The sequence below is a fragment of the Arachis stenosperma genome, chromosome 5, assembly GCF_014773155.1.
Source record: "Arachis stenosperma cultivar V10309 chromosome 5, arast.V10309.gnm1.PFL2, whole genome shotgun sequence".
NCBI classification, from domain to species: domain Eukaryota; kingdom Viridiplantae; phylum Streptophyta; class Magnoliopsida; order Fabales; family Fabaceae; genus Arachis; species Arachis stenosperma.
This window is the reverse complement of record NC_080381.1, coordinates 123,374,319-123,446,407: the sequence shown is the minus strand read 5'-3', so window position 1 is coordinate 123,446,407 and position 72,089 is coordinate 123,374,319. Positions and strand designations below refer to the sequence as shown.

Here is a 72,089-nt window from a genome sequence, read left to right as displayed (position 1 = left end):
ATAGGCATTGCAGTTGCAGCAAGTTTTCAGAAATCCACCAAGTCTTATTTACTAAATTCATGGTAATAACAATATTCATGAAACTACCGAATTCAATATAAACAAATGAAATGATTAATATAGCCTATATAAAAGAAAACAAGTTCATTAGCAGTTCAGCACCCGCTCTAAAACAAAATAAAGAAACACACAAAAGCATTGAATAGCATGTATTATTCACATTATAATGCTGAATTGCTGATATTTGAGACTGAGAGGGTTACCACTTACCTGCCTACTCTCAAAATTCATAAACAAATTTCAGAAACAAATTTCAGAAACAAACACCGGTAAAACAAATTTCATAAACAAATCCACATCAATTTTCAACAGCATCAAAGAAGCTGTCCAGTGTCCACAACCACAATCACAGATTCACAGTTTCTTACTTAAAAAAATCTTTACTTACTGAATACTGACTCACAGCCGTCGAGAGGCAGAGGAGGAGAGAGTAACGCCACCGGGATCTGCCAGAACACAGAACCAACGAGACAGCGTAGAGGCAACACGAGACAGCGTCGCCGGGACTTCAGTTTGGTGAGGGCTGGCGAGATGAAACAGCGACTGGCAATGTGACTGACCGACAACGAGAGGCAGCTCAAAGAGAAGTGGAACTGGAGCGCGCCGCTACGAACTGCGACGGTGTGATGCTGCCTGCGCAGGGAGCTCAGGGAACAGACGAGGGAGCTGAGCTGTTGAAGGATGAAGCTGTGGGTCAGGGTCCGTCGGCCTGAGGGTCTCACCGTCTCAGGGTCAAAGAAGGGAGTAATGGACGAAGGTCGAAGGGTTAGGGTAGGGCCGGCTGTTTGTGGGAAGCAGGGGAAGAAAAACCTAATTTTCCTATTTATAAGTCACGTGTAAATTTATAAAATTACCCTAAAAAAAACAATATGGCAGCCCGCCGGGCCAACTACCCCGCCCCGCCCCGCCTTGGCCCGCAGTTTTGGCGGGTTTTTAAAATTTGGCGGGTTCAAAATCTCGTCCCGACCCGCCGTTTTTGGCGGTTCGACCCGTTTTGCCACCTCTATCTCTGATATTTGGGTGTATTTTTTATCTGCTTACAGCATCTCTTTTTCATTACAGTAAAAATGACAAGCAAAAACCAAGGTGAAAAAAAGTATTAGATGAATCAAGTTGATTTTTCAATCTTGATTTAACTAGTAGCCAAATTGAACTTATACTTTAAAACAAAATCTTGATTTAAACAGCACTGAAATTGCACTAATACTTGAACTAGTAAAAGAAGTATATATGTTGACAGATAAACTCAAGGTATCCAAAATTAATTGGATGTAAAATATTCCTTCTCTTAAAAAGAAAAAAAAACTGTTGGTAGAACACATAAACCATGTCGACACACAAAGCTGACCATTTTGGGAGCTCTATTAGCTTCAACCTTTCTTCCAAGTAAGCCGCAAGCTTTTCGGCAAGAGTTTTTGAAAAGGTATTTGTTTTTTTTAAGTAAGATTTTTGAAAATATAAATACATACTTTTTAAGGTATTTGTGCTAGTAATTTTAAAAAACAGGCCTGCTACACATACAATTCTTTTTGGCTTACAAGCTATACAAGTTGGCCCAGCCCGAACAAAAACAATGCGTAGCACTCTTTTAGAATGGAGCGTCCAATGCACGCGCCTCACACAACGGCTGCGTTTTCCAAAAGATACTCATTATGACACACTCTTCCTCAAACAAATGCAAACCGTCAAGTTTCAAGGCACATTCAAAAGCAATTTTGAAGAAACTTTCCAACTCCTCGCGAAGATTAGAAGAAATCAAGAACAAAAGATACAAATCTCCATAAAAAAAAACAACAGAAAAAAGGAAGAAATATTATTCAAGGTAACGTACTATTTTACTGTTCTTCAAGGTTTTTCACATTTCTGTTTCTGATTTCCAAATCGAACCACTATATCGTGAGTATTTCTTGCTCTGTTTCTTCTAGGTTATTCTATGTTTTACTGTTCTTCTTGTTTCACATATTACTGTTATTCTAGGTTATTCTAGGTAACTTAAATATATTTCTGAACTCATATAATCTAAAAAATGTAGAAGTGTATGGGACTGATATATATATTAGGAGTTTTGAAGTCTAACAGTTAGTATTCTAATTGTTCTTGACCTTGTATGCTGATATTGGGGTGTATCTGATTGATCTATGGGTGTATGTTTCTGATTTTTGGGTGTATTATTTAACTATTGACAACATCTCAATTTTATTACAATATGGGGTGTATTTGACTGATCTATGGGTGTATTTCTCTTATTTTTAGGTGTATTTTTTATCTGTTGATAGCATCTCTTTTTCATTACAGTAAAAATGGCAAGGAAAAATCAAGGTGAAAAAAATATAATGTAAGTACAAATTTATGTCTTAGAACAAGTTTTTTTTCCTAATACAAATATGTCTTATTCTAATGACTCTAATTTTGCTTTATTTATAGCAAACCAAGGACTTGAAGTGTGCAATCCACTTGTTGAGTGAAAAATTTGAAAATATGAGCGACGAAAAGAAAGCAATTGTTCGGGATTTAGGTTTTGGTGGACTGATGCACATCCTGCCACTAAGGGTGTATCACAAACTATAACTACTTTAAAATCGGGAAAAACACACTCGAAATCGGCTACAGTTCGTTTAGAGTTAAACCTAGCACAATAGGGGGCTGCGCTTGGGCTCAACGCATCAGGTAACTCATTACAGAAAACCTCTATACTTCCATTCTTTGTAATATATTATTCTGCTATCATATAATAAAGAAACAAACATAGGTGTATATGAGTGATGTTGAGATATGTATGAGTGATGTTGGGGTGTATATGAGTGACATTGGGGTGTATCTGACTGATATTTGGGTGTATTTCAAGTGATTTTCATTATAAGTTGTTTTCTTTTTCGTAGGAGATTTATTTCCTCAGAAAGTCAGTTATAAGGAACTTTCTGAAGAGAACAAACAGATTTTTAGAAGATTCCAAGGGAAGACTCTAAAAAGTCTGACGGATGAGATGATGAGTATTGGTGTTGGTAATGAACAGGATCGCCTCATGTTCAAGAGGATTTTCATCCTCTATATACAGATGGTATTCCTGTTGCCAACCACAATTAACAAAATCTCTCCTGTGCACCTTGCTCCTATATATTTTCAAGATAGACAAAATAAAGGAGGGCAACTGAGGAGCACATGTTTTGAATTTCATCATCAAGGGCATCACTAGTTACAATCTGAAAAAGAAGAAATCAATTGACGGCTGCCTGTTTGCCCTGATGATAGTCTATTTTCATTTGTCAACAAAAAAAGAGAAGAAAGGAGAAGAAAGAGCTGCACAACCATGGATTGCCAACTGGAATAGAGAGCAGTTGGTTGAAAGGATGAGAGCTGAAATGATGAACATATAGTAAGTAAACAAAATACCTTGGGTGTATTTTATTTATGTGGATGTTGTTAACTAACATTTCTACTATTTCAGAGAATTGTAAAGATGGCAAAAACAAAGGAGAAATTGAAACAAAATGAAGAAAAAAAAAAAAAAGAAGAAAAAACCAAAAAAAAAAAAACAAAAAAAGAAGGCAAGTTCATCATCATCTGATAGTGAAACAACTGAAAATGAAGTCTATTCTACCTCTGAGTATGAGACTGAAGAAGACTCAGAGGAACCAAAAAGGAAACAACCCACCTGAACAACAAAAAATTAAGTAACATACTTGGGTGTATTTTGTGTCTTCATTTGGGTGTTTTTTAATAATGATTGTTTGCCTTCCAGAATGGAATCCAAAAAAAGGAAGAAGATTCAGGAGGACTCCGACTCAGAAACTGAATCGAATGATGAGTAATGTTCTGAAATTATCATTGCTTTCCTTTCCATTTATTCTCAAAATTTCATGTATTAACAGAGCGTCTCTTATTAACTTTCAGAAGCGAAGAATTATCACCAGTAGAGAAGCAAAAGAGAAAGAAAAAGACTCAGAGAACACCCCAAAAGTAAGCACTGCTTTGGATAGTATTTTCTGATCAATTTTATTTTGTATTTCTGATTCATACTTATATTTTGCTCCCAGGACACAATCCAAAAAGAAAAAGCTCATTGTTGAGGATTCATCTCCTGAACAAACTCAATCTTATCATGGGTAGGGTACTTTGAAAGCTATATTACCGTTTATCATCAAAATTATATTTGTTAACATGTTCTTTTATGTATGTACTGTCAAATCTGAAATTGGAACTGAGGAATTAGAAAAATTCTTAAAGGAATCTAAGAAGAAGAAAAACAATGAAAAATCTGCTGCACAGGGGTTTGTCATGTTTGGGTGTATATTACCGATTTTAAGGTGTTTTCGTTGCTAATATTTTTTTTCTGGTTTTCAGGGAGAAGGGAGCTGACCTGCGATCGTCAGAAGGTCACTATAACTCATCTGAATTGTAAGAACCTTTATTTGATAAAATGTTTTTATCCTGATTTAACCGTATGGTATTTTTACTAAATGATATCTATTGTATGTTTAAAATACCGGAGGTAAACTTAGGAAGTGATGAGCCTTTGTCTCAAGCTCTCACAGATCAAAGCAGCATAAAAAAACCAGAGAATAGCATATAATTTCTCTTTCTAATAACAGTTGCTTTTATCTTTTATTACCTTCTGCTTTTAATTATGTATATATTTTTTTGAGAAAAAAAAGCCCTTTACTGTTTTATTCAAGAAAAAAAAGGCAGGAAAATAAAGCAAAAACTGGAAGTGCGTAAATTCTCAAAAGACAAAGACTGTGTTTCTTTTGAATGCTTAGGGTGTATTTTGAGTTTCTTTGGGTGTATTTCAGATTGAGTCAAGTAGAAGAATCAGCAAATGACCCATCTGAAGAAAACATGATCGTTGTGCGGGAAGAGACACAGCCACAAACTGAAGCGCTTTCAATGTGAGTTTTTCAACTAAATTTTAACTTATAACCATTTTATTTTCACGGGCTTTCTTAAACTTTTATTTTTGTCTTGTTTAGAGTTTCGATTCAAGTTTATGTACCTCTGTCCCAGACAACCCCTATGCAACAAATTGAACCAATCACGGTGCCAGAAAATAAACCAATCCCTGCAAAGTCTCCAAGTGAAAAAATTAATGAAGAAACTACAAAAAGGTAAGGAATAATCTTGGGGTGTATTTGGTTATTGTTTGGGTGTATATTGTCCTTGTTGGGGTGTATATTGTCCTTGATGGGGGTGTATATTATCGTTTTTGGGGTATATATCTTCACAATTGCTCTGTAACTAGTTTTTTTATAACATGATTCGTTTAATGTAACCCTACAGCACTCCAAAACCACCCTCGAAACCTGAAGAAAGCACACCCACGCTTCCACCAGCTCCATCTAAAATGTAAGTTCAGCAGAGTAAAATTCGGTTTTCAATATCAATCATCTATTCTTATTCTTATAGTATGTTATATGTCATCACCCAGTAATCCAGCCTCAGAAGATGCTGCTGCATTGATCATGATGGCAAGGACAGCATCCTACGTTCCTAAAGAAGGTCCAATGCCATCATTCAGCGTTTGTTTGACTGATTCAAGCCAAGAAGAAGCAACAACGCAAGAGGGGCTGAGGGCAAAAACTCCTGAAACGCCAAACCTAATAGAACAATTAGGGGACCTGGTGGAAAAAATTGCAGTGTGGTGAAAACAGAAGGTAAAGGTCCACAGATTCAAAGGCAGAGTGGTGAACAAAGTTTTGAAAAGTTTGAAACTCCTGCGAGGACCAACGAGATGTTGGCTGAGATGAAAGAGAAATGCTACATCTGAGCCACACGTGTCAAGACATACGGAGATGGACGCACTAACGAGTATGATGCCGTGTGCACACTCAATGCCCAAGATCGATACACTTTGTCAAAAGTCCACTTCGCATCTCTCAAAGCCGATACACATATAGAAGCTGAGATAATATTAGAATAACATTAATGATTTTATCATGAAATGTAACTGGTTTGCAGTTTTATGTAAATTAATTTGGGATTTTTTTTCTAGATTGTCTCTGCTATGTGCCTCATCCTTAACCAGCAAAACATTAAAAGGTTTCAAGAAGAAGTATACTGTCTGCCCCCTGATATTGTGGTAAGGTATACTTCAACGAATCTTAGGTGTATTTTCTGTCTTCATTTGGGTGTATTTTCTGTGTTCAATTGGGTGTATTTTTTGTGTTCAATTGGGTTTATTTTCTGTATTTATTTGGGTGTATTTTCTGTATTCATTTGTGTGTATTTTCAGTATTTCATTTGGTGTTTCACAATTGTTGCAGAACATGGCCATTGAAAATCATCCAAATGGGGAATTCTTACAACCTAAAACCAATAAGCCATTCAGGGTGAAAGACTACCCAATGTTTATTCCCTCCTTGGACCTAAAAAAATTAGCATCACATCCATATATAAGTTTTCGTTTCTAAAACTTCTTATTACTATTCTTTACTTATGTGCCAAATAAACTAAAATGCTGTTCAATGTGGGTATGCTTCAGATTTTTGCACCTGTTTGCTATTCAAACCATTGGTGGTTATGGGTGGCTGATGCAAGAAAGCAAAAATTTTATATACTCGACCCATATCACAAGACATATCCATCCGATGCCAGAATGGACCTAAATAAATTCATTGTAAGTTGTTTCTATGTTCTGTATTTTAATAGTTGGGTGAATTTCTGTTCAATATAATGTGTAAGTATGTACTCTTTTGGGTTAAATTTATTCATATATTATTGTTTTGTTTTGTGTTTTAAGGGATATGTAATTTCAAGAATGGAGGGGCACCTCTGAAGAGAAAGGACAAGAAAATTGAACCACCATACATTAACATCTCAGGTCAAAAGACAAGGTATAAATCTTTCACTCTGAAAATTAAACTTTCCTATATGTAATTTGTAATTTATTTCTTGTTTTTTAGCTATGACTGTGCTATTTATGTAATGAAGTGGCTTGAGATAATTCAGCCCGAAAACGTTAAAAGGGGGAAGTATGAGTGGGACCATTGGACCCAAGTAATTGTGTTTAAAACTATATAACTCTGTATTACTTTACTCAATTAACATGGTTGATTAAACAGAATATTCTTTTAAACTGTAGGACGAGGTGGACCACTATAGAGTAGAATATGCTTCCCAGATTCTATTCAATGAATGAATCAATACAAAGTTGAAGCCATTAGGGGGAGTAATGCAATAAGACTGTCCAAGCCATCCTCATTGTTATTGAGTCCATATTGTCAGATAGATTCTAATGATATTGACACTGATTAATGTAACTGTTATGTAGTCTTGTAACAAATTGAACACATGCTGTAAAAATTTGGCAATTATAAACCAGTTTTATTTTAAAAAAACTTTCCATAATTAAACTATCTGTGCTGTATTCAAAAACTTTGTATTACACGTGGTAAAATATGAAAAAAAATATCAAACAAGATATACACCCAAAACATAAAATTTTACACCCAAATAAAGTTGAATATACACCCAAGGAAAGTTGAATATACACCCTAAACCCTAAACCCTAAAACCCTAAAACCTAAACCCCTAACCATAAACCCTAAAACCTAAACCCTAAACCCTAAAAACCCTAAAAACCCTAAACCCTATAAACCCTAAACCCTAAACCCTAAACCCCTAAACCCTAAACCGCTAAACCCTAAAATGCTAAATCCTAAACTAAAATCATAAACCCTAAAAACCCTAAACCCTAAACCCTAAACCTTAAATGCTAAATCCTAAACCCTAAACCCTAAAAACCCTAAACCCTAAACCCCTAAACCCTAAAAATCCTAAATCCCAAAAACCCATAATCCCATAAAACCTAAAAACCCTAAACCCTAAACAATAAACCCTAGAAACCCTAAACCCTAAATTCTAAGCCACCTAACATACGATACACCCAAAACATGAAATTTTACACCCCCAACAACTTCAATATACACCCAAACCTCTATCCCCTGGTGCTGGATTTGTAAACCCTAAACCCTAAAAACCCTAAACCCCTAAAACCCTAAATCCTAAACCCCTAAAACCCTAAACCTTGAATGCTAAAAACCCTAAACCATAACAAATAAAAAAAATAATTTATGACATAAATAGTAGCAGCCGAAATATATATATGTAAAATGTAAAACACAAGAAAATTCAGAAATACACCCAGAAAATAGTGCTTTACACCCATAATCTGTAACTATACACCCAAAAAATTATCCCCTGCTGCTGGTTGTCTGAACTGCTAATTCATAACACGTCTTTGATATTGGCTGGAATTTGGACCCACCACTAATGCAGCATCAAAGAGGTTTAACTGGAAATAATAAACTCACATATTAGCAAAACTATTAACAAGAAAATTAAACTCAATCACTATATATTTAAAGAACATCACTTTTACCTCGTTTAAAGCTTTCGTTTTCTTCTTCTTTGAGGCATTTGCAATCTGTTTGTCCAACTTTGAACCTAGCCTATTTTTGGACGTCCTCTTGTTCGAACCCTTGGAGGGCTTTGAAGCTCATTAACGGATTCCAAGTTGGCATCTTCGTGAGATAACGAACATGTCCCCTTCCTTTTTCCTTTCAATTCTTCCATCTCAACCATGATGTTATTGTACGCACGGTGCAGAATGACAGTCAGCTCCTCCGATTCTGATGCAAATTCGTTCCAATATATATCTCGATGACACTTGGCTTACTCGTTCAAAGCTTAAAACGCTTAGTGCGTGACGGCACAATATCCCTCTTGACTCGAATAATAAGCATTGACATTTTACCTCGGCTGCTACTGAGTCGTAAGTAATCACAAACTTGTTGAATATTGAGCTGGAAACTGGTTCTCCAACTTCGTATATTGAATAGCGTAGAGAGAAATTCGTTAATCTTATGATGTAATTCGCCTTTCCTCTGAACTGTGCTTGGACTTCCCTAAATTTTTGGTGAGTGTACACATGTTGAAACTGAGCTTCAATGGAGGATTTTGTTGCACGCGGTATGACCGTATGAAAATTTGCAGCATCTAATTCTCTATCTGCTTGCTCCCTACTTTCGAGGCAATTATCGTATTATTTGACAAATTGAATAAGTGAGCTATTCCGGGTAATAAACTTGTTAAAAAATAAATGCATGCTCTCGCTTCTTTGTGTGCTTCTCATTCCTGCCCAAAAGTGGTGATCTAAATAAATTGGAACCCATATATGACGGTCTTTGTAAAGATCTGCAGAACATACCCAAATAAGGCTATTTTACACCCAAAAACATGTAATTTACACCTCTGTTGCAGATTTTAAACAACATTACCTGAAAGTCACTTGTTGTCCACAAGACCATACTTCAGCAAAAAATCATTCCAATTCCTATCAAATGAATCTTTATTATGAGAGTTCCAACCAACTTGGTTCATTTCTTGTTCAATTTCTGCATGTCCCTTGTACCCATTTAATTTGCTTGGGATCTTCTTCGTGATGTGTCAAATACACTAACGGTAAATTGTTGTTGGCATACAAGCCTCTATAGCCCTTTTCATTGACACACATTGATCGGTGAGAAACCCTTTAGGAGCATTTCCTCCCATGCAACGAACCCAACATTGAAATAACCATTTGAAGGATTCAATTTCTTCGTTTTCATCAAAACACATCCAAGAAGTGTTGATTCACCCTGACAAAAGAATCACAAACCAAATTATACCTGAAACAAATTACGACATTGCAGAATGAAAATCATTACGTACACCTATATAATGATTTTATACACCCAAAGAACATCCAATATACACCTCTGCAGCAGATTCATAGAACAAAATTAATTTAGCATCATAAACAAGAACAGCATATTACCTGTTTGTATTGTAGGTGGTGTCAAATGAAATAACATCTCTGAAATACTCGAAGGCAGCTCTGCTCCTTGCATCGGCCCAAAAAGCAAGCTTAATCGATTGATCGTCCTTGAATTCGAGCTCAAAAAAGAAATTTTGATTCTTCTCTTTCATTCTCAATAAATATTTTCCGAATTTCTTTGCATCTTCTTGTTTTGAAACATTCCGCACTTCTCTCGTGATGTAATTTCTCACATCCTTTTCAATAAAATTTAACTCGCAGTGACCCCCAGCTACCGCAACGAATGATTGGAATATTTTGTTTGGTCTGATACCAGCCTCCTCATTATTCTCTATTGTACGACTAACGAACATGCTTAGTTTCCTGTGTTGTTTGAGCATCTCTGCTTGAGTTGGACAACAAGGGTGTAAACGATGCAGCACGATCTTCGAAATGATCCAAGCACCAACATCCTTCAATGTGTGTATATAAATTCTTGCAGGACAATTTAAACCAGTTATGGAATTTGTCTTCTCGGTCGGAGATATTTTAGATTTTCATTTTTCCTCTCTGCTACATGTAATCAATTGGTTCTTAATTTCATTTCCCTTCTTATTTGTGCTCCGAACTCTTGTAGAAAAACCTGCAGCCTTGGCATAGTCCTTGTAAAATTTTGCAGCATCTTCAAGGGTTTTAAAAGTCATTCCAACCTTGGGAACAAGCTGGTCATCAACAACACAGAGGGGCTGCAAAATACACCATGTTAAAAATAATATATACTATAGATTTTATGCACCTCATAAAAAAATAACAATTAAAGTAAAATACACCAAAAAAATCCTGATCTACATCCGAACGACAACAACTCAACTAAAATAAGAAGAAAAGCCATAAACTTTTAATACACCCAAACGTCTCTAAAACATACCTAAGGATTCCTGATCTACATCTGAACGACAACAAACTCAACTAAAATAACAAGAAAAGCCATAAACTGTTAATATACCCAAACTTCCCTAAAATACACCCAAAAAGTTTTGATCTACACCCGAGCGTCTGCTATAAAATGCAGAGAATTAATCAAAACTAGTTTCAATCCACAGATTATGTTCACGCATTAATTTTATAGTCAATGTTCACGAATTATTCAGCTAGACAATCATAGACGAATAACTGCATCAAATTCAGAGTAATCGTAATTAACTGAATCTAAATCAAACCTCAGGAACTTTGTTTGATTCAAATTCAAAATCCACTTCGCCCTAATTCAGCTGACAATCTGAGGTTGAATCATCCATTATCTTTAAAATGAGTTCAAACTTTAATTTCAGAAACGATGAAAATCGGAAAAAAAACGAAGCTAGAGTTACAGAGAGAGAAACTCACGTCAATGACGAAGAACAAATCAGTGATAAATGCAAGTAAAACAACGATCGAAAAGGCAAAGAGAGAACGCAAGAAGGAGAACTAAGAAAATTGGCAAGAGATTCGAAGAAGGAAACGAAATCTTTTGAAATTTGGAAGTTATATACTCGCGCATTAATTGATTTTGATTGAATTAATATTCTGTTATATAGCGCGTGAAACGTACGTAACATTAGGAGCGCATTCAGGGGGTTAATTGTCTTCAGAACTTGTAACACTTGTAAGTGTTAATCGCTTGTATGCTGAGATTAATCCTTTTAAAAAATAAAGATATTTTTAAAAATATTTAAAGTGGGATCACTAAAATTATTTTGTATTTATTAAATTTAAAAAGTCTAATATAATTTTATATATTAATAAATTTTTAAATTTAACTTGCTCTTTTATTTATATATATATATATATATATAGTATTTTTAAATTTTAAAAATTATTTTATCAAATTTAATTGTTATTTTGTGTACTTATTAAAAATTATTTTTAATTTAATTTATTAAATATAGATGTTACAATTTTTAAAAATCTAACTTAAATAAACTTCTTTTAAAAAATAAAAATTTTGTCAAACTTGGTTTAGGTCACAAGTCACAACATAGCCGTATTTGGAACACTCATCTTCTATAAAAGAATAACATACAATGCCATGATTAAAAGTGAAATTTTAGTATGAAAAATAAGGAAATTTATTTTTTTCAGCAAATAAAAGCTCACCCAAAAAAATTTATTACATGTTCTTATGAATTTAGAGAAGATAAATACTAGGGAGTCATTAAAATTTATTGTTTTTTATCATCAATATTTAAAAATATAAATTATAATATAGTATATTGTTTAATTATTAAATTAAAAAAAAATGAATTAATGACTAAATGTGAAGGTTAAGTCCATAAATTCTGATAATTTTCTGACATTATTCTTTGAATAAAATCTCCGCTCCTTATCCAAATTTACTTTTCAAAAAAGAATTTCCGACATACTTAATTTTCCAAGAATATTATTTCCTAAATAATCAAAAGTGTCGCACCACAAGGAAACGTTGTCAGTTCCACTGTTTCAGGATGGTGCATGGCAGGATGCTATATATGGTAATGCAATAATTGGAACTGACTTTATGAATAACTGGTAGACAAGATCAAAGCCTAACTGTTTACTTCATTAAATTTAGGGCAAAAATGGTCAGCTATGTCTCATTCTTGCAAAGGAAAAAAAAGGGAAATAATTACTATAGTTTATAAGCACATCCAGTGTTGAGTTTTACTTGTGAAATGAAATATGTATCCCAGCCAAAAACATTGTATTAATCCATGCATGCATCCTTCATGTATCTGAATAAAATTAAACAAAATCAACAGCATAAAGGCGTATATCAAAAACAAAAACAGACAAGGTGGTTGTTGATCATATAAATATAGTTCTTGTTCTCTGAGTAGAGACTATTGAGGCTATTTATTCCAAAATGCAACTCCGAGCAGACAGAGCAGCACAATCAGAAATTAACGCACATTGTCTGCGAATATAAAAAAGGTTGAGGTGAGATATGTATGCATAATATAGTGAAAGCATAATATTAAAAAGAGGAGTAGTATGAACCAACAAGTTTTGTGATTTGTAGTTATTAATTAATCTTTATTAGTGTTTTTAATGGTGTGAGATTTTATCTAATGATATGAAATTATTCACTTTTTTCTTTAAGTGCTAACCAAATTTTAATAAAAGTATTGGCCTCCTAAACTTTTTTTATTAAAAAAAGAACAAGAAGTAAAAACAAGTTATAGTCAATTAAACCTTCTTTCCTTTGTAATTAATAAGCATTATGCTACAGCAAACATTGAAAATGGACAAGGAAGGAAAATTGAAGTAACTGCTTAAACCTTAACAATGCGGCAATAAATGAAACCAATCAATCAAAGCTAGAACGAAAAAAAACCATTCAAGTCCACACATCACAATTTGATATACGGAATAAATCAATATTCATATAAAGTGGTTCATAATCATAATACAAGACCGTACCAAGTTAGGGCTGAAGCATATCGATGTTACAAGACAGATTCAACGAAAAATGATGTTGACGTGTTCTCATCATTGATGTATTGATATCCCAAACACATGCTTTTAGAGGCAAATGATCATATTACCCCTCTAAAATACCTTTCAAAAATAAACATATACATATTAAAAAATATAATAAAATAAACTGTGATAATAGGTATTTAAAATTGTATAAATAAACAAGATTATCCTTAAATAAATAAATATATGTAATTAATGAAATTATTTTATTATCTCAATTAAGTGGAGACTGTATGTTATTGAAAAAAACATAATTAATTTCGTCTTAATATTAGACACAGGCAATTATTTTGAAATATTAATATATTTTGTTTTAGTTTTTGAATTTAAAACAAAAAGTGAGTCATTGATGAATCAAATTAAATATGAAAAAGGTTATTTGTATACTCACTTGACATATTAACCAGCGTTGCTGCGGCAAATACGTCCTGTTTACCAAAAGATAAAAAGTAAAAAAAAATAAAAATCACTCTTTCTGTTGCTGATGCATATATAAGGTATCTATTTTCTAAACCCAAAATATAACATATTATTTCTAAAAAAAAATATCAAAAACCTTAAGTTGACCATAAATAAGGTAAACATAAATGATAAATCATTGCATCCAACAATAAATTATTTATAATTAAGGGGAAGAAGAGCATAGCATAATTAGATCTGATCTACACGACAAGCAGGGTAAAAATTTAAGCTTTCACTTCTCACAAATCGTCAGCAATCACTTCATCTGGCAGTTTGCAAATAATCAAAAGAAAAAAAAGGACGAAAATTTCGAAATAAGATGCCAAAGTAGATGAGAAGTTTTACCTGGAGACCTGATGAGAGTCAATGGGGAAGCTTGTTATTGAGTTTAAGAATGGAAGAATATTGGTAGCCAAGGTATATCGGATTGATATATAATCCCCCACACATGACCTAACTAATTATTAATTTATTATTAAGAGATGGTCGTTTTTTATTATTTATTGTAATGGCTTAAAAAGATGCAAATATCTAGGTCCTTAATTTATTACGGCATAAAAAGGATCGACCCGGTCTTAGCCAACTAACAACACATTTAGCTTACTCGCTCTTAAGGGATAAATTTCATAAGCACACCAACTGCATCAGCAGGAATAAAATATGATTTAATTCAATAAAAGAATCCACCTTTTGAATTTTCTTATCACTTCCTTTCTTTTCTTGGTGATTATAAATTTCCCAATTACATCTGAGTTTTACATACTCCCCGCAGTCGTATACAATCATTTTCGTATGAATCAGAAAATTGAGTGAGCATATTGATTGAATAGTCAACTCCCCCTCAGCTAGAATAAAAAATAAATAAAATGTTCTGATGATTTGTGGCCACTACCAGCAATCACCACCACAAATTAAACCTTTGAGCTTATATATTAAGAAAACTTTTGGAAAAAAAAATATAAGACTTAAGCTTTTAATTAATTTTGTATACATTTATTATAATAAAAAAATGTATTAATGATAATATTAAAATTAAAATGTGTTATTATTATTATTATAGAAAAATAGACAAAAAATACACACGAAATATCACTAAACAATATCACGCGCATGAATAATTTAAAAATCCAAATATGCACACGAAATGGAATTTATCTTTCATGCGAGCAAGGAGAATTATTAATGAAACAGGAAAATGAGATCCAAGGGCAAATTATATAGAACAATTACTGACCTGTGGTTTGGATGGATCTTCATTTCCTAGCTTCTCAAAAACGAAAGCGAGGTCTCCGGTTGGTGCATGGCGAAATGGCCAGATATCAACATTTTCCTCCTCTTTCAAACCGGCTTGTCGGACAAAGTCACTCCAATGGTGGTCGTCCTCGTTCAGCACAGCAAAGGATGAAACAAAATGTATAGAGGGATCGCAGGTGTCAAAAACTCTTGCTCGGATCCCATCTTTGAGGATTTTAGTTTCCTCCTTCTTCAAGTGAGGCAATATTTTCTCTTTGGCACCGCGTGTAGGTATAATGATGGCATCGCGGTGTGCTGTCTCGCGGTTCACATCCGTCTTTCTCAGCGTCTTTCGGATAGGATCTTCAAGTTGGGGACCTAAGGCTATCAAACAGTAAGCCTCCATGATTATTCGTGGTTTTAAGGACGCAAGGGCCTCGCTAGCATCCCGTTCGTCGTACCGAACCATGGGTAGTGGACTAGTATAAGAGATTGAAAAGAAAAGAACCAAGGACTTATATAGGGCGTTACGGGGAGTGGGTCTGTGGGACCCCCTTGCCTTCGGTTCTCAAAACCTTCTCTTAAACCACTTTTGTCGTCATCTTTTCAAGAAAAAAAAAATCTAATAATAAATACGGTGGTTCAAATATTCGAACAAAATACTGCAACAATTTTTTATCACCCGGCTTGACCCATGTTGGAAATCCATCTTTGTAACTTGGCTCTTGATGAGATTCACCATTTTTGCACATTAGAGATAGAAATTGAAAAGTATAAGTGGATAATGAGAATACTAAACAACGTTAATAAATATATCGGATGTTCAATTTAATAGGTATGTAAATAATTATATTCATTATTTTTAATTGGATAGTTATTTCTTTTCATTCGATTTACTTATAGACCGTTAATAATGGCTGAAAGTTTGATTCAATAGGTGTGTATATGGTTATTAAAGTTTAGGAAGTAACTTGGGTGGAGTGTTTTTTTAAGTTGAGTCAATTTTACAGTTCATTGTTCACATTGTTTATAAAAGTCATTATCTACCTAACAAAATTGGATAAAAATTGAAATAGAAAAAGATGAATTAAAATTAAAAATAAAAATAAAAGAGTTGAATTAAAATTGAATATAAGCAGGATTATTTTATTTTTTATTTAATTAATTTTTTAATACAATAAAAAATAGATTCTTCAATCTAATTTGTGCAAACTATAATTTAAGAATTGAATTAAAAGATATCACTCAATTTTTTATCCAATTTTTCAATGTAAGAGAAGAATTCATTTAACTTCATTTGTTTGCACATAAATTTATCTAGAAACTATAAAAAAAGATGTTTACACCTCTAATAAATTTTATGATGATTACAATAATTTAAGAGATATTTATAATTTTTTATTAGATTAAAATAAAAAAATTTAAACCTACAAATATATAATTTAATTTAATAACTAAATAAATAAATTAAATTAAATTGAATATTTTAAAAATATAAATTAATAACTTTTAAATAATACTTAAATTTTTTATATTACGTAATATTTGAAGCACCTATCAACTAAGATTACTTTAAAAAATAATTATGATTTAAGCCCCACTTTTTAATCGATAATCGCAAATATTCACATGAATTATAATAATTTTTTTAGCCAAACTTTTCTCCCCTCCACTCTTAACTCTCAAGAATACTATGAAGCTTCCTGGCAACTGGCAAGAGTCTCAACGTGTATCTGCGTGGATGGAATTGCTAAGAGAATACAAAACAAACCCAAAGGCACCTAAGTAAATACCGAATGGAATAATCAGTTTATAATTTTGACAAAATATTGATTAATTTTGTGTACAACAACAACCATGGAAGAAAAATTTACCCACCATTTATTTAAGAATGGTATGATCCTAGCATTGCCCCTCTTGCATTAGCAACAAAAATTCCTTTGTATCCCCTAGGATTATATATGTAAGTGAGCAAGGAAAACAACAATAAACCGCAATCAAACACTTTTCTTGAGGTCGGATACATAATTGTTTGATATGCCCAACAATCAATTTAATCTGAAAAATTAAGATCTATATAAATATATATATGTTGGTGGGTCCCAACCTCAAGTGGGACCCACAACTTGTCTAAAAAGAAATAAAGAAAGAAAGAAAGTGGCTATCGCCGCCACGAGGAAAAGAGAGAGAGAGAGATTCAAGGCTTCATTCATTTTTTGAACGGAAGAAAAGAAGCAGTAGGGTTTAGCGAAAAGAGCATTGTCAATTTTGACATTGACTTGGTAAATTTGTTTTATTTTTTATGAAAATTTAGTATGTTATTTCTGATGTAAAGATGAATATTAAGATATAATTTGTTAATTGTATTATTTTTTTGTCTAATTTAAAATATTTATTTTTGTAAAAGATTTATGTTAATTCTATTAGTTTTGGTGATATATTTTGTTGATTATTCAGATATTCTAATGTCACTAAAAAAACTGTTTATATATCTATTATTCTAATAATAAAAAATTTTTTTAGATTAAATTTCGTAGATTTTTTGTCTCTCTTTTAAAAGTTTTTTCACATTAAAATTTTGATGTCATAATATTTTTTTAATCACAACCCAGGTTCTTGTTTAAACCTTTTTGTTAAGTTTCCCCAACAATATAGAATAAATCTTAATAGTTAATTCGTTTTTTTTTTTCTGTACATGACTACTTGTCAATTCATTCTCAACAGAATAAGACCTATGTTATTATATTTTATTAAGATCATGTAGCAGCAGTAAAATTCGGACTAGGAGTGTAGGAGATAGATAGAACAGCGCCCACAGTCCTCACAAGTTTTCTGCTTTTGTTAATAATGAGTTTAGTTAATAGAAATTTATTTAGGTGGTTCATATTTTTTAATTTTTGTCTTATATTTAAACTAGTATTAATTAATAACTTTTTATATTAAAAGTATTGCTCTTTAATATGTTCTAATTAAAATTTTACGCATTCGGCAACCAAAAAAACATATAGGCATTTAATAAACTCTCGTTAAACTCATGTAGTCATGTATTCTCTTGGTAACATAAATATATTTCATCTTCGTAATATTAAATATTAATCACTAATTCCGTACTAATTATACTTTCAGCCAATTAACGACCGTTTCTTGTCATCGGCTAATTGGCGAATTTTATTAAGTCATTTTTCGATTATAAAACGGGGCCCAGCCGTTATGTCCAAATTTTTTTATAGTAAAATCTCCATACGCTTAACTCTAATTATTATGAAAAGGGGCCCAGCCGTTATGTTTTTTTTTTTTATAGTAAAATCGGCACACGCTTAACTCTAATTTTATTTAGATTTTCTTTTTGTTCTTAGAAAAAATATATTTTCACTTTATTCTCTAGATGTCTCTGGATGTTTCTCTTGGAGCGTGAGGACCTGAGGCCCTTTTCCTCACAAAATCACCGCTCATGAATCATGATGTGGCAGTCAAGTGGTATCTAACCAAAAAGACGTTAACCCCTTCCTCACGGCAGAACCCTAGTAGACTAGTTATGACCTCCAATTGTGCAACTTAAAAATAATTCACACACACATACACAGGGCCAGAGCCGTGTGTAAGGTTAGGGAGTTAGGTTTGGACTTTGGAGTTACAAATTGGTCTCCACCTTTTTTTGTTGATTGTTTTGGGCTATTAAATAACATAAACTCCAACTACCAGCCAGGGAGGCAGGAATTTTGGATTGGGCTCCGATATTCCGTTTCTCTGGTCTGACAATTTTAGGTGATGCTGACTCTCCGAATACTTCAGTCCAGATCAGAAATTCAGAATATAATACAAGTTTTCCACTTTGTATGGACAGGGACAATAATTACGGGTCCCCATGACAAAAAAAGGCTTGCCCTATGCCCTTTACCAAAATTTCTTCATATTTATCATAACAATCCGAAGAAAATTGGGTTATAATGAAGGCCAATTTTTTGGTGCAGGCTATTTTTGTGTCTAATTTATCTAACTCTTTAAGTTAAGTTTTTAATATTTAAAATTATTTATTTTTATATTATTTAAATTAAATATTGACTTTAACTAATTTAGGTATCAAAGTTTAGGTAGCATGATGTTAAGATAAATTTTAAGACATTTAACATATTTGTACAGTATTTTAGAGTGTTTAAAAATGTTCTAGATGATTTTAGAACACTCTAAAATATTCTTAAAAGACTCTAGAAGGTAATAAACTATTCTAAAAGAATATAAATATATGTAGAAATATAAAGAGTAGTATATAATAATCTAAAAGTATTTAAAAAAATATGGTAAGTTAAATATTTATAATGGAATTTCTAGACACTCGATTTGGATTAAGGAGGTGGATATTATAAATAAGAGTTGATAATTAGAATTTAAATGAATCATTTATAACAAACACTTGAATAATAAAATATTTTTTCTACAAATTTTTTTTTTCTCTTGTGTTCTTAACTTGAGAAATTGAGTAAGTAAAAGTGCTGACATGATAATGTTGGAATATATCCATGTCCAAAACCGTGACAATAATCATCACTTATAATGAAAGGGAAAATTGTCATTGCATTATTGCTTGCTTTTGCCCGGTAACGTGTTGATACTTAAAAAGACTTGTAGAATGTTTGGAATGGCAAATAATTAAAGTCGATGAATTGGAGAACAAAATTATTCCAAGTTTATAGCATTATTTCCAGAATATCTGAGCCAGATGGCAAAACCAACCAATATCAATAGCAGAAATTACGTTTAAAAAAAATAATCCAAAAATGATACTTCTTAAACTTTGCAACTAGTATGAAAATTTTAGGCCTTGATTATTCTAGAAAAATCACCATTTTTTCACAGATTTCTACTACAAGCTACTTGAACTCAATAAGCCTTAACCAGGCAAGCACAATTTGTAACTTTTCACACGTCTAGTTATCGGATGGAAAACTCAAGCCATCTGAAACACAAGGAGCCAGTTATTGTTGCTGTTGCTGGATCAAAACCTCTCATGAGTATGAACATGCATTCTCTTTAAGTATGAAAGGTTTGCTGCTTTCAGAATCAAGAACAACCGAGCAAGAAATCTGTTGTCTATGCTTAGATTTCACCAACTTCCCAACAACATTCCCTTTTGATTTAACCTCAAAGACAAGCCGCATTGGTATTTTTCGGTCAACAGCTGAATCGGATAAGCTTGCCCCAGCTCCATATAGAGGAACCTTGTCTCCTTTCATATTCATATACACCGTCCGCCGACTCTTTCTCTGCTGGTAGTATTTCTTCAACTGCAGCAAGATACAGGTGAATATGGAATTAACATCTAAAAATGTTGGTCAACGATAACATAACATATCCTTCTATGTCGAAGATTAGTGTTAAAAGGGTTCTTACCTCTCCAGTTGCAACTGAAATCTCAGAATACATGAGGTTTGCTGACTTGGAACTAACATGAATGCCGAAAAACGTTGCAGGGTTATGCACTGTCATTTTGAATGAACAATTTACTGTTAGCATCTTGGTCAGGACTCCTGTGAGGTCTGCTCCTCCTCCAATGTTGAAGTTATGTACTATCAAACTCTGGCAGAATTGAATGAAAAGAAAAAGAGATGAATATTGAAAGCATGGTAGTAGACACCTATTCTTGTAACAAAAATGGGACTTTCAAACTTCACATGGCACAGGATTACAATAACCAACATGCAAGAAAATCCTTATTGTAATCATCATTAGTGAGTGAAACAATCTTTGTCCTATCTAATCAAAATGTGCAGAGTGCATAAACAGAGGACATAGACCCAATCTAAAAAGTTTATACACCGTTCTATAATTTATTTTTATTTTAATTTTGATAATAGTTGCCTAACATGACCTTAACTATATATCATGCTCCTCAGCTCAAATCACAGCACACAAGAACAGCTAAATCTATGTGGACTTACAATCTCAAATTCATTACAATTATTTACTGCTAACCATATAAAAAATTAAATAAAAACTACTATTATATACCATCAAAGAATTCACCATTTCATTTATTTCAGAGTCTAAGATTCAATTTGCTACTTCAAAAAGAAATGCAATAAGTCCTTCGGAGATTCTTTACATGTTATAAAATGACCATCAATTTGAACACACAACCATATCCATGGAACTAAATCAATGTTTATTTTAAACACTGAAAGACCAAATTGATGTTATAATCTTTATATTAAACTCTGACAAACCGAAATCATGTCCAAACTCTAGAAAAAGTACTAATGTGAATATTCACTCATTATTAATTAGAAAAATGACACAAGTGGCAATTTCTTAAATTAAAAAAATCAATCTGTCCCAACACAACAATAATTTAATGTACCTTAACAATGATCTTTGGTTTATAAGGTCTGCTAGCACCCCAAATGATCAAACAGAAAACACTGAAGATCACAACAAATCCAACCACAGCAAAGAACACCTGAGTCCTCCTAGCAAGCCCTTCATTCCCGCTGTGGAAATCACCATAATACCCTTCGTCTTCAATCACCTTGCCCTCAGGCCACCCTTTATTATAGCCACTTCCACGTTTCCTGTTCCATCGCCTCCCCCAAGAAGAGTTGTAAGAGCCAGAAACCCTGCTTGCAGAGGATTCCCTGGAATGGTGGCCATAGGAGTGGTGTGAAGGTGAATCAGTGGGACTGTTATATGCTGGCGTTGTGGCATGGTTGGTTGAAGATTTGTCACCATCGTCGTGTGAGTCCCTTGAAGGACTCTGAACGTAGTAAACGGCACGTTTTGGTGATCTTGGCGTTGATGGGTCGTAGCTTGTTACATCGGAATCGGTGTTGGCGTGCATATGGTTGCTGTTGGAGCGAATCATGTTGTTGAAACTGGAATTCAGCAGAAGAAGAAGACCCAGATGAGTAAATCCAGAAAGATGAAAACTTTAGTGGTGCCCAGATGAGAAAGATCGGAGCTTTAATTTTGGGATGCAGAATTTTGAGAAATTGTGAGAGTGGAGAGGGGAGAGGGGAGTGAGGAGGGTATTGAGATGAGTGAGAGAGTGAAAAACGGAAAAAGACGGTTTTTTAGGTGTGAGCGTGGAAATAAGTGTGAAGAGTGAAGTGAGAGTGAGTGATAACGATGGTGAGAAGAAAAGTAATGAGAAGTGAGAAGGACAGAGTCACAGAGAGTTAGATATTTAGTTGGTGATTTACAGTTTAGGGAGAGTGTAATCTACCACTGTACCTTCCAAGTTCTAACCCAGGTTTCAGAATTCACTATTCAGATACACAAAATGTTACTTTTCTTCTTTTCTTTTTTTTCCCCTTCGTCTGGCAGAAATACAGAAAGAACATACACACAAATTTGTTTATTGGGAGAAATATTTATTAATGCTAAAAATTAATTACCATATATTTTTTAAGAGTTTAATTTGATATACTGATAATGTAATTAAATATGACATAATAGAATAATTAATGTCTTTTGTAAACACTAAATATTTTTTTATACCATGAGGAATTAATGATTGTTTTTTGTATTAATGTAATATAATTAATTTGGAAGTATATATTTGTGTTCATATTTGATTTGCAGTTATAGGAGTAAAAATAAAAGTTTATTGTTTTAGAAGACAAAATTATTTATATTTTTAATACTTTTTAAGAAAAATTCTTTATATTTTTAATATTTTTAAGAAAAAACAAAAAAAATTGTTTGTCTCATTAAATTTTTTTAACATATAGAATCCGCACATGTTAAAAATGGAAGTTTTGTATAAAAATTAAAAGATTTTGATATTTTTAATAGTGTTAAATGCTATGAAGTATAGACATTTTATTTAGTTGTCGTGTTTGCATGTTGAACATATTTTAGATATGACGCACAAAGACAATCGTTCGACAAGCGTGTCTCCTTTATCCAAATATGTCATATCCAAAAAATTAAAAAAATTGTTCGAACACGGCTCAGACACGGATGATTATGACTCCTTAAATGATAGAGGCATAGCCGATACAAAATTTTGGTGGCTAATTCATGGTGGTAAAAGCAAAATTTTTTCGACCAATTGCTCTTAGGCTATTAGGGTAACCATCTTCATCTTATTGTGAAAGGAATTGGAACACTTTTATCCATTCCCTAAAAAGAAACATGTTGAAGTTTAAACATGCAGAAAATTTAGTATTTGTGTACACTAATTTTCGTCTTCTTTCAAGAAAAATTTCACAATACAATAAAGGAAAAACTATGATGTGAGATATTGCTAGAGATGCTTTTTCACCAATTGATGAGAAAAATGGTGTTTTTGAAGTTGTTTACCTTTTTCCTGATAAACAGAAGTTGAAAAGAGTTAATACTCAAAATCGTCCCTAAAAGATATTCCGATCTCCATTTTGGTTCTCGAAAGATAAAGTTAATCGAAATCGTCCCCGAAAGATACACAACTTGGTCACGTTAGTCTTTCCGTCAGTTGGATGATGACGTGGTGATTGATGCCACGTGTCACGAGATGATTGGTTGACGTGTCATGTCAGTGACACGTGGCACGCCACGTGTCAAGTCAGTGATGCCACGTGTCACTTGACATGTAAAAAAATTATTTTTAATCAAAATATTCCTTGAAAGTTCAGACATAAGTCATTTTCATTCCTAAAATTTAAAAAAAAAATCAAATTAGTCCTTATATAATTTTTTTTAACTTTTTCTTGATAATATTAAATTTGAAATATTTTTTGATACTATTAATTTTAATAGAAATGTAATTGACAAACAAAAAATTAGTAATCGTATCTTTTCTTCTTAAAAATTTTGTCAATAAAATTATCTCTCTCCTTTAAGTCTTCTCAAAATCTCTCTTATTCTTTTCTATTTTAAAACCTTTTTTTTACATTATCACATTTTGCTAGAATATATATATACTTAAAATTGAAATGTATGTATTTGTTAACCTAAACAAAATTATATGCTCAAAATCAAAATTTATGTATTAAAAAAAATTATATAATCTATCTCAAACATATAAAACACACAAAAATTTATATAATTTATCATATGAAACATATGAAACACACATATAATCCATGGTCGGGTTTAGGGTGTACCCGCCCCATATATATATATATATATATATATATATATATATATATATATATATATATATATATATATATATATATATATAACACTTTTTAGGAATTAGGATTTGCTTCACATCATAGATTCAGTGATTCACAGCTTCATTTCATACTTTATAGCCATGTAAGAGAAATTCAGTCATCCTCACCCAAAGTCTTCTTCTTCTCGCCTTCTTCACAAAAAATCTCATAGCTCCGGTCATCATTGTTGCTAAGCCCATCACCGCCTACCTCTTCACAGCTCTCATCTTCCTTCACAGCTCATGTCGCCATTGCTGCTTATCCTATTACCGTCGTTGTTGAGGCTATCGCCACCTTTCTCCTGCCGAGTCCCTTTTTTCTAGGTAAATTTCTCTCTCTTCTTTTCTCTCTCTCTTTGAGTCTATTAAGTTCTTCTCTTCGCTATGAGCCCAGACGTTACCGTTGCAGTTTCATCTGAGTCTGTCACCGAATAAAATAAAATTTTGATTCAAGTTGAACCAGTTAAAAATAGGCATACATGAGATCATTTTTGCATATAATTTCTAAATTTTCTCATCCAAATTTGATTTATGTGGTTGAGTATTTTAGTATGGCGATCATCGTAGTTTCGTTGTGACACTAATGTAATACAAGTTGTAGTAATTTCATAACTAATATATGAGACAGGCCAAATTATTAAAGTAATCAGGGAAATAACATTCAGATGTGCGCATAAAATTTATAAGATGTGATTATTTCAGAAAAATATATATGTATAACCCAAGTGGAAGATTGTTAGAAAATTATTATTTCTTAAAATATTTATGGGTAATACATATATTAATTATAATCGTAAATTAAGTAGTTTCACATTAAATGACTTATATAACGTTGATCTCATTTATTGTCATAAATATTGAATTAAATAAGTCATTATTATTTTTTATTTGGATAAATGAGATTAAAACCATAGATACTATTTTATTTGAGTTTTACGATTTAATGAGTATCACACTCAAATATAAATAATGACTTTAAGATTTTAGTCTCCAATACATCAAACTCATCTCCGTAGCTCTTTTTCCATAGTGGAGTTGTAATTAGACCCTATCAGGATACAGAAGGTTTTGGTTAACGAAGATCAAAGAACCACAAGAGCCAAGCTCTCTGATCTCAATCATGCTCTCGAATGAAGGGACGCTTCCGCGCTCTCAGTTATATTTTTTAATGATTTAACATAGATGATCTTGAGGTTGAAAAATTCTAAAATTTTCAGATAAAATAGAGATTTAATTACTTTGTTGGTCTCTATAATTTTACGAAATTTTCAATTAGGTCCCTATACTTTTTTTTCTTTTAATTGGGTCCCTACACCAATTTTTTTTTCAATTAGGTCCCTCTTAGTAGTAATTGGCTTAATTATATAGGGACTCAACTAAAAAAAAATTAGTGCAGGGACTCAAATAAAAGGAAAAAAAAGTATAGGGACTCAATTGAAAAAAAAATTGGTATAGGGACCCAATTAAAGGGAAAAAAGTATAGGGACCAACAGAATAATTAAACTTAAAATAGAATTTTTATTCAATCAAATGATGATCAAATTAAATTATATTAATATCATCATTCGATGATAAAAAATGCTAAAAAATAAATAAATAATATTTTAAGAGTATAAAAATATTAAATTATTATTTCAATTTACTTTTTTTAATCAACGACAATAAATATCTTGAATTAATTAAAATTTTACAAAAAAATATATACCTAAAATTATTTTATTTCTTCAAAAATCTTTTGAACATACAATGTTTCAATAAGAAGTTGACTATTGAAAATTGAATATAATATTTTTAAATTCATATTTTCAATAAAAAATGTACTTAGTTCTATCTATCTTTAATAATTCTATATTCACTATTACTTATCTATCTAAATAATTATAACATTGATAGAATATTATTTTTAGATGAAAAAAATTAAAATATATTTATTCTATTTCAAAAATTAATATTCATATTTAACTTATGATTTCAAACAAATATGACAAAAAATATTATATTTTTTAGTTAAAAAATAAAATATATATAAATATATTTTTGTGCTTTAGCTTTAGATTTTTTTAAAAAAATTTGGCAAGTTAATAGAATCAACTCATATTTCTATAACATATATAAGAATGTATATTACACATAAATAAAAAATATTAGGTGTAATAAGAACAAATACATAAATTGAAGTAAAATTTAGAAAAATAAAAATTAATGAAATATTGAGGGGAAAAATATAAATAGAAGAGAAACAAAATTATTAGACGGAAAATAAATAATTTAATAAATTTTATGTGTATATAAAAGAGGAATAAAAAGAAGATATACAGTACCTTATTTAATTTAGCAAGATTTATGGGAATAAATATATAAATTAAAAAAATAAAAATAATAATAATAAAAACTAAATATCTGAATTAATTTCAAAATAAAAAGTAATAAAATAATAATAATCTATCATAATCTTAGTCTTTTAATATAATTAATTAATAATAATATAATTAGTCTACCATAATCTTAATTTAAATTTTTAATTTAATTAGAATATAATTAATTCTAATTAAGTTATCAAATAAATTGAATATAAATATATCTAATATAATTGTATAAAAAAATAGTAAATTTTCTATAACTAAATATATATATATATATTGGGAATAAAATGTCACTTTAAAATGAGATTTTTATGATTAATGACATATAAATATTAAAATTATATTAATGCATTAATTGAAATACATTATTAAAATAAAAAATTGCAAGAATTAAAATAACTGAAATTTATAAACTTTAATTAGTTAAATTAACATAAAATAAAAAAAATTATTAATTAGATTAAATAAATTAAAAAATATTATTGAGCAAAGAAAATATCACAATAATTATATTACTAATTAAAAAAATCAATTCAATTCATTCAAATTTTTATTTAAAATAGACAATTAAAGATCACCAATAAATAAAAATAAATGAGATATAATAAATAATAATTTTGATAGAATAAATAATTAAATTAAATTATTATATACAATTTTTTTACCTTATTATAATTTAAGTTAACGTAAAAAACTAATTTTAAATAGCCCTAATTTATATTTTATAACATAATTAAAGCACAATTCATATTTTTTTATTTTGTGATTAATCAATATTTTTAAAATTTTTTTTGTTAAGTCTTCTGTATTTTATAATTGATAAATTTTTTCTACAAAATACAAATTTGTGATGAATTATTACAATCATAATTAAATAAAAAATTAATAAAAAATTATAAAAAAATCAAATAAAAGATAAAAAATAAAGTAAAAAATTATTTTAAAACTAAAAATTTGTCAATTGTGCTAGAAATTCTAAAAATTTGTATCTTATTATATAATTAATTTTGTTACTAACTTCAACTTCATTATTCCCTTTGTATCCAAAAAAATATATAATGTCACACTTATTTCAAAAAAGATGAAACTTTTCAAATATACGGTATAATATATAATTTAAGAATAATAAGATAAAAAATATCTAGAATTTTATAATAGTATTTGAAATTTTTAATGACGATAATAAAAAGAGTTTAAATCTACAAAATGAATTCAATAGTTACCTTTTGCATATCTCATTTCAATTTGAATTTTGAAATTTAATTTGTATCTTCTTTTTTTTAATATAAATTATTTTTGACAAAAAAATGGAAAAAAAAATTATTAGACCAAAAAAATATTCTATCAAAGAATTATTAGAAGGAGATTTATAATTAGAGAAGAAAATAATAAAAGTATTAATAATAATAAAGAAAAAGAAATGAAGTTCATATTAAAGAATGTCAGAAAAGAAATAATAAAGTTCGTATTAATAATAATAATGCTGAATAATGATGTTGCTGCTTTAGCCTTCTAGCCTCTGTCTTTGGCCATCATTTTTTCCTTTCTTTGTTTTTTTATTTAAATTATCAAGTAATAAAAAAAATAAAAAACAATTCAAGAAAACAAAATCAGTAGAATCAATAGTAACTATACAAAACAAAATACATAGGAGAAAAATAAACTATTATATGATAGAATTAACATGAGTATATTTCATTATTAAATAAACAAAGTTAATGCAAAATAAAATTACATGTAAAGAGAAAAAAAAAGAGGTAAAATATCTAAAATGATAAAAAAAATTATTTTTACAATTTTATTCTATCATGTTTATATATATCTAGAAGACTATAAAATAATGAACTTCTAACTAAATTAAATTGTATTTATTATTCTTAGAAAGGGTAAGAGAGAGTAGTAGAGAAAAGGTTTGTTTGTATTTAAGTTGTGTAGAATGATACCATATAAAAGGGGATTTATAGGTGTTAAGAGAATCAAAATAATAAAGACGTCATATCCTATAATAAATAGTCCGATATGTTAAATAATGCTAATTAATCTAATTGATCCTAATTATACTCTAACATCCCTCCTTAAATAAAAAATGCATAAACTAATAGAATGGGTGTAGACAGAATTGCCTGAAGAAAGTACAGACAAAACTGTTGGAAGGAAGTGCAGACGGAACGGCCGGAAGCAAGTGCAGACGAAACTGCCACAAAAAAACGCAGATGGAACTGCCACAAGGAAATGCAGACGGAACTGTTGGAAGGAAATGTAAACAAATTTGGCAAAAAAAAAGCGCAGACGGAACTGCCGCAATAGTGGCTAACTGCCGAAAAACTGCTGAAAAGATGGCGAACTACCGGAAAACTGTTGAAAAGTGACAAAGTGTGAAGAGATGACAAACTATAGTAAGGTGACGAAAAACATATGGTTTCTCCATGAGAATAAGTAAGTAGTGAATGAGCTAATCGGTGAGGTCAGAAAAATATCAAAGCATTGACAAAAGAGAAGAAAAAAATGGTATGAAAGAAAAGTATGGTGATTTCACCAGAAGAAAATCAACTTATCCTTCTCAAGAAGGATACCATGGTTCTAATACCATGTTAGAAAAGGGAAGAGAGAACAATAGAAAAAATATTTGTGAGTATTCAAGTTGTGTAGAATGATACAATATAGAATGATATTTATATGTGATAAGAGAATCAAAATAATAAACACGTAATATCTTATAATACATATTCAGATATGTTGAATAATGTTAATTTATCTAGTTGATTCTAATTATACTCTAATAATTATATTCAATTAATTGATATACATAATACTAAATTGTGTGATACTTAAATATCTAATCAAATCAATTAATTGATATAATTAAGCCATCGTAATGAATTATATTTAATGAGTTAAAAGAAATAAATTAAAAATACTCTTAGAAGCATATCACGTCAGCTTTATCATTAAGTTAAAAAACTTGAATTTTATATAATACAATAGATAAAGTGTTAAAGATTTATTCCACATATTATACTGTAGTAATTTATTAATTAGTGACAAATTTTAAAATTTAAATCTAATTTGTGATAAATTAATTTTTGGTATACAAGACTAAAAAATTCTGTGAGAATAAAAAATGTAATAAACTATAGGGAAGCAATCAATGGATTTGAAACGAGTTAATAGTCAACATCGTCTCTGAAAGATACCCCGATCTCTATTTTTATCCCCGAAAGATAAATTTAATCAAAATCGTTCTCAAAAGATTTAAAATTAATCACGTTAGTCCCTCCATCTATTTTGTCACTAACAACATTAATGTTGCTGACGTGGCACGTTAATATTTTTTGTCTTTTTGGTCATGGGCTGTTAAGCCCAAAAAACAAAAACAGAAACAGAACCCTAACTACCCAAAACCCGACCCACCCGTACCCGCCCCGAAAATCCCTCCTCAACTCATCTGAATAACTTCGAGCCTCCATTCCTGTCCCGCTGCAACACAACCCCCGCAATGGTGGTTCTTCAAGCTTCACACTGCGTACCGTCTCCATAACCACCGCCGTCGTTGCCGGATGTTGCAGAGATACCACGCCTTGCCTGAACGCCAACCTCCACCACCTATCAAGTGTCTTAGATCCCCTTCTCTACAGCTGCTGCCACCACCGCATCAAAGGTATAGTGCTCGCTTTCTACCCCCAATCCAATTCGTTGTCCTGTCGCTTTTAGCGAAAATTTTGGACTTGGGAGTTTGCTTTCAAAATTACAACTTTGTTGCCGTTTGTGTGCTTCCTCACATTGATGTAGTTCTTTATGGTTTTATTCGCATAAAACATCTGCAGTGTAGGGTATTGTTGTAGTTGATAACTTGTTGTAGTGTAGATTGTATCGTTTTTTCTTTGGTTTGTTGATTTTGAAGACTATGAAGAGGCAGAAAACTGAACCTTCCATTTCGAAGAGGTTTTCTTTGAGCCGCTGTTGTTGGTGGCTCAGAAGGTTCAGAGTTGAGCAAGCCTTTTGTTAGTTTTGTTTATCGAGATTCACTTTACCGGAGGCTAGAGGATAGCACGGAGAAGGATGCTCCCTTGAGACCCAACAAAGTTTCACTAAAGGAGGAAGAACATGGTGGTGAATCCGTGGAACGTGTTCTTCAGATGTATGGCAGAATTACTGGAAGAATCATGCAGCAAATGAATAGGACAAACAATTTATCTGTGCTTGAGAGAATGGCAGATGAGGCATAGACATTGGGGCTGAAAGCTTGAGGAGAATTAGACACAGCTGATGACGTGGAGTCCGGAGAGAAATTTATCATTGAAGGAAAGTCTGAGTCCTGTCCTTCTTGGATATCAATGACTAGGGATGAATTGCAGAAGAGAGATGGCTTGATGTTTCTACCTTGCAGGGCGAGCAGCATGTTCCTCAATTCATGTGGTGGGGACAACCCATTTTGCTCATAAGGAATATGTTCCTAAGCTTGAAAAGTTGAGAAAAAGTGATGGATTGGTTGCAGTTTCACAGTTCATGGTTAAGTTACAAGGACTAAAGTCAGTTGAAGGGGAAGATCCTCCGAAGATTCTTCACCTGAATCCTCGGTTAAGAGGGGACTGGAGCAAACGACCAGTTATCGAACATAATACCTGCTATCGAATGGAGAACAGCTCAAAGATGTGATGGCTTGCCAACTAAGGATGATGAAGGAATGCTTGAAGAACCACCATTATGGGGGTTGTGTTGCAGCGGGACAGAAATGGAGGCTCAAAGCTACTCAGACGGGTTGGTGAGGGATTTTTGGGGCGGGTACGGGTGGGTCGGGTTCTGGGTAGTTAGGATTCTGTTTCTGTTTTTTGGGCTTAACAGCCCATGACCAAAATGACAAAAAAAACTAACGTGTCAGGTCAGCAAAATTAATGTTGTTAGTGACAGAATAGACGGAAGGACTAACGTGATTAATTTTAAATCTTTCGAGAACAATTTTGATTAAATTTATCTTTCAAGGACGAAAATGAAAATCAGGGTATCTTTTAGGGACGATTTAGACTATTAACTCGATTTGAAACTTTAGCGCATATTCTTTTCTAATTAAACTATCTTTTTCGTATTTGTTGAATAAGAATAAAATTTGGAATGTCTAAGTGCATACATACTTGTTCATTGACAAATACACATTGCATGACTTAAGATTCATTAGTACTACTATTGTACTCAATAATTCATAGATGATGGATGTCGTACAAGTACGTAATTAGGGATGGAAATATATTGAGCCAAGCTAAATTTTGATTTTGATGAATCTGACTTATATCGTAAATAAAATGGTTTAAGTTTATATCTGTTATTTTTATAGATTTTTTTAAGTTTGGTATATTTTAAGTTATATAAGCCCACGAACCTATTTAAAAAGTCTATTTTGTGATTAGAACTCAAAAAATAATAAACTTAAAAAAATCAAAATTGATATTAAATAGATTCTAAAATTTATAATTCATAATTTGTAAAAAAATATTTATATATTAATCCGTAGTCACATATCATAACTATAATTACAATTTATAAACTTTTTCTTTGAACAAAAAAACTACTATCTTAATTAATATTGAGTGAGGTCTAGGGTATAGAAGGAAAATTCTTTCTACACATGTATTTTATTGCTGTTACCTTAAGATTTTGACAAATGCTAAAATAAATGTTGGTTGAAGACAAATATTACAGAAGCAGTTGACATAAAATACATTTTGACTTTTGCAAAATTATTTTAATTAGTTTAGTTTAGCGTGAGTAATTAATTTAAAAGATATTGGGCTAGAGGTGTTTGGACTTTTTGATTGTCATTGTGATTGTTTTTTGCCATAGTGGGAATTGAATTGGAATGGGATGGAGGCAGCATATTGAATTGGAATGGAGGCAGCATATGTAAGGACTAAGGAGCTACAGTGACAAATTGGGGAAGGAGAGATCTTCCAATGCCGGATTGGGTCATATGGTTGGGGATTTGGTTTTCTGTGGTCTGGGTTTGTTTGTTGGGCTGGATCCTGACAAAAAAAACACCATGACATTGGTAAAAAAAAAATACTGTGACATTATGAGATAGGAGAATGTTATGCGGGTTTGGTTTAGGGTTTAGGGGGCAAAAATCCTAAACCCTAAACCCTATGGGCCACAGACCCTCTGGAATAGGGGGCAAAAACCCCATCCGATATACGCTGAACACCTTACTCATGGTATAAACCCCATGGATGTACGTAGCCCAGTCTAACCGGGACTGAGTACAGCATGCATTCACATGGCAGCACCGGTAATGGAGAGCTTGAAAGTACCCGCAGTCACAAGTGCGATCTCTAAGGGAAACCTGATACTTCCCAAGCGAGAAGTTACCGGTAGGAGTCGTCTTAGTCACGGTATACTCAGACTGATGTCTGTCCAACAGAGTAACTGTGAAGCACCTCGCATCTTTCAGGTTGCGCTCTATCACTTTCACCAGCGCCTGGCAAAACCGTTGGCTTGATCCTAACTACGCCTCTGCTATCTGCCCTCAGACGACAAAAAGCTCTGCTAGTCTTCATATGTGGATTTGACAAGTGCAGTAACCGGCAGATTTCGTGTCCCCTTCAGTACAGAATTAACACACTCAAATATGTTCGTCGTCATGTGGCCGAACCGTCTGCCTCCATCTTGGTGTTGGGTCCACTTATCATACTTCAGTCGGTTGGCCCAGTCACACATGGCCGGATTCTCATTCCTCATAATATCAAACCAGTACTCAAACTCGGCCTCAGTCTTAGCATACGCCACATTCACAAGCATCCGCCTTGCATCCTGACCCTTGAAACTGAGAGCGAAATTAGCTGCAACGTGTCGAATGTAATACGCTCGATATGCATGAGGCGGTTTCCAACCACAGTCTGGTGCCTCAAGTGCAGCCTTAATGCTGTTGTGTCTGTCAGAGATCACCAGAGTCCCTTCCTGTGGGGTCACATGTTGACGCAAGTAGGACAAGAAAAAAGTCCATGACTCAACATTCTCTCCCTCAACAAGTGCAAACGCAACTGGCAATATGTTCGAGTTACCACCTTGCGCAATAGCCAGAAGCAAAGTCCCGCCATACTTTCCATACAGATGCGTTCCATCAACGCTGATTAGTGGCTTGCACTATTTGAAAGCCTCAACGCATGGAGGAAATGTCCAGAAAAGTCGGTGAAAGTACTCTGTAGACTCATCAACCTCACTGCCTACACGCACTGGAGAAGTCTTTAACAAGTTACGGTTCCGTCCATCGTTGCTTGCATCCCAAGGATCCACCAGGGAAACTTCGTATACGACTCTTCCCAATCCCCATAAATTTGCGCGACTGCCTTCTGCTTTGCCTTCCACACCTTCCTATAACTAGGCCTGAATCCGTAGGTTGACTCAGTAGCTTCTTGCAACACCTTTATGGTAACCGCAGAATCTACCCTAACCAACGGATAGATCCTCGCACAAATTACGTGGTAATTTAGTTGTCGGTGGTCGCTCGAAATCGATGTGGTCAGGCAAGTGTTGGCTCCGTTGTACCTTCTAACGTCCCAGGTACCCTTGCGCTGCCGAAGTGCCACGCAGATCATCCAAGTGCAGCCGATTCCGAACTCCTTGCATCTCCCAACATATTTCAGATGATCAAATTCCATAACTCGATACTGAACTCCACGACGAATGCTATAATCTTTAACACCCATCACAGCTTCCTCCTTAGTCTGGAAGGATTGGCCAATCTAAAACTCACCAGAAGCATAGTCGTCGTGTAATCCTTGGTATCCGAAGGTGTGTGCATCATCCGGTTGTTGACTCACTGCTTCCAGGTTAAGCGTCGAGAAATGCGGCGGTTGTTGGTGGGACCCAGAACTGGATGGCCCCTGAAGTGCAGATGGCGGCACTGGAGTGTCCTCCTCACTATCCCCTGATATGTGATCCAGCTCATCGTCCCGCATCGCGTCCTCAACGTGATCCGCCTCACCACCACCAACAAGACCAGTAATCAAACCATGTGACCTAGCTGCCGGTGCTAAAGCAAGTGAAGGTGCAGCTAGGAGACAACCAGGTGCAACGACAGGCAGCGAAGTAGAAGCACCCCCCACCGTCGTTGACTGAGGATTTGGCGCTGAAGTCCCGGAACTGTTCACTCGGTCTTCCAACTTGGCAAACAACTCGTGTATTCTCACCTCTGAAAAACTCCGCCGACAATGAAACAAGACCCCCATGTCTTCATCCGACCCTATGACAAATGTTTCATACTGCACACCACTTGACACAATCGCCATCAGAATCTTGTAGAACACCTTCTTCACCAACTTGGCCCCGCACAACCCTGCCTTCTGCAATATATTCCTCTTCAGATCCGACAAAGTATCCATCGAACGAATAAAAATGCTCAGCGGTTCTTTATCCGTGAACTTAACACCATACCTATTACTTATTTTAATTTTACCAGAGTAGTGGACTAGAACCAACAAGCTCTTCTCACTATCAATTTGTGAAAGAATGAAAATATCTCTCCTCAAATGACCCACTCTCTATCTTGCTTGGTATTTATAGGCAAAGTTGACAAAGCATAAACTGCGACACCTCTGTAGCAGTTTATGCACAAAACCCAAAACACACATAAACCGCGATATCCCTACCACGAATTATGTGATGTTTTTTTTTTCAACGTAATTTGCGACACCTCTGTAGTAGATTACGTACATTTGTAAACCGCGATACCCCTATTGTGGTTTACGTAGACTATAAAAAAAATGCATTTAGATATCCGTTTTCCATTTTATACATTCTGGTAATATTAAAGGCTACATTATTTATTATAGTAAATTGCCCTAATAAATTCTTAACTCTAAATACTCGGTTGATATCATATTCTACTATATACCGTTAATCTTATTTTATTGTCAAATAACTCTAAATTATATACTTTAACTCCTAAATATTAAAGCTCAAACACATAGACCATGCACCCTAAATCATAACATATATATCCTAGCACTATAAATTATATAAATCTTCAATTTTATATTCTAAATCCTACATTAAATTATAACTCATAAACCTTATACATTTGACTACTAGTAGTAGTAATAGTTGTGGACAATTTATTATAGTTATTATTATTTTTGTTATATTATTCTTACTGCTATTATTATTATCTTCTAACATTATTATGAATTTACTATTACTGTCGATATTATTTTTATTACTTTTAAATATTATTTGTTAACTTTTTAATTTTATTAACATTTATTGTTATCAAAATAAACAACCATATAGCGTAAAAAAATTATTATTACCGATTACTATTATTATTATTATTATTATACGTTAACACCATATACTAAAATACTGTAACACTACTCATAAATTATCTTAGAATATGTTCCTTTATATTTTCCTTTTTGGGTTTTAACTTTTCTTTTAATTTTTTTTATGTCAGATGTTTTTTGTATTCTTTCCTAGACTAAGGTCAAGGTCCATTACCTATATAACTCATAGTCCAAAACAAAAAGTTAATGCCCAATCAATATATTCATAGACAAAGCCTTATTCTTGTAAAAAAATACCAGATGCCCAAATAAATTCCACTCGGCCGCCTGACCCATAATCTACACAATTTTATGAAAAACAAAAACAATCATCTTTAACCAAGGCCCATGCTCATGTCACTTAGAACTAATGAAATATAATTCACTCAAGTTTACAAATTAAGCTAACACAAATGCATAAGGGAACAATATACACTGTAGCTTGCTAAAATTGTTCAGAAATTGTCTTCAATTTTTCTTACTCTAAATACTTGTAGTAATATATTTTGACAACACATTAATATATGTGTAGAAGATTTTCTTTTTCTACACCATAAAATTTATCTTAATATTGACTATTGATTCTTTTTAATTTTGTTTTGCGTTTAATATAAGTGAAAAATTGAAAGTTTAAACTAAGAATAACTTATTTTTACAAAAAAAAATATTTTGACGTGCCGGCTCAACAAATTTTGTATGCTTTATTTTAAAGCCTAAGACATGACCTTTTTAGCTAATAGGTTTTACAAAAAGTTCAAGTTTAACATGTTTAATAAAACGAGCTAAGCCTAAAACGAACCAAGTCACGAGCCCGTCATGAACCCCCATCGAATAGTCCGCTCTATGTCTACCCATATACGTAACCCAAGGCTACCAAATATTATTACAAGAATCAATAAGACATATTTTTTTCCTTTTATTTTAGGTTTAAGTACTTTATTAATTCTTATAATTTATTCAAATTTTTAAAGAAGTCCTTGTACTTTTTTTCATTCAATTAGATTTCTAAATCAATTTTTTTTAATTAAGTCTCTATCATAATAAAAATATTTGATTTAATAAAATATTTTATTTTCAAATTGAAGATATCTTAATTTTTTAAAAATATTTAATTGTCTCTCTGTCTCCATCTTTTATTTTTACCTCTCCCTTTCTCACGCTCACTCTTCTCACCTTCCTCCATTTTCATGCATTCTATTTCTTGAATTTTTGTCTATGTTATACTCCTAATCTTTAATATTTTTTTCCATTATTAACCTGAAGAAGGTGCTATTGAGGAGAGAACTTATGACCACAATGAAAATTGAATGTTTGCAGTTGAAATTCTTCATATAATAACATATACCTATGCACAAATAATAATTTCAATCTATTCATTGTATAAAAAAATACTGATGTCGCTAGTAAAGAGCAGCATCGTCTTAAAAAGGTTGATACATATCAAATATCACCTTGGAGAATTAGTCCATCAATTCAAGTACAATTTTTTTATCATATTGAATTCTTAAATTCAGACTACTATTTTTGACACACTCTCTCCTTTTCGATTCCACCCTCACTCCTCCCAGTTCTGCCACACCCCTTCATGGTTGTAGAACTATTAGCTCTTCATCCCACACAGAACTTTTTCTCAACGGCATTGATTGCGAGAAACCGGATCGTGTTAACTAATTCCTCGACAATAGTAGGGTTTATGGCGATGTGGTCGACGGTATCGACAACGAAGGAGGAGGAAGTGGAGACTTTGAGGACGGAGATTGGAGAGATGCGGTGAAGAGAAATTGCAGGTTGGGTTAGGTTAGATGAGACATTAGGCGGAGGTCCAAAAAATTTTGGGAGGGAAGGGTAGTTAAATGAGTGATTTTTAAGAATAAAAAATGAGTATAATGGTAAATTTATTTTTTCTTAACATTTTTTATAACATTTAATGGCAAGAGAAGACTAATTAAAAAAAAATATTTGTTCAGAAATTTAATTAAAAAAAAGAAAAATGTAAAAATGTAATAAAAATTTGACAAAACTATAAAGACTAACAAAATAACTAAATATTTATTTTACTGCTTATTTGTTACTTTAAAAGTAGTTCTTCCTTTTTTTTTCTAAAGATAAAAGGTATTCATTTCATAATCAAAAGAATACAATGGGTCAATTAAGGATTAAAAAAAAAAGAGAATGGGGAGCTCCCAAACAACTCTCGTAATGAGTTATAAAGAAAAATAATAAAAGGATAGAATTATAAAAGAGGCATAATGAAAGGAGAGAATCTAAAAAGACGGCTTTAACCCCTAATGTTTTACTAGAAGGGAATTGAGTGGGCATTCACCAGTTCCATCAATAATCTTCGAGAAGCTCGTTCTATCTCTTCCGGTGGAGTTTTTTTGTGCTCAAAGACCAAGCGGTTTCGAGCTCTCCGAATATTCCAACACATGATGCCAACCAGGAGCAAGTTTTGTTGATCACCCCCATTCTTCGCTAGGTAAGATTTTTTCCTCCTCTAATACCGATAGAGTTTCTCTTCCTCTTTTCATATCGTCACACCTGCAAATGGGCTTCTGAGCCATACTTCTCTTGCCTTAATGCAGATGAATAACCAATGCATAATAGATTCCTCCTCTACCTAACACTGGAGGCAAATCGCAGAAATTGAAAGAATTCACCGTTGAAGATTCAACAAGACAAGAAGTCTTTCCTGGAGAGCACGCCAGAGGAAAAATTTGATACTTGGGGGTAACCTTATTTTCACAAGTCTTTTCAAATATCACTGAATTGAGCTATAGGTGGATAGAACTCAATTAGTGGATGCTGAAAATGGTAAACCACTTGATATATTGATGCTACTTCGTAATTACCAGACTTGTAAAAAATTCAGGATATTTGATTTTCTCGTTCTTCAACATTAATTGAAAGAATACTTTGAACAATTTTTGGAGGAAACAAAGATTGTATTAATTGATTATTCCACTCCTTGTTCTGAGTTAGGAGTTCTTTCACCCAAGTTACATGTTGCCTTGTTGTTGCAGACTGCATAAGAGCACAATGGGAATGAGGGGATGGTAGTCATGGATCTACATAAACACGGATACTCTTTCCTGAACCTACTTTTTAGAGCAAGCCTTTTTCAAGGACTTTACGCCCCTCCAAGACACTTCTCCAACCCCACAAAGGTATTGCTCTCACTTCTACCTCCATAATAGATTGGTATCTGTAGTACTTTCCTTTCAGCATCTTAGTTAGTAGAGCGTTTGGTCTGGTAGCTATTTTCCAACACTGCTTTTTCAAAAGTGCTAAATTCTGATATCGAAGGTCCTTAAAACCCAAACCCCTTTCCTTCTTGGGTCGCATCATACTCTCCCAACGTATCTAAGACATTCTTCTCTCCCCTCTCTTCTGTCCCACCAGAATTGAGATAAAATTTTATGGATCTCGATTATAAGACTATCTGGTAGTTTAAAACAAGAAAGGTTGTAGATAGGGATAGCTTCCCCAACTGCTTTGATAAGGACGTGTCTACCCTCACCTGAGAGCAATTTTCGCTTTCACCCTTCCACCATTTTTCTAATTTTATCTTTAATCATCCCAAAAGTGGCCTTTTAGATCTCCGGACTACAGAAGGTAGTCCTAAATATTTATCTTGCTCCCCTATATTACGAATGTGAAGTGTGACTGCCAAAGTTTGCCGCAATAGGAGAGAAGTATTATTACTAAAAAACACCGCCGATTTAGTCAGATTAACTTTCTGCCCGCTAAACCCCTCATAGTCATCTAACATGTCAATAATGTGCTGCCAATTTTCAATAGTAGCTTTATTGAAGAGAATTGACTCGTATGCAAATAGTAGGTCATTCACCCTAAAAGATTTCATGTTAATCTAAATTTTACGGATAATACTGTTTTGCTTAACCTTGTATAGCAAGAAGGAAAGTCCTTCTGCACAGAAGAGAAAAGACATGGAAATAGGAGATCACCCTGTCGGATGCCCCTATTTGGTTTAAAAAAACCAAAAGGATGTCCTTCCACAATAACTGAGTAAGAAATAGTTATGATGACTTCCCATATCCATCCAATCCATTGAGAATCAAAACCAAGTTTCTTCAGAATAACCACAAAAATTGTCATTCAACTATATTATAGGCTTTGCTCATGTCCAGCTTAACTTCCATTTCATTTTCTAAACCCCTCCTTTTATTCTTTAGGTAATGCATACATTCATGAGCAATCAAGATATTGTCAGAAATGAGCCTACCTTTTAAAAAAGCACTTTGGTTAGGACTAATAAGAGAATTCATAATTCCTTGCAATCCATGAACTAATACTTTTGAAATAATTTTATAGAACACTGAGGACAAGCTAATAGCCTTCACCTATGTCATATCCTTAGCATTTGGAATTTTTGGAATAAGACAAATCTGGGTATGGTTAAAACTCCTCAATATTCAACCACCCATAAAGAAACTCTTCACTGCACGAAATACATCCCCACCAATTATATCCCAATAAAAATGAAAAAATTTTGCAATAAAACCATCCTCACTTGGAGCGCTTTGGGGGTGTACACTAAAAGTAGTTCGTTTAACTTATTCCATTGAAACTGGCCAAATTAGTTTACGGTTCATAGCTGGTGTAACTTTAACCTCAAACTCTTCGAAAGCATGACTAGGATCAGTAGGGTTATTTGACGTAAAAATCTCTTGAAAATACCTTTCCACCATTGTTGCAATGTCTCTATAAGAGGTAGCAATTACACAGTCATTCTGAACTAGTCTCCAAAGTTTGTTTCTTCAGTTCCTTACTTAGAAATGTTAATGAAAGAATTTTGTGTTCCTATCACCAAGTTGTAACCATTTAATTCGTGACTTATCCTTCTAAAAATTTTCCTCCCAAATGGGGGTAGCCTCTACCATTAGTTCAAGTTCATATCCCCTCCTTGTACTCCTAAACCCCGCAACTCCTTAATACTAGCATTCAGTTCCTGAATGTGATTTGTTGAGTTAATGTGATTTTTTACTGCCATTAAATTAAATGATACTGGCAAAACTTCAATTTTTCAACCAATTTAAACATTGGTGAACTCGTAATTACAACACTCCAAATTTCTATTATCAACTGCCTAACCACTTCCACACCACACTAGCGTTTCTAGAACTTGAACCTTCTTTTAGATATTTTCAATGGGAGATTTGAGTTCAGCAATAATGGGATATGATCAGATCCATTTTCAGACAATCTAGTAACTACTGCTAGATAGAAATTGATCCACACATCATCAGTCATGGCGCGATCTAAACATTCTTGGATTAACTCTTACCCTTTTCTCTTGTTGTAACAAGTAAATGGTATCCCAATCATATTCAAGTCTACCAAATCATTCTCATTAATGAACCCAGAAAAGACAGCCATGGAAGCAGTAGATTTAACTCCCCCGCCATTCTTCTCTTAGAGATTATAATAGTATTAAAATCTCCGAGGACAAGAAAACGATTCTGCAGTTTCTAAAAAAGTGATGATAATTTTCTAAATTGAGTGGCCGGTGTCTGACGTACTTAAAAAATACACCCCTACAACTCCCCAAATTTCATTATTAACTGGATCTTTAATTCTAACAACAAAGAAAAACCAACAGGAAAAAATAATTTAAATTTCCACCCCCTCCTTCCATACTAGAGCATGCCCACCTGCAGTATCCTCCAAATTCACCAACAACCAGTCCACAAAGCCGCATGTCCTTAACTTCCTCTCAACTTGACAAGGTTGATTTTTAGTTTCGCAGAAGAAACCAACTTCTAAAAGTAGGATCTACAAATTTCTTCAAAATTGTGGAATGTTAGAGATCTCCCCAAACCCTTATAATTCTAACCTATCAACTTCATGGTTCCTGGAGTGTCAATTGACGACTAGAACCCTCCTTCCTCAAAGTAGCAATAGTGTTTTCATCAAAACACTTCTTCATCTATTCTGGGTTCCCTTTCCTCTGATTACTCCCTATAAAAGACTTGTTATGAGAGCTGTTTTGTCTGACAAGCTATTTTCATACTCACTTTTTTAACACCAATACTAGATCTTTTAGAAGAGGCAATTATCTGTTGATCGTAAGTCAAGGCATTCGAAATATCAACTAGAACCAATAGGGTAGCATTGCTAGAAGAGATTCGACCAGCATCCTCCAAATCACCCTCTCGTTCCACCCTAGACTCTAAGTTAGAGGGAGCCTGATGTTTTGATTGTCAATTAACCATGAAAAAAGAGGCTTTTTCCTTGGCTGAGAAGAACCAACATTTGCACCAATCTGTTGTGAACTACCTGGCATTACGTTTCATTCAAGTCTTTATCCACTTTGAGCCTTTATCCACTTTGAGCGATTCATCAACCTTAACCTCCTTTAGGTTATTCTTAGTAGAGTCGCAACTGAAGTCTTGACAATGCTTGGTATCATGTCCCAACATAGCACAATAGGTGGAGAAAGTTCCTATTCGCTCATATATGATTCCTATTTCTACTGTTTTTCGATCCAGACCCACAATTTTTAGAGTGTTCCAGAGTCTCTTATTACCGTTGATTTAATGCGTGCCTCCTTCCCTCTAACTTCAAATAAGTCAATGTGACTAATGTTTCCCAAATGACCCCCCAATTTTCTACCCACCTCCAACGTCTTGAACTATTCTGGCAGCCCATAAAACTGAGCCCAAATTGAAAAGATAGATATCACGTTTTCAGATACCTCTCCTAATTGGTTCCATCTTTGAACATGAGGCATATAGTAAGAGCCAAAGAGCTACCCTTTTAATCCTTGTAACATCGGCTTCCTTTTCAAAAAAGAATTGGAATCGATTGTTACCTTTTTCCACTACCCTAAATTCCTCTGGTTTAAACCATATCGGAAATAGGGCATTCTCTAATGTGCCAATAAAAAAAATCTATCAACAAAAATACGACCAAACAAACTTTTAGTGCAAATCTAAATACCTTCAGATATATCTATTTCTTTCAAAACAATCACCACCTCCTCCTCATCGCCATCACCATCATGATTTGTAGGGCAATGAGCCTCCCTGTCATCACTCAAATTCAGTAATTAAAAAAAGAGGGGATGGATTGATAAAAGCAAGATTGAGAGATTTATTGTGGAAAGAAAAGAAGAGAAAAGATCGAGTAGAATATAGAAAGAATAATTAGATTATACATGGAAAGGATTAAATGAGAAAGGCATTGGTGATGAAAGAATATGGATTGGGTGAAGATGTTAATGAATAGGTTGTAAAACAGGTTACGTACATGTGATGGGAAGAGCATGTAGAGAAAATTAGCCATGAACAAACCTTCAAGTCACAAAGCGAGACAAAAACCCAAACAGAGGAAACACTAAAAGTATCCTTGCTAGTATAAGATGAATCTAACACATAAATTTCATTGTACTAAATAATGACAATAAGGGTGATTTAGGACAAATGCCGGATAGGAATGTCGATAGCCAAGGTGGTTATGATGCAAATTATTGCTGGTTAAGTACTTGTGAAAAATAATATTTAGGGGTTATATAGCAATGCAATTTAGTTATTGCTAAGAAAAGTCAAGATTCTTAATTTGGGTCCTCATTGGACCAGCTAAAATATCAAGGCTCCAATTTGATAATCAAGACACATTTTAAGGGCTAATTTGAATAATATGGCTTAAATTACAGCAGACGGAGAATGGGTGTCTCTGTTTCCATGCCCTAAATTTTCATCTTGTAGCGCCATATAAACCCGAGATAACTTGCTGCATTAAGAGCAAATCTGGCCATTAGGGTCCCAACGAAACACAATAAATATTTTTTTAAATAAAAAAAAACCTTGAAAGAACTAACTTATCTAAATAAAATTCTCTATAGTCATTAGTCAAGAATAGAACCTCGTAAATGAAAAAAATTCAAATTAGCTTTGTTTGTAAAAACTGAAAGGAAAAGAGTATAATAATACTAATAACGAAAAAAACAAAATGTAGCGACTTGTTCGAGGCCAAGATCAAAACAAAAGGATTTGATAGGCACGGAGAATCGCCATTGCCATTGTTATCGCCAACCTTCAAGGCAAGTCGCGCCATTTGATTGATGACGCTCTTGCTCTGCAAATTGGCTTTTTATTCAACATAACAAAAAAATGAACACTACAGAATAGCGAAAAAAGAGTTCGTAATACCAAAACTGCCCTCAGACATCCAAGGAAGGATTAAAGCAGCACTAGCTCTCAAGCCTGGCGAAGGCGAAAGCTCTTAGGCGGCCACTGCGAATGTTTAGAGAAACAAGCCTTTGGATTTATCATCATCGGACGCATAAATCGCATTACTCAAGCATAAATGGCAAAATCCGTAAAACCCTAATGCAATTGATAAAAAGAAAGAAAGAAATTGAGAATACGAAAGGGACTCGGAATATGGGTGGTGATATATCAGGATGGTCGGCAAGGCCAACATGGCCAATTACGACGAACGAGACCTTAATAACATTCAAATCGTCATTGTCCCCAATTATGCTTTGAAACTGGACACGATAACCAGCAGAGTCAGAGCCTAATGAACAGATACAATGATCAAATTACGATCTATTGCAGAGAGGAGATAGAGAGAATTAAGAGATCGACTAGGGTTGAGGCGTGAATGAATGAATTTGGGAGAGAGCGATAGGTGGTGCTTTATAGGGAGGCTTTTGGTGAATTAGGGTTTCCAGAGTTAGGAAGGTGCGCCGCTACTTAACTATGTTAACAAAAATCACTCATCATTTAACCGCTTTTTATTTTTAACAAGTATAATTACCTGTGTCATACGTGAGGAGATTGAAATTATAATTTTAAATTATTTTTTTAAAATTAATTTGAATTATAATAATTTAATTAATAAAAAAGTAACATGTTATGCATTGTTTATTTTTTTTTAATTCAGTATTAATGGATTAATTCTAAAATAGTTATTAATCGGTTTTAAAAATTTACTTTCTTCAATAAATCACACATATATACTGAATGTGATCATAAATAATATAATAATAATAGTTAAATTCACCAACAAATATATTAGCTATATTATCACACTATTAAACAAATTAAATATAAAGACTATTAACACTTATAAATTTATAAAATCGCACTTTCTTTAATTCGTGCGAAGATTTACTTGTCAAATAAACTTAAAATATAAATAAAAAATATTTATAAAATGGACCTAGCATCACTTGAAAGAATCATGGAAAATAATTAACTTATCTTATCATCCATGAGAACCATTTCTACGTAAGTCGTCTTGTTCTTGTCAAATTTGTATGGGACTTTCCATAACCTTATAATTCTTGCCTTTATTTTTCAAACTTTTTTATTACATAATCTACCGTACCATAGGTAACACTGTTGATAGAATCGTAATTAGTAGCCCTTATGTATGAAAAATAATAAACAGGAGAAAATTTATATCTGAGGTACGAATTTTCTAGATGATAAATTAAATAATTGTAACAATTCACTATTACTCCTTCTCTATATATATATACACTAATTATACACGGTAATAATTAGCAAATATCTTCAATGGAGATACTTACTACAATTATGTGAAATTTATTTCATTATATTTTATTAACCTTTATGATTAATTCAATAGATATACTTACTCAATATATATGTTATCTACATTAATTATATGCCAATATTTTTAGAAAAGAGATAAAAGAGGAGATATATAATATCATTGCTATATAAGAAGTAGGGCTGTCAAATGGGCTAGTCCAGTCCATTTAGGCCCGACCCATTAAGTCAGTGGATTAAATGGGCTAGCCCGTTTAAGCCCACTTTATTCGCAGGCCAGAATTTTAATTTCTAGCCCGGACCGTTTATGGTCAGTCCGATGGGTTAAACGGGCCAGCCCGTTTATCATTTAATTTTATTTTTTGAAAAATATTTTGACAAAAAATATCACTTTTAGGTCAAAAATTTTTAAAAATAAATTTTTTTTAGTTGATAGGTCTGATTTTCAGGTCGAATCGAGAGAAATATCGACTAAAAGTACTGATTTTTTTGAAAAAAATGTAAAAAAAAATAAATGGGCCACCCATTTAGCACACAGGCTAGCCCGAAATTTAAACGGGTTTAATTTTAGAGGCAAAGTCCGCCCATTTAAATGGGTAAACGGGTTGGTCCGATTAGTTTAGCCCATTTTGACGGTCCTAATAGGAAGCATACATAAATTGATACATTTTTTTATTATATTATACAACTTAAAATTGTAGTATCATGTTATTATTAATTCTAGATACTTGCTATAATTATATCAAATTTAATTATGACTCTAAATAAATAAAATAGATAACATTCAATATTATTTTTTCTTTTTACATTCAATATTTACTGTAAATATAAAAAGTAAGATAATTAATGAAAAAATATGAACAGAAAATAAAATATATTAATTAAAATTCAATTTGTTATCTAATTAATCTTGTGTTTATAAAAATGTTATGAATCACAAACTTTTTTTATTCTACAAAAAAAAACACTATACGTAACTTTTAGTCGTACAAAAATAATTATAAGAATTAATTATTGATGTTGATATTAATCACAATTAATTATTGATATCCTATTTTTTTTAAAATATATTTTACCTTTTTTAAAATATAATGCATGTACCATGTAGACCTTTTATTATTATTATTATTATTATTATTATTATTATTATTATTATTATTATTATTATTATTATTATTATTATTATCCACTAATTGATATCAAATTAAATAGGTCACTATTAATATGTGCGTCAACTATCTTCTAATAAAATTATTATACTTAAATGCGAATTAGAACTATATCAATTGATATAATTAGAATGATTAAAAATATCGATAATTGATACATAGTTTAATAACGCATTGAATATTGATTATAATTAATTAATTTATATAAATTATAATAAATGGTGAGATTTGAATGGCTAATTAAATTAATTAATTGATATAATTAATTAATTATAATTGATTTGCTTTGACGAATTAAATGAAATAGATTTGGAAACACCTCAAGAGCATGCCACATCTGTTTCATCATTAAATACAAAAATTCTATTTTTATATAATAGAATAAAATAGAATAGATATAATTGATATAATAATTGCTATAATTACTATATATTCTCAATCTTATCGGTTGTATCAATTTAACTATATCAATTATATTCAAATTAGTAGTCAATTATTTTTATGAAAATTCTTGCTATAATTAGGTTATACTTATGAGATTATCTTGTATTAATCGTTATAATTAATTTAATAAAGATATTTATTAAGTATATATGTTATCTATATTAATTATATATATGCCAATATTTGTAAGAATAAGTTTAAAAAAAGTGATATATAAATATATATAATATTATTGTTATATAAAAGATAAATTTAAATAATATATTAAATATTAATTTGATATAATTATAATAAAAATATTTTTCTAAAATAATATAATCATACATTATTCATGAGCTAATTATAATGCAATTAAATGTATAATATTATTCTATATTATTATTTACCATCATGATTTGATTTAATTATTTTCTAATTTATTAACTTACATAAATGATTAAAATATATAACATAACTATCGTAATTATTATAATTTTATGATATAGTTATAATTAACATATTTTATCATAATTAAATATTGATTTGATATAATTATAATGAAAAAATTTTCTAAAATAATATAATCATACATTATTTATGAGCTAATTATAATACAATTAAAAATATTATTATATCATAATGTCTACTTACTATATTAATATAATATCAAAAGATACATGTTTCATTATTTTTTATAGATAAAATCGGTTTTTATTGGCAACTAAATTATGTTTAGGTCAACGAAAACTATATATTTAGGTAGAGATATTTTGTCAAATATAATGAAAATACAAATAAAGAAATAAAGGATAAAAACAAACTTAAATAATATATCTGGCATCACTTCATTTTATTAATTATTAAATTATTTAAAAATAGTACATCCACAAAAAATACTCATAATATATAAATTGAGGCAATAATTTAAAATTTTCTAATTATAATTTAATCAAATACTAATATTAAAACCAAATTACTTAAACAATATTGAATCTATTCTAGTTTTTAGTCACGTATAATATAGAGTCATTCTCGTAACGATAACCTACTGAAATAACATCGTAAATATCAACATTTAGAATTCGTGCAAATTCAAACCATCCTCTTGTTAAATAAGCTTCATCATTCGCTATCTATGCAATGTGGCAAGGTATAGAATTGCCACCCCGAGAAATCAAACTAACCTTTATTCCTCTCAATGTCATTGCATGCATGCAAAAGAAAGCCGGTAATTTCTGAAAAAAAATCACAATATGTTATAAAATTATTCTAATAATGAACAAATTTAAATATATTACCAATCGTTAAAATTGCATATCCGAGTTTGTCACGAATTTAGCAAAACTGAACTTAAATTGAGAGAATTCAATCTCATTATGTGCTCCACTTTGAATATTTTCGGGCAGACGTAAAAAGCATGGAGGGGATGGAACTTGAACTTGCCCTATAAAATTTCGTGGACGCAATCCCTCAATAAAAAATCGAGCTCCTCCCAAGAAAGCTAACTTTAACCACATTCCATTAGGTTGGTCATAATAGGTGAGTAGATCCAACCATCCTTCGGTAAAGTAGAGATTATTGTTTCTTCTTTGAACGCTTACATCCATGTAGTTGGAACCTAAATCAGTGAAGACAACTCGATGAGGTATTTCATGGATATGGTGCATTGTAAACGATTGTGGTAAAAGTTAATCGAACTGGAACATTAGACGATAAAAATAACTTAGAGTAACAACAATTAATAAATTATTAAAAGAATAATATAATAGAATGAGTATATGAAAAATATTATAAAAAATTATAAATTGTACCTTAAAAGGATAAACTTCAATAAAAAATGAAGAATACATTCTTATTCTACGAGGTAGTAAAAAAAATACTAAATATAAAATTATGAGCTGACTCTCAAATTTAGATTCATGTACCACAGAAAAACACTATTTATAGACTTTAGTAAAACAAAAATAAATATGTAAATTACTTATTATTAAGGCAATTTTTTATTATGTACAGTAATTACGCATTATAATTGATAAGTAGTTTAATAGTGCTTTAAATATTGATTTGATGTAATTATAATGAAAATATGTTCCTAAATTAGTATAATTATATAGTATTCATTAAATATTAATTATAATATAATAATATAATTATAATAAATGTATTTTTTATAAAATAATTTAGAATAGATGAAAAATTTCATTCGTTTTGGAGGGAAAATGAACTCACGAGAGATCGACACGTCACCCTTATTAGCTGGGGGAAAACTCAGTTTTAGTATATTAAGTAGATATGGAGGAAGGGGTGGGGTGTATCAGCATTATGGAGAATAGGGCCTTTTCCTGCATGTGGTGTCAGAAGGCTGAAATCGGACCGAGCGATTTAGAGCAAGGAACTCGGACGGTCCGATTAGAGGAGATCTACAAAAAAATAATTTTTTTTTATAAAACTCGGACGGTCCGTTTTGATTTAAAAAAAAAAACTAAAAACTAAAAACGGAGGGTCCGTTTTGTTTTAAAGGAAATTTTGAAAAAAACAAAAATTGTTAACGGAGGGTCCGTTTTCAGTTTTTTTTAAAAAAAAAACAAAAACTCTTAACGGAGGGTCCGATTTCATGTTAAATAAATAAAAAAAAAACAAAAATTAATCGGACGGTTTGATTTGTGATCAACAAATTTTTTAACAAAGAACTCGGACGGTCCGATTTCTCACTGTCCCATACCTGTGTCTAACACCTGTATACACCATAACCAAGCACAACTCACACATTCCTCCAATATAAAAAAAAATTAGCCTTATTTAACACGCATGAAAAAGAAAATTAATCTCTAAAATGTATAATCTAATATATAATTTAATTTTGATATCATAATAAGTCAGTTATTTTACATATACATTATATTATATAATATTACATTTCAAATCAATAATTATCTAATAAAATAAATATAATTAAATAGTTATATAAAATATTTTAACTATTATTGTATTAAAATTAAATTTATTTATATAATCTTATTCGATAACAAAATAACTCGAGTTATAACGATTCGAACCAAAATTACATGAAGAAGTCTATGTGTTCAAAGAACTAGGCAACACGTGCCTAAAATTATGCCTCCGTAAAATCATCAAGAACTTTAGGAAGAAAAAGTTTCTGGTTTTTAAATCCAAGTAAATAAGCTAAAATGTTGGAAAGAGAAAACTCTATCAAAAGTGGGAAAAGAAATTTTCATCAAGTCAGTTGTTCAATCTCTCCCTTCTTACATCATGAGATGCTTTTAATTACCTAAGAGTCTTTGCAACCATTTGGAGAGAATGATTAGCAATTTTTACTGGGGCAGCAAGGAAGGGGAAAGAAAAATACATTGAGTAAGTTGGAACAAGCTTAGTAATGCAAAAGAAGAAGGAGGATTGGGCTTTAGAAGTTTTGAAGCATTTAACCAGGTCATGCTAGCCAAGCAAGGATGGAGATTAATGAAGAGACCTGATTCACTGACAGCAAAAATACTAAAAGCCAAATACTTTGCAAGAAAAAGTTTTCTTCATGCAAACAAAGGACACAATCCCAGTTATACTTGGAGGAGCATATGGGGCACAAAATGGGTGCTGGAATTAGGCGGACTTTGGAGGATAGGAACAGGGAGGAGCACCAGAATTTGGGGAGATCCATGGCTTCCTAATCAAAATGGACACAAAATTTGGAGTCCCAGAGTAAGTTTTGATTAGGAAGCCATAATGGACAACCTTATCAACCAGGAAAATAGAACTTGGAACCAAGAATTAATCACAAACAACTTTCTACCTTTTGAAGCAGATCAAATCCTAGCACTACCATTACATATCCAAGAACAAGAAGATAATTTTTACTGAAAATTTAATAGAACTGGGGAATATGAAGTGAAGAAAGCTTATCACCTGATAAGGAAGCACAGCCAGGAACAAGGGCACAGTAGCGTACCAACCCTCGAAGAGAAGCAGCGATGGAAGCACCTTTGGAAGATGAGAATACCACCCAGAACTTTGAACTTCATGTGGAGGCTCATGCATAGATCACTACCTACAAAATCAAATTTACAGAAAAGGGGAGTCAGATGCATTTCAATTTGTCCTAGATGTTTTGAAAAAGAAGAAACTGAATCTCACATTTTCAAGGATTGCAACTGGACAAGGAGATTTTGGTTTATCTCTCCCTTCACTTTGAGAACAGAATCAGCGGAACAAACTCCTCTATTGGACTGGATTGACGTAACCTTGAAGGAAATTGGGGGAGAAGAAAAAGGGGCTTTTCTTGTGCAGCCTCTATAGCCTCTGGCATGGGAGAAATAAATTGATGTTCGAAAATGATCAATCTCCACCAGAAGTATTGTTGGAGAGAGCCCAAAAAAATTTTACCGAAGTAAATTTCATGGCAGAAAGATCTATGTTGTCTCAGGAACCTCCACCGGGTAGCCAAAGTAATGACTTTTGGAGTGCTCCTCCACCAAACACCTTTAAATTAAATGTTGATGCAGCTACTAATAATGGAGGAAGAGGAGGAGTTGGTGTAGTCATTAGAGATAGTGAAGAGGTAGTTGCAGCAGCTGCCACATTGGAGATTGCCTCATCTCTTTCAGTTAGAGAAGCTGAGGCTATGGCTTGTTATCTGGGTCTGGAATTTGCAACCCAATGCTGTTTTTTTGATATTGAGTTGGAAGGAGACAATATAGAAACGGTGAAGGCCCTTAAATCTGAATACCCATGTGGAGGTTCCTTTGGAGTGATAATTTCCAATTGCAAAACCCTTCTGAATAGATTCAGGTATTATAAAATTTTACATGTAAAAAGACAGGGGAACTTAGCAGCCCATTACTTAGCAAGAGTAGCTCTTACCAAGCCAAATGTAATGTGGCTGGAAGAGACACCCTTAGAAATATATAATTGGATCTATCTTGATATTTTGAATTGTAGAGTTTAATACAAAGAGAATTTCTTTAAAAAAAAAATCCAAGTAAATAACTATTTATGATGATAAATCATAAATGATTTAGACGCTCACAAAATTGATCATTAAAATAAAAAATTAAAACTAAAATTATATTCATATAAGATATATTTTGTTCGATAAAAATATTTAATTTTTAAATTTTTGTTGATGATTTCATAAATACTATTTTCTTTTCTCTTTCTTCTTTATTTTCTTTCCATAACTACTACCACTTTTGCTACTCCATAAACCCTATTTTTTTTTGTTAAAAAATTTGAATATGGTTTGCAAGTTAGTGTTTTGGTTGTTTATGGAGGAAAAATGTGTTTTACGTCTAAGTGAATGCCTCTGGTCCAAGGCCAACGCGCAGGGGGCGTGGTGCCTGCTACACGTGGAGGGCGTGAAGATGACGTGGCAGCATGTGGTTGGACGAACAGGCACCATGCGGGGGGCGTGATGACGTCAGCACGCAGGGGGTGTGATGACCTGGCTGAAGATGGTTGGCTGGCTAGAGCAGCACGTGGGGGGCGTGCTGACGTGGATGTATCACGTGGGAGCGTGATGAATCAGCACGCGGGGGCGTTTTGACACGTGGCAAGCTGTGATTGACTGAGACAATCAGCACGTGGGGGCGTGGTGAAAACTCTCCTTTATATAAGGCAGTGCTCGGGTCCATTTTCATTCTGAGTAAGAGTGTATGAGTGTTCTTTCAGTGTGTTTGAAGGGTAATGGAGGGTACCGCAAAGTTGGTGGTGTATCGCGACGGTGAGATAATACATAATACTCATGAGGGAGTGAGGTTTGTGTGCCAGAATCTATTTTCGTTTGTGGTTCCATGCACCATGACGTTAATGGAGCTTCATAATGGTCTCTGTCAAAGCCTGGAGAACAGTACGTTAATGAGAGTGAGTAGAATTCTGTACCGGAATTCGGTTGTAGTTTTTGGTGGTCTAATACAGTTTGATACCATGCCAATCATAGACAAAGTGAGTATGCAGAATATATTTTAAATTCATCGGCAGACTCAGATGCGACAGCCACAGATTGAGCTGTATGTTGAGTTTGAAACTGTAGAGGCGGAAGGGACTCAAAATGATTTAGAGGTGGCGAATGATAGAGCTGCAGTGTACGAGGGAATGAATAGTGACAGTGAAGAGGACTTCGAAGCCACTTATGAAGCCGGAGACGAAGATGAGGATGGTGATGTGGGAGTTGAGACAGCAGCGAAGAATGTAGTGGTTCATCACTCGATCAGTCAACCGATGAACATGCCACCTTTTATGCGTGAGGTGGATCTCGACGCCATGCATGCACCGGAGTTTCCGGAATATTCAAACATAGGTGCGTGATGACTAAATAATACCTTGTTGTTAATTTATGCATTAGATTGATTAATAAACGATGATTTCTACTTTCTGTAGGCGTTGCTAATCCTGAGGACGGAGAGTTCCGGATTAGAATGGAATACAGTTCTAGAAAGACGATCGTGGCAGCAATTAGAAGTTACACTATCGCTAGAGGAGTTAACTACGACGTGTATGAGTCTGAGCCACAGACGTTCTATGCAAAATGCAAGATGTATGGGCGTAGGTGCGACTGGCTTATCCGAGCCAGCTTGATAAGGAAAAAAGGTTGTTGGGAGATATGCAGATACAACGGTAGGCACACGTGCTCAATGGGAGTGATTTCACAGGATCATTCGAAGTTGGACTCGGATACAGTTGCTGAGGCTATAAGACCGTTGGTCGAGACTGACCCGTCCATCAAGGTGAAATCTATAATAGCCGAAGTCCAATCAAGGTTCAACTATACCATCAGTTACCGAAAGGCTTGGTTGGCAAAGCAGAAGTCCATAGCGAAGGTTTTCGGTGATTGGGATGAGAGTTACAAGCCTTGCCATGGTGGCTCTCGGTTGTGGTTCAGAAGATGCCTGGGTCAGTTGTCCAAATAGAAACACGGCCATTGTACAACGGGAATGAGGAGGCGCAAGGGGTAAAAATACTTCATCGCGTATTTTGGAGTTTCAATACATGCGTTCGGGCATTTAGGCATTATAAGCCCCTAGTTCAGGTTGATGACACACACCTATATAAAAAGTACAAAGGTACACTTCTGGTCGCTGTTGCACAAGATGGGAACCAGAATATTGTGCCTATCGCTTTTGCCTTGGTGGAAGGGGAGACAGCCGACGCGTGGCACTTCTTTCTCAAGAATATGCGAATGCATGTTGTCAGAAAAGACGGTGTGGGAATGATCTCAGACCGGCATGAGTCAATTCGGGTAGCAGTAAATCGTTCCGGAGGTGACTGGCAACCTCCAAGAGCATGGTGGATGTTTTGTATAAGGCATATCGGCAGCAACTTCCTACGAGCATTCAAAGTCCCTCAGTTGCAAAAGCTTGTGGTCAACATCGGGTATTCAAGAACGGTAGAGGAGTATAACATCAACTATAAGAGGTTGGAAGAGCGAGGCGAGGCATATGCCAGGTGGTGCGACGACATCGGACTTAGACATTGGTTATTGCCGTTCGACGAGGGACATCGATGATGCCATATGATGACAAACCTTGTCGAGTGCATTAACTCAGTGTTGAAGGGTGCCCGTAATCTACCTGTGTTGGCACTAGTCCAAGCAACATATTATTGGTTAAATGAACTTTTTACGTGGAAGAGTGCCAAGAGTCACGAACGCAAGTGTGCTGGATTTACCTATTCCGTATTCGCACAACAGCAGATTGAGGCAAATATGCATCAGGCTGGAAATATAGTTGTGCACCATTTTGACAGACGGAATGAGGTATTTGAGGTGCGCAAAATGACTAGTGGAAAGGTGTTAGTCGTTGATCTTGCGCGACGAAGGTGTGACTGTGGGCACTTTCAGGTAGAAAGAATACCATGTTGCCATGTTATTGCTTGCTGTGCTAACCAACGTCTCGATTGGCAGCTGTATGTGCATGATGTGTACAAGATGACAGAGGTTCGTAAGGTATATGGATTCGAGTTCACACCATTAGGTGATGCCGAGACATGGCCTTCATATGAGGGACCCACATTGGTCTCTAATCCCGCCCTGAGGCGAACATCGAAGGGTCGCCCGAAATTGACCAGATACTTGAATGAAATGGACTCACGCGACATGTGTGGTCCTCGGATATGTCGTCTCTGTAGTGCTCAGGGTCATAGTTGGAGTCGATGTCCTCAACGTGCTGGACCGAGTGGTGCGGGAGTTTAGGGTTTTATTTTCATCGTATTTGTATCTCTAAATTTGCAATTTGTCAATTGATTTTTTTTATCTTAGTCGTGTTTGTATTTTCAAATCTGAGATTATCCATTGATGTTTAACACCAAGTTAATATAAACATTTACTGCCATCGTGAAGCAAATATACAAAAGATTAAGTACGAATTACATCGGTCAACATACAGAACATTAAATACGAATTACATTAAACCTTAGGAATAAATCTAAAAAACCCAACCCAATGCTCACTTCCTACGAGCCATCCAGTTCAGTGCCTTACCCATCATGCCCTGACCGGGCCACGACGAAGTATACCTATCAGGTGGATTTCGCTCCGTCCGTAGGTCATATGGGTGCCCTGGATCCCGGTCATCTGCACTTGGAGCGACCGACCCACCTGTCTCTGCCGGACGGGCCGACCCACCTACCTTTACTGGAGCGGATGCACCGGGGTTGTACTCGTCAACTAATGTGCATGTCCGCCGAAGGAATCCACTATCACATGACGCACCCGCTGACGAGTGGTCGGAAGCATGACCCCGCAAACCATGCGTCGTACCGACTGATGCCCCATGTGGATCAGCCGACCCTGACGGTGAATGCATATCACTAAAATCTGACCAACCACCCAAACTAGCGTTGGCCCAATTCTGTTGTTTCTGATCTCCGTGACTGCCGGCGGAGAAGTCAAACCAATCATCACCGACTGGAATCGTCAGTATGGGATGACGCAACTGGCTGGACTGGCCCAGGTGGCTTCCCTGAGGGTGTTGGCTGTGCTGAGAGTGTTGAGAGTGGTGGCTAGATGCACTGTGGTGACTGTGATGGCTACCATGACTCTGGTCCAGTGGTTGTGGTACATAATAAGGAAACGATTCAAACACTACATGCTGAGGTGGGGGCTGAGGTGCAACTGGGCCCTGAGGAACATACTCCGACAATCTCAGCATATGTTCGAACGAGCGCACATACCAATTCCGATACTCCCAGGTCGGTGTAAAGTCCCAGGTCGGAAGGGGGTGTAGATCCCGCAGTCGAGTGTTTCGCCTGTTGCCCCACTCCACTATCCATGGCCCATGCAAAACTGTCCAATCATGAAGCTGCACTCCGCGAAGAGCGAGGCAATGCTGGTCTAGTGGAATGTCCCTTGCTCCTAGCGGAGGAGGCTGTGCGAACCCAAACTGACGCATCACTCGGTCCGCAGGGTGCCATTCGATACACTCGAACGACAACAACGGAGCAACGATATCACACATATCAAGATGTCCATGTAACTCACCGGGTATGATCATTCCTTCATACGGCTGCCACTCAAACTGTCACATATAATTCGTACGTCATAACACTAACATTAATGTTTGAAAATAGGAATCACACGAACCATAAATATTTACCTCCTGCATGTAGTTTATATCATACCTAAAATTCGCTACGGTCTTTGCTAACCACGATGTGGTCCGTTCCGAATGACTCCACCTGATACATCATACGTTGAAAAAATTTACATAAGTAACTGTAAATAAAATATGCATAGTGAATATAATATCCGACAAGAACCATAAATATTTACCTCATGACAACTGTTATCTCAGCAGGTGGAAGGGTATGTCTCGGTACCGGCGCAAGACACGGCATTCGCTCCCATGCCCAAACAAACAACAGATTAAGAGGACCATTCATCTCCTTCGTATCATATCGTGATGCACGGTATAGTGCTTTGTAAAGATGTGCAAGACATGCTGACCCCCAACTATAAGTATGGATCCGTTCGAAATCGTGAAGCAACGGTAGATACTTTGCATGGGCGTATGCGGTCGACTTATCTGTGAATAAGGTCGACCCTAATATAGAGAAAATCTGACATCTGACGTATCTCTTTATGGACTCTTCACTGTCCAACGGCTCCGCATCTCTGATACGTCGAACCCAACCAAGCTTTCTATAGGATTTCGAATTACGACTGAGTACTGGTTCACGTCCAAATACTGCCATGCTCTGACTTTGAATGAAGTCATTACTACTGTCAGTCCATCCACTCACAGGTTCTCCATCGATAGGTAAGCCAAATATATGTGCGACATCTTCCAATGTCACTGTAACCTCACCCACCGGCAACACAAAAGTGTGAGTCTCCGACCTCCACCTTTCAACCAGAGCAGCTAATAAAGGGTGAAATTCTCTTATCACCCAAATCCTCGATACGTGGTAGAATCCCGTGGCGCGTAAGTAATTTTTCACCATCGGGTTCCATGTCTGTGGCGGATCCAGTTTACGCACCAACAAATTCCTGTTGGACTGCATTAACAAAAATATATTTGTTAGATAAATTATAAATATAAATTTATTAAAAAACAAATATTGACATATTTATTTATTTTAATATTTTATTTATTAAAATCATTAACGTGGTAATATTTACTATTTAAAAAGTTTATGCATATATTTATTAGTATACAAACCGTTTAAATAGATATATGTATATATATTATTATTGTTATCAATATTATTATTATTATTATTATTATTATTGTTATTATTATATTTTTAAATTAATATAAATGAATGACCCAGGCGATATTTTTTTCTTCGTGCGTAAAAAATATATATTTTTTCTAATATTTAAAATGCATATTTTCTAATATTTATTTATTTATTTATTTATTATTTTAACATTTATTTATTAAAATTTTGAATATTTGCAACATACCACCAATTTATTTACAGATTTATTTTACTATATTATTTTTATATTTTATGGTAGAAAAAATATATTTTATTATAGAATTTTTATTATATCATATAATATACATTTTATTATAGTATTTTTATAACATAACATTAATCCAAAATTAACAGAAAAATAAAATTATATTCTAATATGTTAAATAACAAAAAAAAAACAGAAATTTAACACACAATAAAAATATAAATTACCAACTTACATAAATTGGATGATCCAAATAATTTATAATATGTTCCTCCAGAGTACAATAATTACGAACCATTTTTAAAATAAATACAAAGTATTTTTTTTCTCCTATTTTCCAATCTTTCTCTTTTTTCTACGACAACCTCCTTCCCGGCCTATTTGTTGATTCGAAAACCCCTTGGTAGTGAAACACACTTCTTTCTTCTACTCTCCCTAACACTTCTACTCTCCCTAACACAACACACTACTACTATATGACCAAGGGTGCTGGCTGTGAGGCTCTTTATAAAGAGCTTGCTTGCTATTTACCGGGGTGGAAGACTGTTCCCTGCATGGAGGTAGCAGTCAACACGCCCCCGTGGTGCAGACCGCATTGGAACTCCGCGACGCCAGCTCCTCCATGCCCCCCATGTGGTGCTTGGCTTCCTGCATGCGTGCCGTGTCACCACGCCCCCTGCGGGTGTTGGGCTTCTGACACGCGGCTGATCAGCAAGGACAGCATGCCCCCTGCGTGGTGGATGCTTCCTCCATCATCCGGTAAATCACCCCACTCCCCCATAACCTGCAAAAACACCAACACCTTTTCCATAACAAAAATAATTTCCGACTTTTTTTTTCATCAATCAAAATGTCAATCTCAATCTCAATCTCAATTTTTTCTAGCAATTCTTTGATTTCCCTCAACCACTACTTCACCGATTTTCCTTTATTCGAATTCGATTCACAGTCTCAAGTGATCTTGGAATCTAACCTCGAAGCACCCAAAATCCTGCCTCAAAATAATCCCTAAATTGAGACGAACAAGGCTCATGCCTCAATTGGAAATTGTCGCTGCAAATCTTGCTCCTGAGGCTGTGAAACCATTCGTCCAACAGTAGCAGCAGCAACAACAACAACAACTGAAACTAGAGAAGAAGTGTTAAAGAGGTGTTCGATAGTAGCATCTTTTAACTTCGGTTTCAAGGAGAAACAAGTTCCTTACTGGTTATAAACGCGAATTGAATTACTTACAAAATAGAACATAGAAAAAATTAAAATGATAGGCAAGAGAAGATAAAAAAAAAATAGAGAATTGCACTTTGGTGATAGTAGAAGAAAAGAGTCATAAAAAACTTAATATTAACAGACAAACTAACATGAATGTGTGCCTATGATATACATCATTATAATTGAGTACAACCGGACGTGTTAATATCATGAGGAGGGTGCAACTATGCTGTTCCGTCCAAGGTCAAGAACTAAGCTCAATGGGATGCTTTCATTTCTGTCTTTGCCATGGTTATTGTGAATACAATGTGCAAAATGAACATGGCCATTAACATGTCCATGACAGTAATCGTGATTGGAATTACTGAAATTCACATTAATAACATGATGTCCAATATTATTGCCCTTTGTGCATTCAGAATGAGAATGAGAACGAGAATGGGAGTCTTTGTTTGCGATGAAGTGATGACGGACAAAAGGGAAGGGGAAAGGGAAGGGAAGGTGGAGGGGATGGTGGTAATAGAAAGGGGTTGTGGCGGCGGAAAAGGGTGAAGGATAGAGACAGAGGAGGAGGGAGCAGCGATTATATTGTTTGGGTTAGGAATTAGGTTTGGAGATGAAGGGAGATGAGAGGTGAGAGGTATTTATGGAATTGTAAAAAAAATTTGGTCATTTTTGTCGAACAAAATATATCTTATATAGGTATAACTTTAGTTTTAATTTTTCATGGTCAATTTTGTCAGCGTTCAAATCTTTTATGGTCAAAAATAGCTATTTACTCTTTTAAACCCTATACAGCTAAACTTGTTACTAATTATTGATATTATAATCAAATAATTTAGTCAATTAGTTGATAGTTATAAATTAGGTTAGATTAAATCAGTTAATTAGCGGTTAGATGTCAATTAGGTTAGATTAGAATTAATTATGAATTATTATGTTTTATCTTTAGTAGGTATTATAATGATTAATAAATGTATATAAATATATGAGCTGAGGAGTAAACCTAAAGCTTTTCACATTAAAATTACTGTCAACATATGGTATCAGAACATAGGGTTCTTTGTTTTTTAGCCATTTTTTTATTTTTCAGCCACCATTTTCTATGGTATTTTATTAGTTTGCTGCTCTTATCTGAAATATCAAGCCTATAGCCAATGTCAGAAGGTTCCAACCATTCTATCATTATCTTATTTAAACTATCTATTTCAGTCTCTATTCATTTTCCATCTTTCTTCTTTTCAAATTTTTTTTTGTGTTCCCATCATTTTCTTCCTTGTGAACCATCTTTTATATATATATATATTCTTTTTGTATAACTTCTAAATATTAAAATTAAGCGTTTTCTTAAAATTTAGAATGTCCAGTGCTAGTACAAATACTCCAGTAGAAGATGCGACAACCCTAAATATTCATCCTAAATTGTCTAATATTGTATCAATTACTTATGACTTTTGTGGTATTCCTACAATTACATCTGAAAAATTGAATGATAAAAGCTTTTTTGGATGGTCAGCATATGTTGAATTATGGTTCATAGGTCAAGGTCTCTTAGACACTAAATCTACCAATGAAATTTCTGAAGAAAATAGAACTCAATGAAAAATATTTGACTATCAATTGTGTGCATTATTATGACAGTCAGTTGATCCTACATCTTAGTTAATTTAAGGTCTTTTAAGATCTATTCTTCCTTTTGGAAAAAGACTCAAAACTTATTTGCAAATGATATTTAGCGCCTATATGATTCTGCTTAGAAATGGGTTTTTCTTAAGCAGATTGATCATGATATGACCATTTTTGTTACTTTGGCCCAAGCTACAGTGGAGGAGTTAAAATTGTTTCTACAAGCCAACACTCTAGAAGCCTTCAAGACAAAGCTGAACAATTAGTATATGGTAATGGTTTTGCATGCAATGAACCCAGATATATACATTCTCAAATTTAGTTGAAGTCGCTGCCACGATGACTGCATCAGGTTTTCGTGGTGGTCGAAAAACTCGTAGAGCTTAAAGAGGACGTAGAAGTCAAGTGGGCCAATGCCCCGATCATCCCCAATGCTCCTACTGTAAGTGAATTGGGCATATTAAAGATACATGCTATTCTCTTCATGGATTTTCTAAGAAAACTGTCAATGTTTTTCAGATAGGATTGGACCACAATGAAGATAAAACAATTGATGCACCTTCTAGTAATCAACCAATTGCCATTTCTCCAATAGAATTTAATGAATATCTTTAGCTGTGGGCAGCAAAATAGAAGCCATCTCTTGATACCACTATTACTCACTTGAATCATTTTACAGCATGCATATCTCAATCTGGTAATACTTCAAGTTCTTGGGTAATTGATTTGGGTGCCTCAAATCACGTTGCTGATAACAAATCCCTATTTACCTCTCTTTTTTCACCTACATTTTCTAAATTTATTACTTTAGCAGATGGCTCCAAAGTCGTTGCCACAGAAGTTGGCTTTGTCTCACCTACTGAATTTGTGTCATTAACCTCCGTTTTCTTTATCAAAAACTACCCTTTCAATTTAATTTCACTCAACAAGCTTACCCAATCTCTTAATTATTGTTTTGTCACATTTGATGTTGATTCCTTTATTATACAGGATCGTCGTACGAGAAAGACAATTGGTGCAGGATATGAGTCACAAGGTCTCTATCATCTTGAGTCAACTTATTCCGTAGTATATACAGTTGTTGCATTACCTAATCTCCTCCATAACCGGTTAGATCATCCAAGTCTATCAAAACTTAAAACTATGGTTTCTACTTATGCTAAGTTAGAATCTTTGAATTGTGAATCCTGCCAACTTAGAAAGCATGTTAGGTCTTCCTTTGTTAATCATAATAAGGATCAATACGAGTCATCTCTTTTTTCTCTTATTCATTTTGGTATATGGGGTCCTAGTCATGTGTCTTCTTCGAGCTTTAAGTATTTTGTTATTTTCATTGATGATTTTTCTCGTTGTGCTTGGTTATATTTAATGAAAGATCATTCTAAACTATTTTCCATCTTTACTTCCTTTGTTGCTGAAATTCAAACACAATTTGATACAACTATTAAGGTTCTTGTAGCAACAATGCTAGAGAATATTTTTTTCAAATATTTTTCTTCTTTTATGACAGCTCATGGTATTTTATACGAGCCCACATGTCCCCATTCACCACAACAAAATGAAGTTGCTAAAAGAAAAAATAGACATCTCATTAAAATAACCTGTACTTTATTGTTACATTCTAATGTACCTATATGTTTTTGGAGAGATGCAATCTTAATAGCTTGTTATTTAATTAACCGTATGCCATCCTCTATTTTCAATAACTGAGTTCCTCATTTCATTTTGTTTCCTATGGAAAAATTGTACCATGTTCCTCCTTGTGTGTTTGGGTGTAGTTGTTTTGTTCATGATCTCTCTCTTGGTTAAGATAAGTTATCTACTTGGTCTATTAATATATTTTTCTTGGGTACTCTAGGCTCCAAAAAGGGTAAAGATGTTACTCTCCTGTTACTCATCATCACTATGTTTCTGCTGGTGTGACCTTTTTTGAAGACACACCATACTTTACCTCACATGTTGACTTTAATGTTGTCTCACAAGTTCTTCCAATTCTTTATTTTGGTCCACCTTTATTGTCCTTACTAGAAAATTCAACAACCACTATAAATGGTCCACTAATGCTGAGATGGTAGAGGATAGTGACACATGTTCAACTCCTTTGGTTTCCCTTACTACGGATCAAATTGTATCTATTGATGAGCTTCCGATTGCTCTTCGGAAAGGTAATCGTAATACGAGAAATTCTCATTCAATTTATAATTTCTTGAGCTTTCATCAATTGTCCCCACCATACTATGTTTTTTTTCCACATTATCTTCTATACCTACGTCTAAGTATGTCATGAAGGACTCTCTCATCCAGGATGGAGATAAGCTATGATTGATGAAATGAATGCTCTAGAGTATAGTGGTACATGAGAGTTGATTCGTCTTCCTCCAGAAAAATCAGTGGTTGAGCCCCGATGGGTGTATGCTGTTAAGGTTGGAATTGATAGTTTAATTGATCGTCTTAAGGCTCGTTTGGTTGCCAAGGGTTGCAGTCAAATATATGGGCAAGATTATCAAGAAACTTTTTCTCCGATAGCAAAGATTGATTCTGTTTGCATTTTCCTTTGTATTGCTATAATATGTCATTGGCCATTGTATCAATTAGATATCAAGAATGCTTTTCTTCACCGAGACCTTGATGAGGAAGTACACATGGAGCAACCACCTAGATTTGTTGCTTAGGGAGAGTCGGGATTGGTTTGCAAGTTGAAATGCTCCCTTTATGGGTTAAAACAATCTTCTCGAGCTTGGTTTAGCAAATTCAGCTCTGTTATTCAAAGATTTGGCATGAAAAGAAGCGAATCTAACCACTTAGTGTTCTATCAACACAACTCACATGGATAGTGCATCTATTTAGTTGTTTATGTGAATCATATAGTCATCACTTGTAATAATCATAAAGGGATAACAAAGTTAAAGAAACATTGTTTCATCACTTTCAAACTAAGAATTTAGGTAAACCCAAGTACTTCTTTGGTATTGAGGTTGCTCAATTTAAAAATGGAGTTGCTATATCTCAACAGAAATATGTCCTTGATATATTAGAAAAAACAGGTTTGGTGAATTGCCAATGTAATGACAGTCCAATAGATCTTAATATTAAATTACTACCTAACCAAAGGGAACATTTTTCTAATCCTGGGAGATATCGAAAGAAAAACTGAACTATACCTCACTATTATTAGACCAAATACTTCATACCCTGTTAGTGTAGTGAGTCAGTTTATGCAATCTCCTTGCATTGATCATTGGGATGCTGTAATGTAAATTGTAAAATATATTAAGAATGCCTCAGGCCAAGGATGATTATACAAAGATAAAGAAAATGCCAAAGTCATTGGCTATTGTGATGCCGATTAGGCAGGTTCTTCTATTGATAGATGATCTACTTTTGGATATTATGTCTTTCTTGGTTTCCCTTATATTTTGGAAAAATCAGAAACAAAGCATTGTTGTACAATCAAGTGCATAAACAAAGTATCACACCATGGCATTAGTGGCTTGTGAGTTAATATGGGTCAAGCAATTCCTCTCAGAGTTGAAGTTCGAGATAGTTAACTAAATGAAGTTATATTGTGATAATCAAGCAGCACTCCACATTGCATCCAATTCAGTATTTTATGAAAGAACTAAACACATAAAGGTGGATTGTCATTTCATAAAGCAGAAGGTTATATCTAAAGAAATTGTCACTAAATTTGTTAATTCAAGTGAACAATTGGCTGATATTCTCACAAAGTCTCCTAAAGATCCTCGTAGTAATTACATTTGTAACAAGCTTGGTGCATATAATATATATGCTCTAGCTTGACGGGGGATGTTGATATTATATTCAAATTAAATAATTTAATCAATTAATTTATAAGTGTCAATTAGGTTAGATTAGGTCAGTTAATTAGCTATCAGGTGCCAATTAAGTTAGATTAGAATTAATTATGAATAATTATATTTTATCTTTAATTTATATTGTAATGATTAATTAGTATATATAAATATATGAGCTGAGAAGTTTAGAAACCTCAAGTTTTTCACATTAAAATCACTGTCAAAATAGTAATATTATTTTATTTGTACAGTCATTCTCATTGATAGTTTTTTAAGATAAAAAATTTACTTATAGAATTTATAAAGATGTTGTGCCTTAACATGCGGTTGGGTGGAAAAGTTAAGAGATGTGGAATAGTGATTTCTTGCAATTAGCTAGAAGCAAAGGATTTTTTTTTCTAAATACAATTGAAGATTTGTTTTCCTTTAAAAAAAAGTCTTGAATACCTTTTCTCACTCTCAGTAGTCAATATTTAGTAACTTTTGCTTATATTCCCTTTGTCTCTTGAGAAAAATTTTTCTTAAAGTGATATTCTTATACACACCAATTCTGATTCTTCAAACTTCATACATATGGAATTTGCCTCTTCTTTTGCTTCAATCTCACCACCACCAACCACTCCTTTTTGCAGTTACACATACCAAACCTACACCCAATCTCAAAAATTAAAACTTTTCTTAAATCCCATTACAAAAGTTATAATCTTTTTTTTCGTACAATTAAGGTAGAGAACAAGGAACAAGTGAAGAATAAAGAAAAAGCTGTAGCAAAGTTCAAGTAAATATCTGAAAGGTATGATGTTAAGTAACCCAAAAAAAAATCAGATATTTGAAGAAGAGTTGCAGTCAAAGAAAAGTCACACCTTATTGCATGGTGCGAGTTGCAAGCACCTGTCACAACGGACACATGGCGGCACACAACCATCTTGTAGGGTGCGAGATACCTTTGTTAGTAGCATGCTCATTGTGAGATGCTGTGGTGCTCATATCCACTGTTAATCACTCATATCCCCCATAGCCGTGTACAACACCAATAAGGGAACCATTTTAAAATTAAATTCTAATTTTTTTCAACTGAAATCATTTTTGTTTTGTGCTGCTTGGAGACTCGGAGGTATAGCTCGACTATGAGAAAGAGAGCTCTCCGAACTTCTCTGAACACCAGGCGAGCGAACACCTATAAAAAGGATTCCAACGTTCAAGTCAATAAAAGAATCAACAAACTATTATTATCGAATGAATATTTGAGCTTATAGTGAATTGCTGAGTTGTGTTTTATGATATATCTTTTCTCTGCGATATGTGTTTGGATATATAATTAAAATCAGGCATCAAATTATTAGCGTAGTTGAAAAGTGGACTTTGGCTAGAAATTACCTACTCAGAATTGATCTCTAAGTTATAATCGGTTACCGAGCTTATAGAAAACAGAACACAGCCCCCAAGCTTGGCCCATTTGTTGTTTTTTTTTTTCAAATAAGCAGGTTGAGTTTCATAATATATCGATTAACCCTATAACTCGGAGACATATGCTATCCCCAAAGGTCAACATGTGTTTTGACATGCATGGAACAAACATTTGTTAGAGGGTACTTACTTGATGTAATTTAATTGACATGACTCATGGATTTTTCTCAAGGAAATCTGGGTCGTTGATTTGTGCGAAATGGATAGTTTACGAGATGGCTTGATGTTTGGATTTTATTGTTTGGGGGTCGTATATGTGAGTAGTGGTAATAATGAAGTAAACCATTTTGTGTAGGGGAGAGTTAATAAAGGGGAAATAGTTGGAAGTGGAAAGGTTGATAAGTTTTGCGACTTTTCGGAAAAGAAAAAAAAGAACCAAAAGGTCAGTTTTCTTTGTATTACACGTTTTCATCTTTGTTTTCTGGCTCATTTTCTCTATCGCTGTCTCTGTGTCTTCTTTCAAATTTATTTTGTTGTTTTGGGTGGGCTATGTCGAAAGACAAAGGAAAACATGTGTGATCAGGTGACAGTTCATATGGTTGGATTAAAGCTGATGTGAGATATCGTAGTTCTCTTTTTAGTGATACTGAGCCTGTCTCTAGTTTAAATGATGTTTATTAGGGGGGTAAAATGGAGCTAGGGTTGAGATTTTGTGCTGTGGAGTAAATGACAGAATGTGTGATAAGAGCGAAGATTGGACTTACATTTACATTTATACATGCATGTTGATCGAACTAAGCATGAGGTTGCTGTTTACATATTGAGTATGCGGTGATATATCAACTTAACTATGGTGCCATCCTAATTACATCTGAATTATTGGGAATTTGTGAATGCCTTTGAAGTGTTAATGGATTATCTCAAATATTCTATCTCCGTAGATGTCTTTTTTGCTTTATTTTAGGCGAAAGGTGTTCGTCGTGGCCTGTGGGTGAATCTTAATTAGTAGTCACTTAGGAAGGTCAATATTTGGTTTGTATAAGTCCTCCTATAAGGACTTCAAATACATGTTTGTGAAAGTTTGGTCAGTAGAGACTGAGTTTTCTTTTACCTTTTTGAAATGCTGGAAGAGAGATTCCTTTGTATTGGTCATCTGAACCAAATCAAATTCTAGATGTAAAGAAAATGAGTAAGAGGCATGGGTTGTTTTTAAAGTTCTTGATGGTGGTGTTTGAAACTAGGAAATTATTGTCTGTATTTGAACTATTATAGTATGACATGGATTGGGATGTTGTGGCAAAGCATATAGGTAAGTGATGTCTTTATATTGTGTTAGGATGTTTTTATGACGAAAGTGATTGATGCAAATATGTTGCTACTGCAAGAAGCAGGGAATCAAGTCTGACCACCCCTGGACTAAAAGCTTTACTAAACAAGAAAAAGAAAGGCGAAAAGGAGATATCATCCACAAACACAGACCAAGAAGGGGGGGGGTTAAAGTAGTATAGGGAAAACTCAGCCGAAACCGATTATTATAAAGAAAAGAAAAATGTAGCATGGGAAGTCAAGGGAAGAGCCTTTAGTCGTCTCTCCACCGAGGGAGGGTGGAAAAATATATAGCTCGGTTGAAAGCATTGCGGCGTATGAACGACAAAAGAAATTATACGAGTATTCCTTGGAGGTGGATCGTCTTCACCATGGTTCGAGCATTATTCGTTTTCTACCATAGCTGATGACTTTGCCCAATCTCCTATTGATGTCAGCTTGATGACAAAGACTGAAAAAATTGGGGTCAGCCAATATCTCCAAGTATGACATTGCTCTATATTTATTTCATTTATCTGGTTGGGACTTGTTTTGTAGCTATGTAGGATGATTTTTGCAGGTGATTGGTGTGTGTTTGCTATCAATAGGAAGGACTTAAGAATTGACATTAATGAAAGAAAAGTATGAGGTAGATGAAATTACCAAGCTTCAGAGCGTGCTGAAGATTAAGGATGAGTTGTTGAATAGTTCGATAGAAGATTTAAAAAACAGAGAAAAGGAGTTGAAATCTATTGAGAAAAAAAATGGCTTTGCTAGAAAAGAAAGTGAAGGAAGGTGCTGAGGAGAAAGAAAGATTGGTGACCCAAGTTAAGGATTTGGAGGCTTCATTATCTGCCAAAGAAAATAAGGTATACGAGATTTTACTCAAGGATTTGATTGTGCAGTATTAGCACGATGTGTGATGGACGTTACGAAGGTCGCCATAAATGGCGAATTGGTTGATGATGAGGTACTAGAAGAGAGGATTGACGATAATATTGTTGAGCAACAAAATGATTGAATTGTAATAGTTTTAGTAGATTTATGATCATTTTGAATTTGGATGTGCTGACTATATAGGTTGGTTTAGATTGTTATATGACTGTTATTTAGTGCATCGAGATATAGACCTTGGTTTTAAAAATGGATGTTTGAACTTTGCAGTAGGTATTGCAGTTGGTTTATGATTGCTATGATTGCCAAAAAGGGTCATGGATATTATTAAAGGTTAATCCAAAAAATAGCAAAGGTACAAAACAAATTTATTATGAAATGTGTTCCCGCTATAGTAGCAGACGGGAGGCAGGATCCATCGTTAAAACCCCTCTAATAAAAAATCTAGGGTGGAAAAAAAATTGGAGTAGGAAAAAAATACATCCGCAAACCTCCCTTTTAGTTTACTTAATTGTAATACATCTTCAATGAGGACACATTTCATGTTCCACATATATTGGATTATTCTAAAGTTTCTAGTTTGTAATCCCCCTTGCCAAGCACTTGTCTAACCCAGAGAAGGCCTTTCCATGTGGCTGCAAGCTTTCCTTGTCCCCTTAGTTTCCTTGCCTCTTTGGTTTTTTTAAGTACAAGGTCGTGAATTCAAAAATAAGGGTTTGACTCCTTGATTGTACTTGTTTTGGATGAAGAGTTATATTGACCGTTGTCACAATAATGCAATATCTCTGCCCTCCTCAATTGTATCCAACTCTGATCGTCTTAAGGAAAAGGAAAGATTGTTGACCCAAGTTAAGAATTTGGAAGCCTCATTATCTACCAAAGAAAATGAGGTATACGAGGTTTTTACTCAAGGATTTGATCGTGCAGTATTACAAATTAAGACTTTGTTCTCTGAGGTTGATGTTAGCGCGATGGACATTACGAAAGTTGTCATAAATGGCAAATTGGTTGATAATGGGGTACTAGAAGAGGGGATTGACGATAATGTTACTGAGCAACAAAATGATTGAATTGTAATAGCTTTAGTAGATTTATGATTATTTTGAATTTGGATGTGCTGACTACGTAGGTTGGTTTAGATTGTTATATGATTGTTATTTGGTTCATCGAGATATAGACTCGGTTTTAAAAATGGATGTTTGAACTTTGTAGTAGGTATTGCACTATGTATTGTTGGTTTATGATTGCTATAATTTTCAAAAAGGGTCATGGATATTATTGAAGGTTAATCCAAAAAACAACAAAGATACAAACAATTTTTTTTATGAATGTGTTTTTGCTATAATAGCAGGTGAGATGCATGATGCCTCATTAAAATCCCTCTAATAAAAAGTCCAGGGTGGGAAAAAATTGGAATAGAAAAAAAGTACATCCGCAAACCTCCCTTTTAGTTTACTTAGTTGTAATACATTTTCAATAAGGACGCATTCCATGTTCCATATACATTGGATTCGTCTAAAGCTTCCAGTTTGTTAGCCTCTTGTCGAGCACTTGTCTAACATGGAGAGGGCCTTCTCATGTGGTTGCAACTTTCCTTGCCCTCTTGGTTTCCTTGCCTCTTCGGTTTTTCTAATCACGTGGTCATGAGGTCGGAAATAGGAGGTTGACTCCTCGATTGTACTTGTTTTGGACGAAGAGTTATATCAACCGTTGTCGCAATAATGCAATGTCTCTGTCATCCTCAATTGTATCCAACTCTGATCGTCTTTTGTTGTTATTATCGTCATTGTTATAGTTGTCGATTCTAAGAGATTTTTGTGATATCTCTGTAGGAAGCATTGCCTTTGCTTCATAGACCAGTCGAAAAGGTGTTTTGTTTGTTGTAGAATTTATGGTGGTGTTATAACCCCATAGCACCTCTGGGATCATGTCGGCCTAGATTCCTTTGGCCTCATCTAGTTTTTTGCAAAGAGCCTGTAAAAGTATTTTGTTAGCAACTTCTACGAGCCCATCAATCTAAGGAGAAGTGGTGTTGTATATGAAATTGCTGTAAAAATGTTACTATGTTTCAGTCAGTAAATTGTCTACCATTGTCTATAACTATTTCTCTAGGTAATCCATAACGGCATATAATGTATTTTCAAATAAATGGTTGTACCTTATGTGAGGTTATTCTGGCGAAGAGTTGTTCTCCGATCCATTTAGAAAAATAATCGATCGCTACAAGTAAAAAATTTTACCTGCTCGGCTACTATTGGAAATGGTCTGAGGATATCTAGCCCCCACTTTTGAAAATGTTAGCTTACCTCCAAGGTATGCAGGAGCTCGTCTGGTTGATGTATTATTATAGAGAGTGTTTTTGACATTGATTGTACTGTTTGACTTTGATGATGCAGTCTCTCTTGATTGTGGGCCAATAATAGCCCACCCTTAGTATTTTGGATGCTAGAGTTCTTCCTCCTAATTGATTGCCACAAACTCCTTCACGTGTTTCTCATATTGCTAGGTCAGCTTTCTCTTTCCTTAGACATTTCAGTAGGGGTCTTGAGAAACCACATTTATATAGAGTGTCATCGGTAAGTGTAAACAAACATGCTCCGCGCTTGAAGAGTTTGCTGTCTCATACACTTGGTGGTAGGGCTCCTGTTTTGAAGTATACAATGTAAAGTGTCCTCCAATCTGCATCCTGTGAAATTGCAAAGATAGACATGGAGCTGATACTAGACTCAGCTAAAGTTAGTTGTAAAAGTGTGGAAGTATGTGTTGTCTCCCTTGTTGTTGCGAGTTTTGATAGAATATTAGTTCTACTATTGTCTTCCCTAGGTATGTAAGTCATCTCAAAAGTTTTGAAATTTGAAAGTAAGCATTTTACCAATGTTAAGTATTGCTCAAGGAGAGGATCTCAGACTTGGTATTTCCCTGTGATTTGCTGGACTACTAACAAAGAATCATAGTGTATTAAGATATGGTGAGTATCTAATTAACAAGCTAACCTCAGGCCGGCTAACAAAACTTCGTACTCAACCTGGTTGTTACTTGCCAAGAACGAGAATTGGAAGGACTGTTCGAGGATGTAACCATCGTCATTTTCTAATATTATCACAGCTCTGCATCCCTCTGTGTTGGAAGCTCCATCTACATGAAGTGTCCATTTTAAAGGTGTTTGCAATGTATCCGATGTTGTGAATTCTGCAATGAAGTCGGCCAAAACTTGCAACTTCAACGCCCTCTGGATTGATATTAGATGTCAAATTTCGACAATTTGATTTACCATTTTATCAGTCGTCCTGCCAACTCCGGTCTTGTTAATACTTGCTGTAGGGTTGGTCAATTCTGGCTATGATGGCGTGGCTTTGGAAGTAATGGTGGAGCCGTGCGAGTTGTTATGAGCAGAGCTAGCAATAGTTTGTTTAGCTTGGGTATCTAAGCTCGCCACTTGCAAGCTTTTACTGATAAAATAGATCGGATGTTGCTTTCTATCTATTTTTGTGACAAGGACAGAGCTAACAATATAAGTAGAAATAGAAAGATAAACAACTTAACATATGGGTCTCCAGTGGGCGCCAAATGTTTCGTGTTATTTAGAGCCTCTGAGGTATAGCTCGGCCACGAGTGCGATAACTCACCTTGAGCTGATCCTTCCGTCTAGAATGCGCTCCGAACTTCTTTGAACACCAGACGAACGGGGTACCTAAAAAAAGGACTCTAAGACTCAAATCAATAAAAGAATGAACAAACTATTATTATCGAATGAATATTCGAGCTTATAGTGATCTATTGAATTGTGTTTTATGATTTATTTTTCTCTGTGATACGTGTTTGGATATATAATTATAAAATTAGTGTTATTCTGAGTGGCTTGCGCTTTATCAGGCGCCAAATTATTGGCGTAGTTGGAGAGTGGACTTTGGATAAACGTTATCTACCTAGAATCGGT

At 33.8% G+C, this 72,089-nt stretch overlaps 2 protein-coding genes, 1 long non-coding RNA gene and 3 other non-coding genes across 6 annotated transcripts; all 6 read right to left on the bottom strand.

Annotated features, from left to right (window-relative positions):
• Positions 1-12,410: 12,410 nt before the first annotated feature.
• On the bottom strand, positions 12,411-14,219 carry LOC130982861 (uncharacterized). Its single transcript, XR_009087208.1, has 4 exons — positions 14,156-14,219; positions 13,740-13,776; positions 13,289-13,426; positions 12,411-12,782 (listed from the first exon to the last, which is right to left on the bottom strand). It is a non-coding gene; the product is annotated as an uncharacterized LOC130982861 (long non-coding RNA).
• A 5,515-nt stretch (positions 14,220-19,734) lies between these two features.
• LOC130979854 (NDR1/HIN1-like protein 1) lies at positions 19,735-22,099 on the bottom strand. The gene is made up of 3 exons (XM_057903399.1): positions 21,399-22,099; positions 20,432-20,617; positions 19,735-20,325 (listed from the first exon to the last, which is right to left on the bottom strand). Exons 1-3 carry the CDS (start codon positions 21,897-21,899, stop codon positions 20,047-20,049), a joined length of 966 nt encoding a protein of 321 aa, XP_057759382.1. The 5' UTR covers positions 21,900-22,099; the 3' UTR covers positions 19,735-20,046.
• A 10,974-nt stretch (positions 22,100-33,073) lies between these two features.
• Positions 33,074-34,233, bottom strand: LOC130981298 (uncharacterized). Its single transcript, XM_057904897.1, has 2 exons — positions 33,784-34,233; positions 33,074-33,670 (listed from the first exon to the last, which is right to left on the bottom strand). Exons 1-2 carry the CDS (start codon positions 34,231-34,233, stop codon positions 33,074-33,076), a joined length of 1,047 nt encoding a protein of 348 aa, XP_057760880.1.
• Positions 34,234-43,817: 9,584 nt separating this feature from the next.
• LOC130984524 (small nucleolar RNA snoR86) lies at positions 43,818-43,945 on the bottom strand. Its single transcript, XR_009088458.1, has one exon. It is a non-coding gene; the product is annotated as a small nucleolar RNA snoR86 (small nucleolar RNA).
• Positions 43,946-44,025: 80 nt separating this feature from the next.
• LOC130983394 (small nucleolar RNA SNORD14) lies at positions 44,026-44,149 on the bottom strand. Its single transcript, XR_009087388.1, has one exon. It is a non-coding gene; the product is annotated as a small nucleolar RNA SNORD14 (small nucleolar RNA).
• A 92-nt stretch (positions 44,150-44,241) lies between these two features.
• On the bottom strand, positions 44,242-44,342 carry LOC130984526 (small nucleolar RNA Z43). The gene has a single exon (XR_009088459.1). It is a non-coding gene; the product is annotated as a small nucleolar RNA Z43 (small nucleolar RNA).
• Positions 44,343-72,089: the final 27,747 nt, after the last annotated feature.

What these genes read in the sequence shown, in the direction of transcription:
- LOC130979854 (XM_057903399.1), bottom strand. Translation starts at nt 21,899, where the DNA reads ATGATTCGCTCCAACAGCAACCATATGCACGCCAACACCGATTCCGAT. An exon ending in AACCAAAGATCATTGTTAAG is followed by an intron (nt 20,618 to 21,398) that starts GTACATTAAATT and finishes CAATTCTGCCAG; the next exon opens with AGTTTGATAGTACATAACTT. An exon ending in TTTCAGTTGCAACTGGAGAG is followed by an intron (nt 20,326 to 20,431) that starts GTAAGAACCCTT and finishes ATCTTGCTGCAG; the next exon opens with TTGAAGAAATACTACCAGCA.
- LOC130981298 (XM_057904897.1), bottom strand. Translation starts at nt 34,233, where the DNA reads ATGGGTGTTAAAGATTATAGCATTCGTCGTGGAGTTCAGTATCGAGTT. An exon ending in AAGCAACGATGGACGGAACC is followed by an intron (nt 33,671 to 33,783) that starts GTAACTTGTTAA and finishes GCTTTCAAATAG; the next exon opens with TGCAAGCCACTAATCAGCGT.